Raw genomic sequence first — 72,089 nt, 5'->3', positions numbered from 1 at the left:
GCATTGGTTTCCAAAAAAACACAGCACGGAGATCCAGACCTGTTCATTCCTTGCTTTTTAGGTCTGGGGCTCTGCTTTGATCCAGTCCCACAAACGTTAGGTCTGAACTTGTGCCAGTATCTGATCTGACAATGTTTTGATTTGAAGAAACATGTCAATGTTTCATCGATTTTTTTTTTTTTTTTAAATCCCCTCCCTCCCCCCCCTGAGATAAATTAAACTTAAGTGGGTTGAGGGGGAATATTTTAACTATTTGAAAAAGTTTATGTGATATGAAATGGTGTGATCGATAGCTGTTGAAATACAAGTGATGGACAAACCCCGGACCTCGTGTCCCTGCACTCAGCAAAGGACCTGAGCCCAAGACAGCTGGGGAAACCTCCCACGGTTTACAAACCCTTTTGGTTAGGTTCATTAGCAAATAAAACAAATGTAAATCAGTTTAAATAGAAAGCTAGGTTAAGGTTTAATGGGTGGATGCTTTGAGAGTTGCCCTGAAGAAAGGAGTTGCAGCCCTTTGCTGTTGACCTTGGTTCCCCATTTCCAGAGCATGCCTGCTGAACCTTGGGCTTTCTGCTGTGCATCAGTGGAAACTGCTTGGACAGACTACCCGGAGCAAGGAGATGAGCCTTTTGTCCCGAGAGACTTATATGTTCCCCTTTGTTCTGGGGCTGCTTTGGCAACGTTTTGGGCAGATTTTTCTAATCTCTTGAAGTTTTACTTGGGCCCAGCTCTGTTTTGAAGGAAGAATTCCTTGTGCTGGGGCCTTTCCTTACATAGCTCCATGTGTTTTGGTAAATGTAAACTGTAGCCCGCTATTACTTACAGCTTTTCATTGCTGCCTACTCTTGACAGCTATTCCTGCAAAGAGGTGCATTTTAAGAACCAAATGCATTTATGTATATCTGAAAAATGAGGCTTCTCTACTCAGAGCAACTTTTATCAGTAAAATTATATCAATTTTCTTTTCGGGCAGTAGGTGTGCTAAGGCCATGGGAAGGCTTTGCAAAGAGAGTTGTATTTGGAGCCTTGAGTACACTTGGCAGTAATATGAATCGCCAAAGATGTCTGAGAAACTGGTTTGCCTCAGTGTCTTGCTGATCAGTTTGGTATGTAACGTGAACCGTTGCACAGCACAGCAAGTGCTTCCAGCTGGCTCCTGCCCCCAGGTTCCACAGCCGCAGTCCCTCCTGTGAAGGAGCAGCACGTGAGACGATGGGGTTGTCAGAGAATGCTCAACTATATCTAACTTTTTAGGGGCCAAACATAGTCTTCCACTGCTTGATGTTTGGAAGGAGGACTCCTGTGAATAGCAGTAAATTTCTGGCCGTTGCAGTTGTCTTTGTAAATGTCTGGTGTTGCCACAGTCTGCCAAGTACGTTCCCAGTGGGGGACTCTGATCTGCTCATCTCCCCACAACCTTATGGAGCCTTTTCTGAAGTTTTGCAGAGAAGTTCAGGATGGCAGTTGCTGAGGGTGGGACCATACAATTCTGTGTCTTAGAAAACCCCTTAGGCTCATGGTAGCCACAGCATTCTCTTTAAGTCAAGATTCGGGATATGTTCCAGATCAGGTTATGCATCAGTCTCATCCTTTCCTTACCTCCCACCCACCGCAATACATGATTGCCCCTTCTTTTGCAGCAGCATCAATGCTCATGCAACTCTGCTGCACAGTGTCAGGGAGCTGATCCAGCCAAAAAGTAACCTGAAAAAGAAGTGATGAGCTGTGTGAGCCTGCTGCCCAGGAGGTCACATAAGTGTGAGTGCTGGTCCATGGGAGAGAGTGGAAACACATATCCCAGACTATGGGAAGAGCTCTCTGTGTGTTGGAAGAGTTTATACTGCATACAGCCCCAGAGGTTTGGACGGAGAATTTATAACTGAGAGCCTTATCTGTGTCACTAATTGTTAATGTTACCACGTATGTCCTGCAGTAATAATATCAGGAGACTGCAATCATGATAGTAGCACCTCTGTGCCTAGTGTTGTGTACACACCAGAGGAAAACTGCACAGTGTTTGCAGTCTCCATAGGTGTGACAGACAAACAAAACCAATGTCAATACAAATGTGCTTCGTTCAGAGGAGCCATGCTGTTCCTGATAAAAAGCCCCTTTCAGCCCCTCTTGCCCTGTATCCTGTCCAACAGGGGCAGTAGCTTTCAAGAGGATGCAGGATATATGGCACGTATAGTGCTGCTCTACACGGTACACCCTTGTAGCTGCACAGAAACTGGACTTCTTCACTGGAGGTTGTGTTCAGATCATAATAGTTACCAAGGGAGTTATCCTACAGGAGTTTGTCTGAACTAACAAAGTCTTATCTTGAATGACTCTGCAACAAGCCACTGCAGTGAGTTTCTGTCTTATCCAATGTTGTTTTAATTGTGTTCTCCTAAAAATTCACTGGATGTTCTTTATTTCTTGTATCTGAGATGAGGTGAACAGCTGCTTCTCATTTATCTTCTTTGTGGTATTCATAACTTTGTCAACCAGTGTAAGTTGAGCTATATTACATTTTTCAAGGTAGAGGTGACCCAACCTTTTATGACTTGGGCAGTTAGTCAGGGAGAAGCTGCAGCTATAGGGGTGGGAACTGTATGGTCTCTTCTATAAAAGGGCTGAGCCCTCACCACTTCCATGTTATGATCAGCTCTTAGTATTTCTGAGAGTCGAGGTATGTTTGCAGTTATATGCTGCAAACTGATCAGTTGGCTCCCAGGAATCATTCAGGGAACAATTCCCTTAGTACAATTCAGAACAGAACTAGCAAGTGAATGCAGGATGTCCAAGTCTTGTTTCCTGTGTAAGTACAAGCAATATAAAATAATTTATATCAGATCTTTTCTTAAAAACTAATGATTGTTTCCTTCCCCCATTCTTTGGTAACTCTAAGGATGTAATTAAATGTTGAATAAATTGGATTTGACACAAGACAAACTCTAAGAAATTCTCATTTCCCACCCCTGCTGCTCGTGGCTGTTCCTGCACTGAAGTTTGTTGCTGCTCTGGTTGTGCTGATGCAGCTGTTTGTGGGGCTGCACTGAAATGATCCAGGTTAAACATCTCCACACACAAAAATATCCAGCAGCAAAACCTTTTTTTTTTTTTTTTTCTTATCAACTCAGATCTGCAGGTCTAATCTGTTTTATTTATACACATCCCTCCACATCGTCGCACTGATGTAAGTGATGCGGCACTGGACTGTGCTATAGAGCAGAGGCAGGTGGCTTTGTACCCAGGGAAAATGGGTGACAAAACGAGAAACTGTTCTAACAGAAGTGTGTAAACCAGTGATATTGGTAATTCCTGATGCACCATGTGGCCTGAGCCAGTTTCTGCTTTCAGCTCATATGCACGCACAGAGGATCCAGATGGAAGTGGCTTCAGCTAGTGGGCTACCTGTCAGTATTGTAATACCAACCATGACATTTAGGGGGTCTACCTCATTCTGAGATGTTTTTATACCTGTTTTATATTTAGCAAGAAGTCACCTGTGGTCTCTCACAGACTGTTTGAATAGGGGCAACTATTATATATAAAAAACAAACTCAGCACAACTCTTTACAATGACTGGAAAGAAAATACGAAGGTGAAAAAACAGCATACTGACTTCAGCTCTGTCCCTGTGTGTTTAGTTGACCAAGACCTCCATTCATGCCACAGTAGAAAAAGATAGATATAGAGGCAGCTTCTCCTGAAGTTCACTTAGCATTTTCCACACCATTTACTTACTAGTATAGGAAAGATGGAATTATTTTCAAGGATAAGGCTTTTTCTCCTAACCAATGCTGTTCCTGCCCCTAGTAGAGTAAGGTTTGGCTGAAGATGCTTCACAGTGGTCCCAGACTCTGTGTTCCTTCGAGTTCAGTACTGACATTTGATGACCAGAATATCAAGAGGGGTTTGGTCTTTTAAATGCAAGGCCACAAGATGTTAAGTGTCTGTGCATTGCTGGATTGCATCCTGGTACCCTGGAGCCTGCTTAGGAGAGACTTTTACTTTTCATCTAACCTCCACAGAATTGGGTAAATTGGAATGACTCCAGATTTTGCCTCCTCTGAGCATACCGGATAGAATTGATATGTAAAGCCTTAAACATTCTGGAGTTCAACCAATTAAGAAAGATAATTACAAACTGGGTTGCAGCAAGCTCCCATTCATTTGCAGCATTCTCCAGTTTAAAGTTTCTCCAGAGGAGACGAAGGGATAACACTCTGGGGTGGGAACACTTCCTTTTTAAATTACTAAGCAACTTTATTGTCTAAAATGTAAATTAGATAATTAGCTAGGTCAAGAGACCACACAAAAGATTTTATTGGTTTGAATAAAACGTAGCCTGACATCAACCAGTATAGTAACAACCAGATTTTCCGAGTAAGTATGAATCATCATATTAGATGCAATTTCACCTTGTGTCTTGCTCACACATCTACTGTGTTCCCAATTTATTATAGGGCTGTCATTATTTAAATACAGCTTTGCTTGCTATAGATACTGTATTACTTACTCCATTTCTATGTAAGGGCTTGGCTTTAATTTCTGTTAAGTTTTCGTTCTATGTTTGATTTTTCTTTAACTTTTCTCACCTCAGTGCTTTGTTTCTTCTTTTCTCATGGCAGTTTGATTAGAAGCTATGCAGACTATTTTTTTAAAAATGTAAAGGCATGGGTTTAACAGATTGTAAATTATAAAGCTTGAGTTGTCTTTCTGGCTATCACCCATGTGTTTTGGCTTTTACTACCTATTTGGCAGGCACTACTTTTTCATCCAGGTGTAAATAGTGCTACTAAAGTGAAAAAGCTGTGACTGTGTTATAATAATGTTTTTCACTAAATTGTTCCTGTACTAAGGGATGTAGATCCTCCCAGCAAAAGAAATTTGTTATTCTCCAGATTACATTTTGAATAGATAAGATAGACAGATGATGAGGGAAAAGGTGCCATATCATTTGTATCATGTGCAAAAGGAACATGGATATTGGGAAGATGTGGTGAGGACATACGTGAAATTTATAATAAGTTGGAAACTGAATCCATCTCATGTTGTTCCTGTTTTAGTGCATTACAAGTAAGAATTATTTCCCTTTCTTCCAGATTCTCCCACCCTAAATTTTGGATTGGCACGGTTGTTACAGAGTACTTTAAATACTAGTATGTAATTTTTACCTGAAGAGAACATGGAGAATTTTTAATAGATCCTTATTTTCTGGACAATGTGGTTTAAAAAAAAAGCATTGTCTTGCCTTTGTTCACACTTGAGAGACAGGGTTCCTGCCAGCCAGCCATGGGAGCAGGACTTCTCCCAGGTGAAATGCACTGCGAGGTGTTTAAAGCAGCAGAGCTGGAAGGGAGGGGAGGACTGGCTTTGCCAGTCAGGGAAACACGGCTAAATAAATTGAGGGCTTTATGCAGTGGCAGGAGCTGAATCACGTGCCAGACAAGGCAGACAGCAGGTGTAAAGCCCAGTTAGTATCCACCAGTTATTAAGAAATATCTGACCGCAAACACAAGGGTGACAGAATTGGATTTTATTTAACTCTTCATAGGTCTGTGAGGTTGCAACCCCATGCTTCTACCTAGACCATGCCTCTTTCAGGCTAGAAGTGCAGTGTGAGGCTGATGTGATATGCCGTTTTTGTTTTCGTGCCTCTTTGAAGCGGTACAGCACCTTGCTTTAGCAGGTATGCTAGGTGGAATACAGTGGATATTTGGTGGAACGCTAGGAATACAGTGGGTATTCGGTGTACTTGGTGAGATAGGGAAAGTTTATTATCTTTCATTTTATGGACAGTTATTGCAGCACAAAGTAAACAAGGCCCAGACCCTCAAAGGTACTTTGCCTGACTCTAAATGATTTCAAGGGCATTCTGGCCCTGCATATTTCTGGGGCTTGAGGCCAACATGATTTTTTGTGTTGACACGAGCAGCACAGGCTGTGTTGCAGGCAGTGCTGGCACAGCCGGGATTTCTAGGTCCCAGGCTAGTGGCTTAACCACTGGACCAGACTGCCTTTCCTAATCTTTTGTTCAGATCTGTGCCTTAAACCTGTCTGTTCTGCATGATGAAAATCACTGTGGTTTTTATGCTGAAGCTGTGCCTCTGAGCTTGAAAAGACTATGTGCTTCTTGGGTATGAGAGGTCCATTTTGCTGAACTTCTGCACTGTGGGAACAAAAAGCCCAAGTTACAGTGCTGGGTGAGCAATACTCAGCACACGCGTGACCCAGACCTTTTCACTGATTAAATCCTGCACTGTGAGATCATAGTGAAATAATAGCACAAATCACTAGAAAATTTGGAGTGTTTAGATTGTGTTTAGCAGGAAAATCTTCAGGAAAGAGTCCATACAGTAAACAAACAGTGAAGTAAAGAGAAGAGCGTTTCTATAAACTCTTCGATCACAAATGCACACATTATATATTTGTGTGTGTAAAACCAGAGTTTAATAAAAGCACAGATGAATTCCAGGTAATTAGCAGACTGGATTTTGCCTTGGTTAGAGGATTCTGATGAAGAAGTGTGCTTTTTTTTTTAAATTAAATTTTCTGCTTGATGCCACGTGACTGGCTTTAAAATGTCAGTAAAGCTACCCTTCATTGCTTTGAATCTGCCTGTGAGTTAGAGAAGGCAACCAGTAGATAATTTTGATGGGGATTTAGGGAAGGGAAAAAAAAAAAAAAAAAAAAAAGAAAAGAAAAAGCCAACTGGGCACAGAGTATCTCTGTTCCCTCCCACTGCAAGGTTTATTGATGCTGTCGGCAGATTTGTGTTTGCTTTACTGCTGGTAGTTAGAATTGGTGATCAAAGGCTAGTACAGCCGTACCCATGAAGGGACATAATCGGTTGGACTCTTTGAGTCCTCTGTAACAATACTCGGTTTTGTTGTGTTAGGCAGCGCTCCACAAAGTATAAAACATTGTATGATTGCTGGGGCAGTTGGTCAAATGTTTTCTTCTCATCTTGATTCTTTTTATACAGGAAACCAATATAGCTCAGAGCCCAGGGATGAAAGCTTTAAACCTGGAGGGTGCCTGGTACTTCCTGAGAATCTCACGGTGGAAACGTTCAGCCCTGAAACAGCTTTGCTGACAGATATATTTTTATAGCTTATTATTTTGTCTCCTCATTCTTTGTTTCATTTGAATATAATAGGCTCTATTTTTAAATGCTCATCTGTTCCTGCTGTTTATATCCTCACCCTAAAATCATAATTGTCTGGGTTATTTTAATTTTTTTGTTGGGTTTTTGTTTTTTTTTTTTTTTTGACATCACATTTGGTTGCTGTTGAACATATGTGCTACATTGCCTGTATAGAAGGGACATTGTTTATTTTTTGAGTAATAAATTTTCCATTTTCCTTTCTGTCTTTTCAAAAGAATCTCATATTCCAATTTGAACCAAAAGGTTATAGAACTATTTATAGCTTCTGAATTTTGGCAGTGATGTAAGCATGTTGTGTGGTTTTGTGACTTCATGAGAGAAAAAGCTGGAGTTGCAGATGAATATGTAAAAATGTTGTTTTCCTGTTTTTTTCTTTAATACATGAAGTGAAGAAAATGCTTCTGACACCACTCTTTCTGCGTGTAGCTTGTATATTCTGAGGACTGCTCCAAGGTCCAGGCAGAGAAGCTGTCCGTGTCATTAAGGTACTGAAGCAATTTTCGTAGTGGGTTCAAACGATCAAATTTGCTGAAATAAAATGTACAGAATGGCTTCATTGCTTGTCAATGTTTAAATGTGGAAAATGAGGCCCATGCTACTAGTGAAGTTATTTTTCTTTTCTGTACCTTCCAAAACTACCTGTTTTGTTTAGTCATTTAAAAAGAATAGATGCACAACTTCGTGGTGTGATAGTTTTTAATTTAGACCAATAAGCCTCATAGGGTAGAAACACAAACTTTTAGAAAACATATCATTGCATGCATCCCATCAGTGACAATTTTCCTAGAAGTGTAACAGAAGACTGGGCCTCTGGAAAGCAGCACTACAGCCTAGGAGCTTAAAGGCTGCAGCATGTAGAAGATGATCACAAAAGTGACACGGCTACCTAGGTCACATTTGTAAGGTTGTCCCACTGTGCAAAAGTGTTCAAAAGAGATTTAAAATCTGTGTAAAAGGTGTGCAGCGTGTCTGATACTTACAATCTTCATATAAAATCCATTTTAGGGTGCTGTCTGTGAGAGCCAGCCTCCCTCTGCTACTGCCTCCCTGCAACCTCCCATCCTCCAGCCCCAGCGACGAAGTGGTGACATTGCCAAGCTGCCCTTTGCATGCAGGGGACTCTGCACAACACCAGGTCAGTGTGACATAAACACAATACCTCTGACACATCGCAGTGGATTTCCTTACATGTTTCTGCACCTTGAAAGCAAAGCAAGCTGGAGAACCGGAGGCAGGCTTTGCTCTCCATGCTGCCACTGGCTCTGGATGACTTTTGGACAAGATATTAAATCTGGTTCTTAGTTACCCATTTATAACTAGCAGCTGCAGTGTCTGCCTCGGAGAGTATTTGAAAATAGAACTGGTGGGAAAAAAGACTTCTGTCCCAGAAAAACTGTACAGATGAAAATGTTATATATATATGTACATATGTGTGTATTCATGTATATAGTTATTTAATATAGAACATAACTTTATATATATATGTAATTATATAAGTTTAATCTCAAATTTAATCATAATGAAAATCTTCATTACATAATACTTCCTCTTCTCCAGATTTATTCAGGTTCAGTCATAATGCATCTTATTGAGACAGTTAAATGCTTTGTTGGAGTTTTGATATTCTGTGGAAAGAAATGGCTTTGCTGAAGTGGGATTTACTGCTCAAAAGCTGTTTCAGGAATGCCTTTTGTTGCATAACTTAATGTAGTAACTGGAAATTATTTTAAGCTCCTTGCAAAAGAGCAGCCAGAGATATATTACGTTATAATTAATAATTATAATGCAATTAATAATTGCTATTATGATTACTTAGCCCTTTTAAGTATGTGTGTACTTTTAATGTGCTTTCCTGCTTGCAGATTGATCATCTTAATTATGGTATTTCTGTTTTCATGTACTTAGCGCTTATTAAAGTGAAACTTAAAATGCATTCTCACACTGATTTGAAACTGCTTTGTATGTTTGGAGGCCATCTCAATGGGAATGGACTATCTTTTATCATCTCTCCATGCTGATGGGGCTTGGACTTTGAGTTATGTCTTTTTCCCAGACCTTTGACTGAAAATGCTCTCTCTCTTTTCTCAGTATTTTGAGCATTACTGGTGTAATGGTCTAATGATTAACTCTTGGAGCCATGGGGAGCCAGGTGTATGTTGTCATCCAAATATAGTGAATTCTGCCAGCTCCTGGAAGAAGGAAACATTTAGAAGTTTGAAGAATTGACACATTTTGTAACTGGATAATAAATTGGCTTTTCATGTTTCAGTCAATATTAAAGGTTATATACCCTTTTTCACTATTTACAAGCCTCTTGGCAATTAGACAACTTAAAAATCCTCAGTGTATAGAGGTCAGTATGCAAGTCTTCACAGGAAATGTCTTCAAGACAGAACAAGTTACAGATACAATTTTAAAGAGACCTAGAAACCATTTTTTCCCCCTTCAAAATGAGTAATAACATAAAAGGATAAAACCACCCGTGTTACATGGTCTCCAAAATCTGGTGAGATTAGGCCTAAATCTGAACATCACTATGCTGAGGTGCTACGCAGTTTGCAAAGTCCTGTCTACACAAGAAAGATGAGTTGAGCTTTGTGTTTTTTGTTTCTTTTTCTTTCCTGGCTGCGATGGGGTAATCTGACGCAGTTACTACCCACACTCATGGAGATGAGTGGTGCAGCAGCGGTGCGTATCTCACTACGTCAGCATTTTGAGCTGAGTTTGTGTATCTGCAGAAGTGGCTCACGTCTGCTGAGCTGCCTAACCGGCGCGGATGGGCCGGGAGACGCAAGGGCCTAAAGCGTTATGAAGCTCTTCCTCTCCCTCAGATAAGCTCTTGCTAGCTGTGTTTATATTGGTATCTCCTGGGCAGCTCTCCCATTCTGCTCCAGCTGCTTCTCTCTGCACAGCCAGTTATGGGTAGGTTTCAAAACTTTTCCTTTCGTTCTCAGATTCAAATCTCTGCATTACTGGGGAATGATAGCAGAGGCTCTGGGATTCAGGATCTGAGTAGGGTTTTTTCTAGTCTTATTTCTGAGATGTTCTTTCTTTCTCACTGAAGTGTAAACTATAAAGAAGAGTGATAATATTTACTTGCCTCAGTGGCTCATGCAATGGTGTCTGTAATACTTTGAGACACTTGCTGGAGAGTGCCCTTAGAAAATAAAGTGCTATTGGTGGTGGTAGTGTCCTAGTATAATCATGTCATCATTTAAACGCAAGTCCTTAAGTTTTCTGTACCTCAGCTTGGAATCAGTTATAGTATCATCACTGAATCCAGGGCGCTCTGTACATCAGTAACATACCAGTTGCGTGCGCCTTTCATCGGCTAGAGGACAAGGAAAGAAAAGCAACGGATGAAGGCTTCTGTCATGGATCAGAGCTGATATTGAGCAGGTATTGCTTTCCTCCCTTCAGTTCAACAAGCTTTTCCAGTTTCTTCAACCTGGTTGCTTTCATGCTGCTGTATTTATTGTTATATGGTGGCTGTTTTTTTATTGCTGATACTAGCTTATCAAGACTTGAGGAACTTTATTTGCTTAACCTTGGATCTCTGGAAGAGAAGCTGGTTACTTTGAACCTTTCAGCCTTCTGCTCTTAAAAGTGTTGAAAGAAGCAACTCTAATTTAGTGCTTTTATTGCAATTTTAAACACATAAATAGATGCCTTCATTCTTACAATCAACATCAAAAGGCCAGAGAGTCTGGAGTGTATCAACCATATATTGGTCATTCACCATTAATCAACTTACACAAACCTATCTCTCTAACAGGATCTCTTTTCCTTCCACTTCCTTCATTCAGCCCCACTGCTGGAGAAATACAAAGTCAGGAGGAATCCAAATAGGCCCCAGTTGTTATGTGCGGTAAATAAGGACAACTTGGCTTCCTGACATCCTTTGGTATGAACTTAGTGTTTTGTCACACAGATGAGTCTCTGTGCTTATTTATATGCAGTGCCATTACACTTCAGCCATGGAGTTTGGATTTTCTGTTTGTCTTTCTCATGAAGATTGCCTAAACTACCAGATCCTAACTGTTGCAGACTGATTAGTTAATTTCATAGCTGATAAAACCAGTAAACTAATAAACATTAAAGCACTTAGGACCGAAGTTCAAAAATGTAAAGAAAAAACAAATATGTAGATGTTTGACAGTTAATTTCCAGTCCCTGCATACGTTTATTTGTGTGTTATGACCTGTTGTCCCTTTTTGAGTTGTACAGTTTGTGCGTCATCACTGCTTAACTCCACTCCGTGTGTTGTGAAATTTGTTTTGGCTTGCATCTTACAGGTAAATATATTGGTTTTCATTAGTGCTCTGGTTCCATAAAGTGAATTATGTCTCTGGATGGGAAATATGGCAAAAGAACAGATATGTTGTTTTAGAAGGAAAATGTTATTTTTTGTATGCCTAGATATTACTTAATGGAGGTTGTGTATACTAGACTGCAAGTCTTTTTTTGTGTTAGCTAAAATAAGATTTGATTGCATGTGTAATAGAGTGAATAAAATTTTAGAAGTCCGTTTCTACCTAAAACAATGGAATTAAAACATAATTCCTTATTCTTCCCATTCTGATGTTTCCTCTCAACCCTGATATTATTACTTCTATGCACTAAATATAAGCTCACTTGCCATATAAATATAGTGATAAGAAAACTCTGCCCTGAAAAGCTTATATTAACATACAAGAGCTCATTTTCTTGCTAGACAAGTTCATTATGCAGAAAAAGTAAAAGTTATAAGATCACACATGATCTGCAGTCATGAAAGAAGTATGTAAGAAATACAGAAATTTGCCCAGAAGTCCCAAATTCCAATCAGTATGTTAATCAAAATGCATCTTGCCTCTGTTGATTCCTTCTCTCTTGGACTTCCTCACCTCAAGTACACACTTTATGGTGATAGTCCCAATAACAATGCACGACATAAACATAACATATGGAATATCTAGTGAAGAAATGTAAACTGTTTCTTGGTGCTTTTGTTTGTTATTCTGACAGCAGTCTGTATTGTGGCAAACAGCTCAGAAGCTGCTGGGTGCTGTGGCTCTGGAGTGCAGTCGAGGGGATCTACCAGCTCACCTTTTCTCGAAGGGGCCTGTCCCTCCCTTCCCCTGTGGTTAGCTCTGGGGGACATAGGACAGCGTGCCTCACTCGTTCAGTTTGCTGGGGTGGCAGACAATGGATCCTGGGTAGTTTTTGGTGGGTTGCTGAACTAAACTGTTAAGATAAGAGGGTCTACAAGTGCCGAGACAGTTCAAGAAAAGCCTAGGGAATTTCCCTTATTCTAATCTTTCCACTTTTCTGATTCACTACCTAAATTTGTCTCTGGAAACAGCTAGGAACTCTCTGAAGGAAGTTATTCCATGGTGATAAATGTGGCATGACTGTTCTGTAATTTTGCTTTTATTCACTAGATACAGATCAGTGTTTTTCTTTTCTCCTAAAGTCTCCTTTATGTTGTGGGATTGTCTAATGACAAGCTCTTCAAAGGAGAGAAACAATATTCTTACGCACATGGAAGCCTTCCATTGTCTCCCCTGCTGCTCCTTTGGCTCGATGCTGTAGTCAAGGAGTAATTGTGGGAAGTCAGTGCTCCTCTTCCTAAACATAAACTAGGTTGAACTGCACTCTTCCTGTCTGCTATTGTTAGCAAGAGCATTAGAAAATTGCTTCATACCAAGTCAGTCATGGAGAATAAAGAGCAGGACATTAGCATTCTTTTACAGCTGAATGCAATGTCTACCTTTTCACCTGCTGTACATAGGATTGTTTGCACTAGGAACTATGTCAAATAATCTTAATGAGAGGGATGATTTCATTCCCTTTAATGAAATTATATGGGGAAATAAAGCCAATGGCTTTAGATTCTGTTTTTTTTTCTCAACAATGAGTTTCTCTTTCAGACCAGTGTTAGCCCATGAAGGGAGCAGCTGTATGTTTGTTCAGCAAGCATGGTAAGAACTTTTTCAAAATTTATAGTCTCTTTAGCTAAGATCATTATTAAATAATTTGTCCTTGTTGCCACAAGAGGACTCAGTGAAATATAGTCAAATTTAGAACCAGTTAAGTAACTAGGTTTTATATCCCTTAATGTCTTCTTACTTCCGATCAAGACTGTTAGGTTAAAGTCAGAGCAAAAGAAAAAAAAAAAAAAACAAAACAAACCCACCCAAACTTAGTATTTCTGGATATATTTAATTGCAGCAAAGAATTAGTATAAAATATGTGTCAGAGGAATGCATTGCACAGTTGCATACTATTAAGGAGGATCTTGTTATAAATTTGTTCTTTTCAAGACTGGGTAGTTGGAATGAAAATTGTCCTGATGCTAAATTCTCCTCCTTTGATATGTCCTGGGGATTTTATTATTCAGTCTTCTTTCCAATGCAAGGAATTTTCACTGAGGTCAGAAAAAATGTTGGTTTAGGGCAAGTGTGAAATATTATATGGAAATTACTAGTATGGAGGAAAGAATTTAATTCTGTGTTTGGAATTAGGTTCAAGCTTTTGTGTCTGTTCTTTAAAAGGTACTTCAAGAGCAATACTAATTTTCTGAGCAACATATCTAGTGCCAGCTGTTTTGAAGACTGTCAACTTTTAAAACATTTGTCTTGTGACATAATAGTATATTTCTAAGTCTCAAATATGACTGATTTGGGTCCAAGAGATCAGTCAACTTAATCTAATGTAATTTTCATTAATTTTTTCCTGTTTTCTATAAGGAAGGAGATTTATAAGGCATCTTTATCACGTGGAGGCATGTATTGTTTAATGACATGATTCAGATAAGCTTTTCATCCCTTCAATTAGGGTAAGAAAACTTTCTGGTTTTAAGTCACAGAGGCAGGGAATGATAAGTGTGCTAGAAGGATTTTTAAGTTAATGAGTCATGAGTAAGTGTAAGCTTTCCATGCAAAGATGAATAAAGTGATTGTATTTACTGTGGCTGAGCAATGCATATAAGAATATCTAGTACTACGGTTCAACAATGCTCTTTTAAAAACCTTTTGTGCAGATAACTGTAAACCCATGTGAATGTCGCAGTCAAAAGTAAGGAGTCCTTTTCTGCATATAAAGGCCCAGTTTTAGGGCTGAATTTGAAAGTGTAAGTCTTCTGCAAAAAAAATGGAAAGACAAGGGTTCATTGGCAGAAAGAGTGAAAAAATGTAGATCTTGACATGTGAACTGAGAGCTAACAACTTGTGCTACAACAAACTTCACTGACCTACGTGGTCAGTTGAAAAGACTAGATAGATTTTGGGATAGTTGCCCATCTTAAAAATGTATGTTTTCATGTCCTTGTGTTCCAGAAAAGTCATTATTCTGGGCTAAAAAATGGTTTAAATAGTCAAATCCTGTTATAATTTTTTTGTCAAAGCAAAGATTTGACAGGTTTCAGTCTAGAGAAATCAAGGCCTTGCTCAAACGGAAGCATTTAAATTCATTTAAAAGTTGTTGGAACAGAGTCTGTCTAAAAACTCTGGCCATCATATATGAGGTCAGCAATGTGGTATAATTTTGCTTGAAAGTCTAGTTTTCAAAGCATGATCTGAAGTATTGCCATAGCAAAACAATACTATCTTCCTCGTCGTTCATGCTCTGGGGTGCCATTTCATCTTTGTATCTTAGGGCATAAAGGAATAGTCAGTAGTTCTGTAGTGACAAGGAGTGAAACCCTGGCCCATCTGAAGTCAGCGGTTTTGTGTTGATTTCATACATATAGTCTGGAGTATTGCTTTTATTTAGTTAGTTAGTTTTTGTTGGGTTTTTTTTTTTTTTTTTTTGGTGTCATAAAGAGTTGTTACAGTCCTTCCCAGGTGGTTAAATTGTGTGTACGCTGAGTTGGAAGAACACTTATTGGCACAGGATGAATGGTTCCCAAGATGTTTGTCCCATCTAAACTTCCTGGAAGGGCAGCAAGAGGGTTGAATGGTGACAGGATGAGTTGTTTGAGGCAAATGCAAGGCTTCCTGTGGTGCTAAAGTAACACCAGTTTTACAGCTATGGGACACATGGGATTACTTGTGAAATCTTTCCGACATTGGAAGATTTCAAAGTTATGTAGGTCAGATTTGCATGAGAGCATGGTTTCTGTATAGGGCCTGTTGTTTTAAATCGGGGGTGTAATGACTTAGCCATTGCCTGGATGAGGGGTCTTTTTTAATGTTAAATACCCGTGGAACTACGGTGGAAGCAGCTTCAGTTGTCCACATTTCTGAGAAAAGTGCATCACAATAGGACATTAGTCATCCTTGCTTGATAAAAACAAGAAGGATGAATGAAAAAGCGTAGCACAATGTAGAGCTCTCTAGAGCAGCTTATATTGAAAAGCCGTTTGCTTTTTTTTTTTTTTTTTTTTATTTAAGTGTGTGTGTATGAAGACACTGCTACTACTTGAAAGCCTCTCAGTTTTAGGTTTGAAAAACTACAGACTCCTTGGGATTGTAGGACCTGTAGCCATGGCTGTTTCAGCCTTTCACCCTTTGCAAGAAGAGAAACAAAATTCTGACTTCTGCCCTGGCATGAGGCCATCTGATGTATCCTTGGAAACAACAGAGTAGAAAAGGTCTGTCTGCTCTGTGTAAACATTCAAGAGCACATAGCATTTTCTGGGTGAGATGGGTTTTTGTCCTGAGTCACTACATTCTTCTTTCTCCACAACTGTGCAGTTGGCTGCTGCCTTCCAGCATGTTACACAGTGCAGTTGCACTGCACGTGAGCAGTGTTTGGAGCACGTGAAAGACTCTTTAAGTAATACTGACCAATTGCACTATATTGAATAAACGCTGTTAGCCTTTCTCCATTTCAGTGCACAGAAAACAGCATTTTTCCAGAACTGATTAAATGGTGCAATGCCAGATGTTAGGATCTGTTGGGTGGTATGTAGCTCTCCGAGGGAAAAAAAGCAGATTTGATTACTTATGGAAATACTTTTGCTTATAAAAGAAAAGCATAGAAATGGTTTTATAGTCTCTTAATTGTTGGCAAAAAAAATAGAAGGAACTCCAAATGCAAAAGAATGGTTTCAGCACTGGCTATGTTAGCTGGGCCACCAGGATGACAATGATTCCTGTTTGTTGTTGTAAAATAATGTATCAGTCAGATGTTAGCTATCATTGCAGGAAAGTGGCAAAAAAGCAGCAATAAAGAGACCCCAATATACCTACCAGGTGATGCTCATAATGCCAGAGGCACCAAGTTCACACCTGTAAGTTCAAAGGCTTAACACTTGGTCCTTCATTCTCACATTTGTTCATCCACCCTCTTTGGTTCTGTGGGCAAAATTTCATGGTGAGAGTCACTTAAAACTGGCTCAAGAATTCACTGGGATATGAGTTCTTTAAGAATATGAAGCATTTTTACATGTAATATGATTTACAAGTTTTCTTTTTTCTGTATGACTAATTTCATTATAGTTTCAAGCTGTGATGTTACACAACAGAGAGAATCACCCTCTACTGTTATAGTCCCTCTATTCTCTGCCTCTTATTTGGTTTGCCATTGAAACTTGGGGACAAATGCCTCAAGAAATGGTGCAACAGCCTCTCTAAGCCTTTGGAGGCCTGGACAAAGCAATGGAGAGAACATGCAACGTGCAACTTATGCACTAGGGAATCATGAAGACATTCAGTTATTGTTTTTTTGTTTTCTGAGTAAAATTACAGTTGTAATTAAATTAAAATGCAGAACTAGGGCTTATGAGGTGTTCATCGCCCTCTGCTCCTTCTGACGACAGTAGGTCTGAGGAGTGACAGTTCAGATTTTTTTTCTTTTTTTTTTTTTTTTTTTTTCTTCCTTCCCCTCCCACAGCTGTGTACCACAGTGACATTTGTTCCAATCCTGAGATGGCACTTAAACTAAGCATTTGGAATCTAAGTCTTTAACTGCTTAAAAGACTAACTCCAGGGCAGATAGGCTATGAGGATAAACTGCTACTTTAGATGACTGGAATTCAGGACTAGATTTGGGACTTTTTTTTTAACTTCCTTTTAATAATGCCAGGTTATGATTTGACATGGTCTGTGTTTGTGTTGCACTAAGATATAGTTGGCTGTAAATGACTGCTTTTTAGGAGGTCACTACTTTCTAAAGAAAACCTGTATTTAATAAGTTACAAGTGATGTGTCCTAAAATATAAATTTCCAAATATGGTTTAGACCTTCCAATATAAAATATTTTGGTTTATGCCAAAGCAAATAATAAACTCACTTGTCTGATACTGGTCGTTAAAGTGTGATTGACTAAAGGTGTCTTAAAAAAAAAAAGAAAGGAGGAGTCCTTGAATATAACTTCAGACGGGCAAGGTTTTCAGCTTTGTGTATGCTCCCTAGACATTTGACTTTGGATGGAATGGTAGTGTAAGAGCAGATTTTGAGAATGTCAGGGGTAAAATGTCAAAATTCCATTTGCTTAATTTTGAGAAGATGTGTCTTATCTGCATGTCTTCAGTATGTCAAAGTTAAAATGCAGTTGCCTCTGGAATGAAGCTGACAACAGTGATTAGGCAGTATCAGTGACCAATTATTTATGCATCTCACCTTAAAAGTCCACAAGGACCAAGACAGCCTCACCAAGAGTCTGGGCTGAGGTACCCACTTACAAGAAATGTTGTTGATGTAATATCTGTTTCAGAGGAATTGAAGGCAATATTAAGCCTGCTGGTAACTGAACAAATTCCGTAGGTTTGTGTGTGTCACGTGTTGCCTCCAGTGTCCCTGAACAAATCTTATTGCTGCTTTTTATTCCTCTATCACCAAAAGTGAAAAAGAAAGCAGGGTAAAAAAAAAAAAAAAAAAAAAAAAGGTTTGTCCTCACTGTTCTCATTTGTCTTTGTGTGATCTCACCTTTCAATTCTGATGCTCAGGGAGTTGCAGAATGACACTATTGCTCAAAACTGCTTTTGTTCTTGGATTCTCGCCTTACATAAAAACATAGCTTTTAGATGAAAGAGAAAACAACTGTTTCTTCTACTAAAAGTCAGTGGGCTGGAGTTAATTGAGGATGCAGACAAAACTACAGAAATCTACTTAATGGCATGCATCTGAGTTTCCATGTCCTGTGCTGAAATAAGAAACCAAGAAAAAAAATGTAGTTGCCAAGCTAAAGTTATCTGAATGTAAGAGATTCATTTCAGAGGATGACTGGCATTTTTTGGGGAAGGAAGATTTTTTAAAAAAATCTGAATTAAAATATGAGCATATTCACAGAGAGCCTAAACCTAATGAAACAAAATGTGGGACCAAAATCTGGTAGTCAGAAATAAAAATAAAAATAATTTGTGACACAAATGCTTTCCATTAAATAGCCTCAGCATGGTAGATGGATCTTGTCCTGTTGGAAAATATAAGATCTTGTATGTCTCTGCAAAATGCACAAAAATGGCCTTCTAGAATTTCAGTACTTTGACAAAGCCTTAAAAAGAGCTGAAAATGAGGGAGTCCTCGCTCTAAACGTCAGCGACTTGGCAAGGCTTTGGACAGTTGGCATTAACATCAATGCTAGTATTCAGCTGACATCCTTGGTCAATGTATCTTTCTTACTGCAACTGGCAAGGGACAAGAGCTATTGTGACTGCAACTTTGAAAGCAATATTTAATTAAGTAAATTGATGTGCTCATTGGGAAACTGCAAATCATTTTTATGTGTCCTTTTTTGCCTTTATTAAAGGGTCTTGAAGGGATGCCCTTTGCATTCAACAAAGTTGTATCTTTACAATAAGTACTTAGTGGTTTGCATGCTTCAGCGCTCTGTTTGCTCCGTGGGTATCAGCAGTGGATTTTTTCCTCCAAATCTATGCATTGTCCACCTACACCTTTAGGAAAAAATACATTAGATGGTGATTGACTTGTGCTGAAGGTACAAGTCATCCTTTTTATTAAAGTACGAAATGTTGTTCAGTTCTGATTAAGGACCTAAAAAAGAAAAAAAAAAAAACAACCCACATTTCAGTAAGTTGCTTCCCCTGCTTCCAAAAATGATTTTATATACACAGTGCTCATGGAAGTGAAAAAGACAGAAATGCAAATGTTTTGGAGAGGAAAACAATTAGCAGCTTGTTCAGGGAGATGTAATCACTATCCTCTGCTTGGGCCTCCTGAGGCAGAGGGAGAAAACAAAATGTGAGCACTAAAGAGTTAACTACAACATTGAGAGCAATTTGTCTATTGTTTTCTATTAATATCATTCACCAACTTACCACTCATCACCTTTTCCAAGTAGTCTCCCTATAGCAACAAATGGCGCCATAGACAAACCAGATGCAATCTCGTCTCTGTTTTCTTTTCATAAGCATTTGCAAATTTGTTAAAATAAAAGTAAGGGAAAGTGGGAGAAAAATGTTTATTTTGTAGAAGCTGCACCAAGGAGCACTGAGAACAGGGGACTATATTTTTGCTGCAACCCCCTCTGCTATCTGATGGGCCTCCACGTTTCTGTGGTATGATTTCCTTAAAGGAGTTGTTCTGTGTCACTGAAATGAACCTAGATTCCCTTAACAGCAATCTAGATGATCCTGAGTTTGTATTCTGAATATTTAAAGCATGCTGTCAGGGCCCTAGGTCCAAAATTGAACTCTGTTCCTCCTCACCTTTAGTTTGCAGCTAATATTCATCTCTGTTTAATTTTGTAACATGGTATTTGTTTTCCTCAGTGGCATATCTGCACATAATTGCTACATGCATGTTTTTCTGCAGCATGATAGCATGAATGCATGGACTGATTTTTTTCCAGCAATGTTGCTCAGAGTCCTTAAATTTAAATCTTTCCTTTACTAGGTAAATCCATTATTTTTTTCTTAAAAAGAAAACCATTACTTTTCTCCATTTTTGGTCTCTAAGCTCCCTTCAGTTGTAGCTGACTTCAAAAGATGGAAAGCATTTATCTTTCATTACATGAAGAACGGCCATATGCTTGATTTGAATGTAGGTTATTTCGGTAAAAACAAAAACAAAAACAACAACAAACAAAAAAAACCCCAAAGCAAACAAAAAACAGCAAAAAAACAAACAGAAAACCCATCCCAAAAGCTAAACTTGTGAAAACAGTAAGTCTCCACAAGAGTAGCTAGTTTGTATCTCTCTTCTGTAGTTGAATCTGAGATGAACATAAAATGCCAACTGTCTTCACTATAATAGCAGATTTCTACATTTTTATAGGCATAATCAGCTGTTACATTTGTAAGAGTTACTTATTTTCATTTGATGCATTTTTTTTTTAATAACTTGATGAAATTTTCGATGAGCTACACAGACTAGGCTCTCATGTTGTGTGTGAGTTCTCATCAGCAGTCCAGGTAGAACTTCTGGAGACTGGTCACATGAAGAAGTCATTCTCCTCCATTCAACCACCAAACTTCAGCAAAGGCCAAGCAAAATAGATTTAAAGCAGTTATTCTTTTGCAGCAGCAGTCACTGTAGTTGTTACAAGGAATTTAGATGATCATAAATGGAAGGAAGATCAGTTCAGCAATTATGAATCCTTGCTGCCACTAATTTCTCAGTGTGGAGCCTGGAATGAATGGAATTAACTTGTATTTCTTTAGAAAATACAATTGAAGCAATAATATACATTTGCCACCAATATGCAGAAAAACTCATTAGTAAAAAGAAAATCAACCTTAGTTCCTTCCTATTGATTGCACAACAGTTATACTCAAGTTTTTCCTATCTTATTTGATGATTTGCATAGGTATATGTGCATATAGGCTGGTTGGCCTATTTAAATGTAATGGCAAGACCTGAAAAATGTATTGCCTTATATGTAAGAGTTTTTGAGAACTTCTGTCACCTCTTTGACCAGTGGGGAGCTTTGTCATATGATATTAGTGGACCAAGACTGCCCAGTGTTTTTAGCCCCCAACACTAGAAATCTGCCAAAAAGCCAGTCCAATTTCCTGGCTGATGTCGCGTTTGAGGTGTCTGTGGCTCTTGGTGTTGAACAAGAGAAAAAAACCTTACGCTCAGATAGATTTTCCTGATTTTTGAAGAGCATCTTGTTTCCTTATCTGTTGCAGACTATGCTGTAAACACTTCTTTAACTACTTCCAGAGCTCGTTTCCACAGGCACAACATTTGTCTATGCCATTTGATTAGCAGTGAAACAGAAGAAAACAGTCTTACGTGGTCACTTTGTTGCCTGTGTTATACTCTATTATTGTCCAACCAGTGTTTACAGTATGCCACAGTTAACGTTGCCCAGATGCTCTATCTGTGGGAAACCTAGAAACCAGGCAGCACTGACCGTCAGTGTTTTCTAAATTCAACCGTCTTATCCGAGGTCTAGCCTGTTTGTGCAAGCCGGGGTCGCCCCCCAGCCAGGGTGTGCTGTCAGTTAGCCTGAACAGGAGATAGCACTGCTGAAGATGTTGAAGTTTGTGTTGTTTAGGCCACTTATGGCTTTTCAGCAAACATTTTAGAACAAAGTGATGTGGTTTCCCTGGCAGCTTGTGGACCTAAAAGCATTTTTTTTAACATAAGACTACAGTAGGGATACTGCCTCTTCTGTAACTGCAGGAACATTTTATGCAGTAGCTAGCAAAACACATGGATAGTGCAAGAGTTGCATGACTTCCAGAAGCTAGACTATAAATGATATTTGCTTTGGTCATCGCTTTTTGTGTTTGGATGTACATTTTTTCCATTTTACTATTTCCCACGTGCTGATGATTAGTAAAGTCAGTCATATCAGCTTTTTGAAGATCAGCTTTCTTAGGGTACTTGCTCTTAACGAAAGAAAGAAACAAAATAAGTTTGTGTTTTGTTGTTTTTTTGTTTTGTTTTGTTTTGTTTTGTTTTTTTTTTTTTTTTTTGTGGCAGATCTTAGGGTGTGTATATCACACTTGCATATCAAGTAATCCTGAGAGAAGAAGTAGTAAAACTATTTTCAGCCATGCTGAGGGGATATTTGAAGTAAATATACAGTCAAACTCTGTGGTGTCATTATAGACTTATGCCAATGATATTTTACTAAAAAGGGATAATATTTTTCATAAAATAAACACTTCAGAAATGGTCACATCTCACCAAGTGCATACCTGGAATGTAAAAGAACATCAATAATTTGTAGCTACTCTGTTCCCTTCCTACAAACTGAGTAAAAGGCACAGAAACCTCTGGCCTACCCAACCTTTTAAAATCATACATGGTTTTTATGGGTTTTCAAAAAATATTTAAATTTCATCATCCCTTTTTTGAAACATTTTTTTAAAAAAAGGGTTCTTTGGTGTTGTGTATTTCTACTTAAGAAAGTTTTTCGCTTGTTTGTTTCCTGAGGAATTAAAATTTTGTTTCCTGTATATTTTGACCTTCTTATACAAGAAACTTCTGTACAGCACACAAAGGACCCCATTACCTGAGATTCTACTATGCTTTTAAGCCTGTGAATAGAGGTTTCTTCCTTTAAGGGCTGGAGGTAGGGTTCTTTTAACTGCTTCGTATCCACATTCCAAAACCTATTTAAAAACCTGTGTCTAAAGTCCAGCTGACAATGAACTCTATTTTCAGCTAAAATTCCCTCCTCCCCCACTTCGCCACACACTGCTTCTGCTCCTGGTCCACTTGTGATAAAGACCAAAACTGTTGTTTGGCTGACATGCAGAAGGAGTTGTTTATCAAAAGGAGGCTATTCTAGGAGGATATGCTCTTTAAACAGAACAATGGGGATTTTGAAGATAACCAAATCAGTACTACATAGGTGTTAGATCTGTTTTAAATTGTTTCTGTGCTGGAAAGTAGGAGGGGGCCGAGGTATTTGGCTTTGAATCCCTGGCTTGCAAGTGTGAAATGGCTAAATCCAAATTAGCTGCCAGCTGTGCTTTGTACTGCAGCTCATGCTTATCTATAGGGCATGAGCACAGCACCTGGGGAGCGGGCACTGGGGGCATGGACAAAGGGGCCTCAGAAAATCCAATTTCATTTTCTGATACAGCCGTACCTCACGCTTCATCCAGGGTTTTTTTGATCCATCCTTGGTACTGCCTAGCTCAAATGGCAGGTCCTAAAAGCAGATCTACAGGTAGAGAAGAGATCTACTCTTCTACTAGTTAGACCAGGTTATAGACACCTACCTATTTTAATGATATAAATCAACTAGTTTCTAGACATGCAGAGAAGTGTCAGCAGTTGATAAATGGGAGGAAAAACCAACGAACCTCATGGGAAGCTTAGTTCTGTACAGAAGATCAGCAGATATATGTGATGCATTTTTGTTTGCTCACCGCTTCTGCAGAGGGAGAATCTCATCAAAAATAAAGGTGTGACCTTCAAAGGCAAAGGAGAGGAACATTACATTTTCTGTCAAGCTCTTAAATGGCTCTTTCTCTTCTTTCAGAGCTATGACAATCCCTAATTTTCACTAATGAAAGCTTTTCTTCAAATATTTTCTCAGGTATTTGCGTTATTTTGGAATAATACCCTAACACCTGTCACCAGGTCCAACTGAAACTTCCCCTTTCTCACTTACTTGCAGTGGTCTTTTGTGGTACAGTGATCTCATTAAAAAAATCTCTTTCCAAAACTAAGAAAGTGAAGGTTCACTATAAATAAAGAAATATCAACTTTTTTTTTTTTTCCTCACTAACAGCCAATACTTCTGCTTTTTTTCATATAATGCCTCTATACATGAAAAGAAAAGGAGCAGAAAACTTTCTTCTTCTCTAGTGCTGATCATATGCAAGTGATTTATTTAAGGCCACACATTGAATTGCTTGCAAGAGCAGGATGATTCTCTCTGCTGGTCATCTGATTAAAGCTCAGCCTAAGAATGCTTGGATATTTGTAGATGGTTCAGGAGTACATCTGGAGGTGCCTACTTTTCCTGAAATGTCTGTTTTGATGGATTATGGAAGGGCAGAGGTATTTCATATTTACCTGGTAGACATCTCCTGGCCCCAAAATTCAGGAATAATCTCTATTTTTGGCTGTAAATTTCCTACTTTATCCTTTCTCCAATACAAATGCAACCTTAAAATCTTTTCAGTGTGGAAAGGGTACTTCAGTGACCCCTGCCTAACATCACTGACACAGTTTGTCATCTTCACCTGAAGCCTGGATTTATTTTCTTAAAGATCCCTACTAGGTAAACCCCATGGAAAAACTAACCCTTGACAGCTCTTGCTGTTTTGACCATCACCTTTTACAACCAAGTGTGATGGTGTAGAGGTGAGGAGGGGCAGTCCTCTTGTTTATGCTAGAGCCAGCCTTGCTGTTTGTTTTTTATTCTGTCCTGAAGTGATGCATTTTCAGAAGCTGTATCACACAACCAGGAAGAAAAAGTTACTCCATGGTTATTCAGAGAGAGGTAAGGATGTGCTTTGTGCAGCAAGGTAAGCAGTGTAGGCTCATTAGTGCAGTAAGTTTTGCCAGAGGCTGCGCTGGCAAGAGTGGCAAATAATGAACCCTCTTCTGTGCTCGCTCAGGGTAATTGTGTCGCAAGGGGACACAAGGATATCTTGGCAGGCAGTGACAGCCCCGTAGTTTCCTGTGGTGGGCTGTCCCGGTGGAACTACATGCTGTGCTCTGCTCTTAAAAGTTTGTAGACTGCTTCATAGGTATGTTACCTGGGATTTAATCAAAATAGAGCTTGTTAAACCAAAATGATCCTGTTTAACTGAAATAAATACTTAAAGAGGGATGGGGCTTTAATTTGTGTGACCCACTACAGATTTAGGAGCCTATTGTTTGCCCTTATGTTTGAAAATGCTGTCTTTGACTTTTTTTCTTTTTTTTTTTTTTTAATTCTATCTAAGTCAAGAAACTATACGTCCATTTGGCTGTGTGTTTTCTGGCTTTGTTCTAATAATGCTTGACCTACCCACGTAGACCTAACTGACTGGGAATAAGGGTTGTGCCTAGTTATCACAATAGCTTGTATACGTTCACAGAGACGAAGGAAATCAGGTTTTATAACAGCATAAAGGGTAAAAACCCTACTTAAGAGGAAATACGTTCCCATACTTCAGATACCAAACAATTTAGTGGAGGAAGCAATTATAATTCACGGTGCTGCTGGAGTCCAGTGAGCACTTCTCTGTTTTGTGGGTACCCACACGCCAAAGTTTGCCCGTGTATGAGCTCAGCACATTGATTGCTGCTGCTTGAACTCTGGACTTGCTTTGCTGATTGGTTGTTTGTTCTAACCACAGGGCTGGATGGAGCCTTTGGAGACTATCACAATGTAAATAAATACATGTGTGTTTGTTTCTAGCCTGTTAAAAAAAAAAAAAAAGAGAGAAAAAAAGAAAAAAGTGGATGTGTCAAAGAAGGGAGAAAAGCTGTTAAGGATTCATTTACATGCCTTTGAGATGCAGGAGGTACAGGAAGCAAGAGGGTTAGAGGAGGGCTAGCAAAATCATTCCATAGGGATATAACAATAAGGAAACATGGAGAGTGGTTAGATACTGTTAGATTAGATTAGTCAAGATTTATTTGGCAAGTGGTGCTCATTTTGCTATTATTCATATGGAGATACTGAAAGCTTGCAAAAAAGGTTTTATTCCACAAATCAGCATGAAGAATGATTCGTTTGGTGGGTTGGTTGTGTTTTTTTTTTATTATTTTTTTTATATATATATATAATCCATAGGAAGAGATTGCTATTTTTTAAATCTTTTTTTTTTTGAGGGTAAAAAGGCTATACTAGAACTAGAAAATGAAAGATGGCAGTAAAGTAGTTCAGGTATACTAAATTGCTCTGCTGCCATGATTGCCCCTGCGCTGGATTTTTTTCCATCTTTTGCATTAGTGATATCTTTCTTTGTGCCTTTGTCCTTGTTATAATTTTAAATGTGGTGAAATATGCTGACTCGTACCAAGTTTTATGTTTCAGCAAAGGAGAGACTGCAAATAGAAAGAACAAATGAATTCACAGTTGGCTGGAGCTAATTTTGTGTAGTTACCAGCTTACATCATGGATTTCTCTGCCAGTTAGCTGTTAAGAGGCATGGCATGGCCTGAAACTGAGGGAAAGGTTGGAGTTTCAGAGGGACAGCCTCTTCACACCATTGCCAAATCACCTCTCGTTGACTTTGCATTTGTAAGCATAAAATAGGGCACAAGTCTGGTGGCTGCAGACAGTCTTCTTCAATACTTGTGGTTTCCCTTCAAAGGTTTTACATGCCGTAAATGTTTTCTCCTTGAAATTTGCTGTGAGGGAGAAAGCTGGAGTAAGACACGGCCATGGAACATCACCAAGTTTGACAAAATGGCCTGTTAGGAGGCCTCCCCACCTCTCTGGTAGAGCAACTGTTGCTCACAGTGCTCCCCAGAAGAGCCTGACTCAAAAGAGCCACCCTGCAGAGTTTGTGGTGATGCTTGTAGCCAGCAGGAACCTTTCCCAGCAGTTCCTGGACTAGGCAAGCCCTGCTCCCCACCCTCAACCCTCTTCCCCTACTCCCTTCTGATACCACTCTCTTATTCTTCTTTTCTCCTAGCTTAGTTACCTTTTTCTCTCTGAGGACTATGCAGATGCACAATTCCATTTTACAATCTCTATTAATCCTGCTTCGAGGGAGGGCTGCTTCTATTGCTTTGCTCCCTTGTAATGCAATTAAAGCCACCATCAACCTCATCTAAAGGAGGGAGATAGTTTGTCATTGAAACGTCTCCTGACCTCCATCCCCCTCCTGCCCTTACTCTCTGTCAGGTATTTCTCTTTAACCCACATCTTTAGCAGATAAACAGATAACGGGTTCCTGCATTTCTCAAAATAGGTGGAAAGGGACTTGAATGATCTTTGGCAATTACATGTGTTTGCCGCTATATTATTTTATTAGCATAGCCTTTTGCTGAGTCTCAACTGCTGGCCTATTTGTCCATATTGGGTGACTGTTCTACTTTGTCTCTACTGATTTCTAAACCAAATTTGAGCTGTCTATTAAGTGCTACAAGAACTGTTTGTAGACTAGTACTTTCTGGTTTAAGTTAAACTGTAGGATGATTTTGTATTTTTCAGCATTTTCTTTGACCCACATTGCTGAGTTAGTTTCCAGTTTCCCTGAAAAAGAATATCTTGTCTCCTTTCTGATTTTTCTATTTCCTTTTTGTTGGCTAAAATGTTTAATAAAAAAGTTGAAGCAGGAAAAATCCATAGAAAAAAGTGCAAGTGGAGGAAATTTCATTGGCTGAACAATACAGGTCGGATTTGGTGACCTTCATTTTAAAATGTATTTTCAGATCTTCGTCAATTCTTGACTAAATACAGTTGTCAAGATTTTTTTTTCTTTGCTTGATTGAACTATCTACATTAGGCAAATGGAAGATAAATCCTTTTCTTGTTCAGTTTCTACTTTCTTGATGCTTGTGATGATATCATCATATTTGCTCTTTGCTCATCCACAGAGTGTTCCACAGTAGACATGTTGCCTGGTAATAAACTAGTGGACTCCCTCTCTCTCTATTAATTTTTTGAGAGAAGAAATGTCATCTTTTGCATCTTCATTGTGTGCTCAAAGTTATTTTAAAGAAGAAAGGAATGAAAACAAGATGCATATTCTCCCTGCCCCTTTGTAGTCATCTCTTAAGCATGTGGTACTGTGTTGGAAATAGTGAGTAATCCTTACCTTTGCAGCTCCACCAGCCTGAGCATTTCAGGTGAGAAATGAAGTATTTTGCTGACACAGGACCCTGCTTACTCCAGTGGGTTTCTCTTTGCGCCTTTAGAGATGCCAGAAAATCTAGTGCAAAGGTCACACAAAGGGAAATTAATTTGGTGCCATCTCGTTTCAGTTCCCGCTTATCCTTATCATGTGCCTCTGCGGGCTGGCAGAGGCTCTGCGGAGCAGCCTGTGACAAGAATAGCAGGGAGGGCTGCTTCGGGCGTGAGCGGGGCTGGCTCCCCTGCCTTTAGGGAGCGGGCTGGCTGGCTCCGTGCCTGCCCTTGCCACGTGTGCCTCAAGCCAGCAGTGTCACACTCCCTCTCCTCTCGTACTCGCAATGTTTCTGGGTCATTTAAATAAGATAGTCCTGAAAATGTAGCATGGCAGTTTTAGAGGCTGACTTTGGGCAGGGCTTAGATGTGGGACACCAGATCCTGCTTGTCTCCATACAGATATATCTGCTCTGAATTTATCTTAGCTGTAGGGGAGTGCTCACAGTTACAAACATGACCGAGAGGAAAAGGGCTTGCCCGTGTTGTTTGGAAGGGTGGCATGAGAAGGGCACATGAGATGGTTGCGTCAGGGTTTGATGTCTTGGGGCTAGCTGGAGCTGTATCAGTGCAAACCCTACGGAGGAGGCTAGGGTAAGTGCAGTGAAAGCCACAACAGAAGATCCTCTCATCTCAGCGCAACACACCTATACCAGGACTTTGTGGTATTGCAGCTACATAAGTGTGGTTCAAGAATAGTAAAACAAAACCCTTCCAGATATCACAAATCCTTCTCCTTTTGGAAGTTCTTCATTATTTCAGTCTTCCCTCACCTCCCAGACTCAAATGCCTTAGCACCACACTCTAGACTAAGCATAATAAATATTTCCCTCATTTTAATTTTGTCTTGTTTCACACAGTCCCCCTGCTATGGAGACCAATACTTTTTGTATTATTTTTCTGCTTTCAAGGTATACCTGTTGTTTAGCAGTCTCCTTATTCACTCAGTTATTCAAAACCACTATCTTTCTCTGTTCCATGTGAATTTGACAGTGTGAAATGTGTGCACCAGAAACTTAACTGTACCCACCTGCTGTTTTCTCTATAGTTACCAGTAAGCAAATCCACTATAAGTATTTGTATCTTCACTTTGGATGCCAAAGAGACATTGATAGCTTTTGAGCCAATCATCTGTTGGTCTGACATGAAAAATAACCTCACTGGAGTAGGAACCTTGTCCTTCTCTCGTCTTTCTACTGTTTGAGAATTCGTATTATAGCTATGATAGTTTGGATAATTCCAACATTGTGGGAGCCATATGGAGATACCTAAATTTGTCCTAGTCCTAGGTTTGGACATAGGTTAATTTCATAGAGTTAACAGCTATAGCTATTTTTGAAAATGTTTAAAGTCTACATGTACCTGGATAAACTTTAGAGGGCCTTTCCTAGCTCTTATTTTAGCAGTGTGTTTCAATGGTTATTCTAGTGACCTTTTCATTACGAGAATTCATGTTAATTCATGGCAAGCCAGAACATTATTATAAACCTCTTGACTGTTCTGTTTTTTAGGGCTTTGAAATGTAATCAAAGGTGGATTTATCTGATACTAAGAGATGAAACAGTTACCAGCCTTAAGGTTTCCTCCCTTTTATTTTTCTAGGAGGTTACTGCCAGAGTAAACTGAAATTGGAGGTGGTTTATGTTAATGCTGCAGCCTGTAGACTGCACTTGCTCAGGAGTTTATCCAGGAGGATCAGCTGATCCCACTGCAGGATGGTGACCTCTGGCAGAGGCACAGGACAGGGACAGCTGCTTCAGCTCTCCCAGCTAAACCTGCTTAAGGCGGTGAGTGGGAGTTGTTAATACCATTATTTGTTTAATTGTAAGGGCTAATAGATATTTTTTGTGTGCTTTATTACAGTAGAACACATGAAGTAGAAGCAGAAGAAAAATTGAGTGTGCTACTTGGGAGCTGGTTCCCAATTATTATTCCTTTTTATTAATGAGAGCCTAAAATGAGAAGTAACCAGAAACACACTCGGCTTTAAACTTTCCAGTTGTATAAAAAGGCAGCCCACCTCTGGTGCCATGGGGTGAACCGTGCTTTTAGGAATACAAGTCAAGGGTGAATTTTTAATTAGATTAGTTGTCTTATTTTCCTCCAAATATAGATAGGCACTTCTTAGTTTTCTCAACTTTAGTACTTGAGACTAGGCAGCCAGGTGTGCTCTGGGAACTGTTTGCTAGGGAAGTCTGTTAGAAAAATGGGAAGCCAAATGTTATTTTTATTTTAATAAAGAGAGGATAAATTTTTAATGATGATAGCTTTATGGAAGTGCAACCCTTTCCCTTCCCCCACCCTCCCTCCATAATACCCTTTATAAACAAAACAGAGATAAAACAAATACTTGCTTCACAAGCTACTGCAGAGATCACATTGGCATTTTGCGCTGGCCTGTGAAGGGCTGTGTCCTTGTTTCAATATTCCCAAGCCCTGAAACTGCTAGGGGAAGACACGTGTGCTGTGGGAGCTACCTCCTATGCTTAGGCCCACTGTGAACCTGCAAGTAATGGTCCTCTCAGGAAAGAAGCTGAGGGCACTTGGCAGTGGGAAGTATCTTGCCCATTCTGGAGATGGTGACAGGATTGGCAATGAGGAGGTGACTAGTCATTCTGCGAGGCCTGGTCTGGGGCCAGTTTTCATTTTCATCTTGTTCTCTTTCTGTTTTTCTTTCTGTCTTGCTTTTGTTATTTATACCAATGAGCAAATGTTACTTATTTTTAGCAGCCTTTCCATTTTGCTCAGGCGCTGATCCTAAGTAATGGAATGCCTGTGGCCCTCCCTAGGGCACCATCCCACCTCTAGTAAGAACAGACAAATGCAAGCTTTGGTGTAGGGAGTTACTGATTTTCTTCCAGGCAAGTAGGTGTGTGTGATATATGTAAAAGGTGCTCATGCATATCATATATTAGCACTCTAGCATCTTAGCAAATGACCTTGCATGATCTGCCTTGGGCTGTTGGTGAGAAATTGTGTTGTGTATCTCTGTAAAGAAAGCAGCCTTGCAACTTGCTTATTTTAGAGCATATTAAACCAGCACTAAGAAATCAAACACATCCAAATACACACTCTCATTTCCACAAACAGAGCAAAAGCAAAGTCCGCCCTTGAGTGCAGACAGTTTCAGTTCTGGCAGGACTAAAGTAGATGGATCAATTACTAGAAGCAGATGTAAGAGATGTAGGCCTCATTTTTTTCCTTTTCTCTTTTAGATCTTCTTGTCACTGGGTTGTTGTGGAGATGCTAACACAAGGGAAAATATTCTGAGGAAAGCAGTCATGACATGGCTTCCACTGAGGTGTGGATGTCCAGGGAGTCCCTGTCTTACATATTAGCAGCTGGCCAGCAGCATTTTCCACTGAGTGTCCTAGTAGCTTTACATCTACTTTCCTGCATTAGGAGACAAATGTATGACCTTAGACACTGCCCCTCCTCTAAATCACCTCTAGACTGGTGGAAAAAAAAGTAAGGAAAGGTGTATCCAACCTGAGACAACAAATTTTATCCTTTCCTATTCTTACTCAAAGTTTATCCAGAAGAACTTCAGAACCAAGAAGTAATAACTACATACTTAAACTTCAAGGAAGGAGATTCAGACTTTTAGATCTTGCCCATCCATGCTAGTCCCGTAGCTCTCTGAGGTACAAGGGATTTGCTAGGAGAACAAGTGCCCTTGGTCACTTCTGCCTACTTTGCATCAACAGAGATTTGCTCCTAGACATATTTGTATTGCTGTTGGTGAGGTGCTTTCTAGCTCATGCCTATTTCAGTTCCAGCTGGAAGGAAAGTAAGTGAGGAGGTTGTCCCACACCCTCAGTGTCACTGGGATCCCACGCAGACTGCAGTTATAGCTGCTTAACTGCTTGGTTCTCTCAGTAGGGTCTGGCTTAGTTTAAACACTTTCTGTAGGTTTTTGTCTTCCTCAGTTTTTAGGCCTGACTTGTTTTGGTAGGGTTAGGAACCTACTACATACATGCTTATGCTAGCAGAGGAAACTAAATTTCTTCTAATGGAAGAAGACAAGAGGCTAAGGGGACATTACTCAGGTACAGTCAGAGCAGCTGATGGCCCTCTGCCTAATGTGCTAATGCTATATCTACCCAAGTGTTCTTACTTTTTTCACTTCTAGGGAATTACCTGCATATTGATAATATTGATTGCAACTGAAACATATTGGACACAGGGGAAGAAGAAACCTTTTTTAGGGAAACAAATTTATGCTGCCTTTGAGAGGGCCCCAAATATCTTTTCTACCATATCCCAATCATACCACAAATATCTTTCTACCATAGGTCTTTCTAATCCCTCCTATTTTTTCCCCTGTTCTAGTTGCTGCTGGTTTTACCTCTACTCTGGTGAATCTCTGTGATGAAGCAAGTCTTCTCTGTGCCAAGTCCCTGTTTTGTTACTGTCATTCAAGATGCGGCTCTTATTAACTATCCTGAACCCGGTGGAAAGGGAGAAGGTATCTATTCTGAAGGTACTCTTTTAAATTCAGCTGTATTTGTATACTATGATCTGCATGCTTCTCTGCCTCCAAATTACTAAAATTGCAGCACAGTTGTCCAAGGCTTATTTTTTAGTAAATGACTCCTATAACTGGCATTCAGATTAACTACCATCTTAGTCTGAAATGCAGCAAGACATTTAACATGTGTGGGATATGATACCCACCTCAAATAAATACAACACTGCGTCAGTAGATGTTTTCATATTTTCAGGTAAGCAGTCTGGTCTTGGGGAAAAAGGTTAGTCTATTAACACCTCTGCTCAAAGCAAGCCAACTTCCTTTCTTCATGGAATAATTATTTTTTCACATAAGCCCTGTAGTGCCTCTGCTATGTTTGCACTTGTAAGTCTCAAACATTGCAGTACAGATTGCCCTTTATGAGTGGAATCTGAGGTCATGTGTCTGCATTTAAAATTCACTGTGCATGGGCTATCATGCGCTGGCTTGTGAATTCTGTAGGTGGAGGGGCCATGGGCCCATATTTCAGGTTTGAAGAAAGCAAGGCCTTTTTCAGCGCTTAAAGCACCCATGTGTGCAACTCATAGCTATGAAGTGCCTTTGGCAGAGCTTTATAAATTCTGTTCATTCATAGCTGGCATCTCACCATCTGTATGAGCAGGATTACATATAAATATATGTCTTGTACATAACAGGACCATTTAGAGTTTCCCTACAGCATAAAGGTGTAGTGAACTTGGTCACAGAAATCATTATACCTTTGTGGAAGACTTGCTGGGGAGAATACTGAAAGGCCTTTTGTCTGCCATAGTCCAGGGCTCACAAATGATTTTAGGAGGCTGGTGATCCATGCTTCTCTTTCTACAGTTCCAGCAAGGATTAAGGGTCTTTAACCAAAGACAGTTCAGAAATAGGTGATGGTGGGAGAAGTGATTGTAACCAGCATGCCAAGAAAGTATCAGAGATAGGAAGGCTTCTATCTTGGATTATGAATCCTGGGGCTTTCATGGATAAAAAGATGCAGCTGGAGTTGAAGAGGGTGTAATGACACACAAATCTTCAGTTTAATCATCTAAAGTCATGCCCACGGTTGGCTTACAGAAGATGAAAAAAACTAATGAACCCTGTGGAGGTCTGATCTGCAGCTGTCCTCAACTGCTTTCTTGAAGGAGGTCTTTTTTCACTGCATATGTAACCGCTGCATGTTGCTGTTTCAAGCAGCTGTGTCTTGGTTACTCCAATGTGCTCATTGCTGGAGCTATCTGTTAAAACTCTGGCCAGCACCTGAAAAAATATTATTATTTAAGATGGCATTAACATCTAGGTTCCAGGCACAATTTTGTGCTGGGCACATTACAGTTGAAATATGAGAGGCTGTCTGTGCCCTAGAAAGCTTATTTTCTATCTGGAGATACTTAATTTCGAAAGAGGAAATGGATAAAGGTGATCTAGATTTTTTCATCCAGTGTGAGCTGGCTGGACCAGTCAATGAGATTCTTAACAGGTGTGAGATTGCAGTAAGATTGGAGCAGCCTGGCAGAACTGCAGAAAATCTGATTTAAAAAAAAAAAAACAAAACAAAACAGTTGTGTCAATCCACACTCAGTAGCAGGGCTAGGAGAAGGAACTCAGGAATGAAGGGTAAGACTGAATTTCAGCTTCTCTTACTATCTTTGCAACAAATTCTTGTGTACTTATATACACACATTTCACTGCTGTGCTAGATCCAGAATTTATATGTTATGCTGCTGTATGCCAGATACTGTTATCTTGTACCAATAGCACAATTTACAAGGGACGTGCCCAAGTGACCTAGAGTGACTGTAACTATGCTGGTGCAAGAAGTCTCCATATAAGGTGAATTCTTAGTCATGCAGAGTATGAATCTGTAGAAGGAAATTGGCATGACAACCTGAAGGGGCAAAGAAGAATATATTTGTGTAATCTATCTAGTTCTGGTGTTCTGAAGATAGCAAGGCAATCCCTTAACTTCTGAAATGTAAGAAGAAAAAAAAAGAGTCTGCAAGGTGTCTGTCTTTGCTCAGTGGATTTTTTTTGTTTTTCTTTTCTTTCCTGCCCTGTGTATTTCCAGCTTTTTAAAATCAGAAAAGTTTACTGTGGGGGAAACTATAAATGAAGCCCAGTGGAATGGTGACAGGAGGGGTATGTCCATATAAGTTCAGAAATTGAAAAGGCATGTTCACAAGTAAAAAAAGTACATTACCAACATTTGTTAATGAAAATATGATAACTAGCTGGAGGTAAGAGTTTAAGGCTGTCCTCTGTGCTAACAAGCCCATGTAGGGAAACGGGTGAAAATTGCAAGCTGTCCAAAAGCAATGTTTGATACTATGGCAATGTTTTAAATTACTGCAGGTAAGGTGCCTTTTTGTTCTAGCAAGGATGAAGCATTAAATGAGGTGCTTTGCAAATGTTTCAATATATGCTTTTGTTAATATGTAATGGCCGGTTAATTTGAATAAAATTAATAATTGTGAAAGTTTTAAAAATTAACTCTTTTCAACTGATCATTTAATCATAATTAAAGGCAGTGAAGGAAATCTGAAACATTTGGTGGTTTCAGCAGTAAAAGTGAGGAGGGTATCTTCTGAAATTCTCTAATATTTCTGATGCAAAAAGAGAGGCAGGGAATTTATTTTAAGGAGTTGCTTTTGGAAAAATACCCCTGCTAGTAATTAGTTTTTTATTTATGGAATACCCAAAAGAGGAGAGAACTTTGGGAATAATAATAATAAAAAAGTATTGCAACTCACTGCTAAAGGCATTAATACGATGCTAACGAACTATAGCCTTTCCAGTGCGGGGCTGACAACATTACCACCCATCTGTGCCGAGTGGGATGTGCAAGCAGAAGTCAGGGCTGAAAACCCTCCACCTGTTTTCGGCAAGTAAGTGCACACACACTGAAGTTACTCAGCGTATTTGTTCCATCTTCGGCAGTCGTGATGTTGTTACTACTACTTTTCTGCTGTCTCATATCTCCTGCCGCCATGTGCCAGCTGATAGGGGAGCTGTGACATACCACACCCCCGCAGCCGGGAAGGGGGGTCACATGGACTGGTCTCATCCAGAGCACTTTAAAGAAACCGATAAGCTCTATCTTGTTTAACTTGGCCTTTGGAAGACGCTTGTGGAAATTTCTGCAAAGGAGGTGACATCAGTTGTTGTCACAGCTGCTGTGTAAGTCTGCAAGACTGTCTGTTCAGTATCTGGATGGGGTGTGTATGCGTGTGCAAGTAGATATTGTTAATATATTGTATTTAAATCAGAAACAGTTCATATGAAGTTGGCAAGGAGGTTTGATCGCTCAGAGTAGGTGCATTATCATCGAGACTTGAGGCAATGATGGAGTACGTAAACTTAATAAAGCAGAAAGACAGCCAGCTTTGAAACAAACCTTCTCCATGGGGAATTCCAAGTGTTAGCATGTGGGACATACTCCAGCTGCTAGCTGCTCAGACTTAAAATAAACCAGGCAAAATCCCATATTCAGGCTCTACCAACCAAGACAAGCTGCTATTGCAAACCTTTCATCTCCCCTCGTCTTCCAGTTGGGTCAGAATGACAACAAATATTTTTGAAAGAGCATTTAAACCTTAGTATTTCACACAGCTTTCCTTGTGCTTCTCTGAGGTTACATGTTTCTCAACATAGTTATCTACTGCTTTCCTGTTCTAGGTATTTTTGAAATCGCAGCATGACTTCATTAACGGAGGACTATTCTTCTTATTAAGTTGAAGAGGGGAGACCCTTTTTCTTAGAAACACATGTGACTTTAGGGTGGTTTGCCTTCCCCCTCCCATTCCCCACCCTTAACATAATGAAGAGGAAACAATTTAATGTGCCCATGGAAGACACTGTAGCACAATTTCAGGAAAAAAGACTGGGAGATGCATGGTTGTTTGACATCTAGAATATGAATAACTTTGAGGAGGTCTGAAAATAGACTGCAGTACTGTTTGCTTTGTCTTGTGGTTTGAGATTGACTTCAGTTTTTTTGTTTTTTTTTTTTTTTTAAACTTTATTTTAATAACCCTCTGACTATAATACATTTCTAAGGTACTGAGAAGCATGGGAGGGGTGGGAAACAAGCAATTTAATGCAATCTATGCAAATAAATTCTGAATTTTTTTCTTTTTAACATTATCCTATATGAAACTTCATTCATCAAGATGACTTAGTTTTTCTGTGATAAAACCTGTTGAGCAACATAGTACACAACATTTAGGAATTTAATGCTCTTAAAGCACAGATATCGAGCTATACCAGTCAGCTTGAAAAGTGTACAACTAACTGACACAACCTATCTTCCTGATTCTTCTCTTATTTCTTTAGACACAGACACACAAATTCTAGTTCAAACCAACAAGCTTATCCAGAATATGTTTATGAAGGTGAACTCTGCCAGGCTATGGTTAATCACATACAGTGCTAGGGATATCTTTTGAAGGTATCCTGAACACTGTGACAGAAGTATTTGTCACTCAAACTATTTATAATTCTAGGAGTTTGGAGGGCAGACAGATTTTTTTTTTTTTTTTTTTTTTTTTTTTTTTTTTTTTTTTAATATGAAATGGCAGTGTTTCCTTTGTACAAAAGAAATTGGCTATGTCTGTATGGACATGTCGGGCAGATCTGGAATATGCTGGTTTGGGGGAACATCGTGTTTGCACCCCAGACACACTGCTGCTCACTTGATTAGCCTTTCTGTCTCATGGATGACTTTGTAGCTCCATGGCAGGCAGCCCGTTGTCTGCTGGACCTCTTGTTTCTGTGGATGGTTGGAAGAGGTCAGAACAGGGTAACTCAAGAAATATGAAGCTGTTGTCCACATAGCACCTCCACTAACAAGTTTTTAAGGGCTTCCAAATTAAATAAAACTATGAGCTTTAGTGTTAACCACAATTTTATATATATATATATATATATATATATATATATATATATATTATATATATATTTTTTTTCCAGATGGCATACAAAACTATACTAAGGCTATTCAGTCTTTGAGAAATAAGATTGATAAGCACCACAGTTTTTTTTTCTAATTTTTCTAACCAACTCAAGAAATTAATTTTGAGGACTTTTTGACAAAGTTTGTATGCAGGTCATCCTTCCTTCCTATTCCTTGTTATGTATCTTGAATTATTCTTAACTTTGTGTTTCTTTTTCTGGGAATTGCAGGCAATGTATAGACACAACACCGTCAGCAGGCACACGAGGAATGTTATGAGGGTAGCAAGCTTCCCATTTCCCTGGTCACCCAGAAGGTTTATATGCCGGTATAATAAGAATGAATGATGAGCTGTTGTTCACTGGCAGAGACCTTATGCGTCTGTCTATGCACAAGAGGTTTTGAAAGTTGATAACCTTTGTGCTTCAGGTTTTGTTTTGAATAGATAGAAGAGGAGAAAAGAGTTATTGGTAGATGTAAATCTGGACAGAGAAACTGAAGGGTATTAACCAAGCTCTGGCAGTAAAGCTGAAAATCTGAGCTATTTATACAGTTGGAAACAGAGTTGGGGTATTTTCATTATTTTGGCACATGGTATTGACTTTTATAGAGCCAGGAGATGCTCCTGCCTAGAGTTTCAGTCTCTTCTATTTTTTAGGTCTCTGTGAGATGATGTGATGTATCACAGCTTTGGTTGGAGAACTGGCCAAGTATAAATAGAGGGACAGACTTCAAACTCTCAAACTGAGAAGTCTCTAGGTCACTCTAAACTTGCCTGGAGACAAGGCATGTTAAAGTATTTTTTTACTGTTCAAGAGCAAGATAAACTGTCCATAGACAGAACCACTATAACTACTATATAAGCTATTCACTTCAACACCTTTCTCATATCATATCAAGTTAATGACCATTTTGTGCGTCTGGTATACATTCAGAGCTCCTGTTGTAAAGTCAAGGTTGTGTGAGCTATCCCAGTTTGTATTAGTAAATGCTATAGCACACTGTATTATTTTGACAAGTATCATAAAGCTACGTAAACAGAAACCATACTTTTAAGATTTTATTTTTTTCCTAAAGGATACAAAGTAAAGATTAAGTACTGAACTTTGATTTTCAGATATATTACACACCCCCACTCCATATCCTAAATTATAAATTCTTGGAAACCTAAAAGATAAGATCCTGTAATTTATTTTTTTTTTTTATACACATAAAATGTAACTATCTTTGGCAGAAGCCTAGGTGTTGTGTCTACTTGAACATTAATTTCAGAAGAAACCTCTGTCTTCTCCAGTGTTTATCATTTCATAATATCCACTTTCTTGAAAATGTTGCTTGTCTCAAATGTTCCGGCAGTTCCACACTATAAGCTCTTGAGGCTGATTTAAAATTTCACTGTGCATTTTTGAAGTGTGACAGAGAACTCAAGCCAGGACTTAAGGGCTTAGGTCCTATTCAGAAGTGTTACACATGTGAAAAAATATTTTTCTGAAACATATGGGAAGGAACTGGGTACTCTTACACACACACCTGGAAGATAATTGGAAATGATTGTGCTCCATTTTTCAAAAGTAAGAACTATAAAAAACCATCCTGCAATGACACAAAGCACTCACATTTTCTCTTTGAAAGGCATTAACTTAGCGTTTTTATGCGTACCTACGATACGGTGGTTGGAATGACATTTGGAAGCGCTCCTTAACAATAGTCTCATCACCATCCTTGTTTCTGTGCTGACTGGAGTGGAGACAGACTGTTATTTACCCCTACGTCACTGTATAGCAACCCGTGGGAGTTAGAGGCATGACTCCATACGTTGCTTAGCGTTGGCAGCCAGGCCAGGTAGCGGCAGAGGTGGGGAGAGCCTTTTGTACGCCGTGCAAACCTATGGGCAGTGCTGCTGGGTGAGCAGGGGAGTGTGATGGAGAGGGGAGGCAGAAAGACCGGCCAGAACAGCCTCATTCTCCTATGTGGTGCAACCAGGAGAGAAGGAAGGGGATAAAACTGCTCTCTTGGGAGCTCCATCCTTCCCAGGTGTGGGCCCGTGCTGGAATGGTTTTGTTCAACCCTGAACTTGTAATGGAAAATCTTGCATGATTACAACTTAATATACCATAGCCTGTATTTATGGCTGAGTTGGCTTGAGTTAACAGTACCTTTAGAGATACACTGCTTGCAAAACATGCACCACTAGCCAAAGCATGCCTTTTATCAAGATGGGTTAGGAATATCCAGTGCTTCCCTACAGGCATGTCGCTACCTGTAGCTGAATTTAATAAAGCTAGATTATTGTGGTGTGGTTTATACTGGATTTTTTCTTCATTCTTTCAAATCTATTTATTTACTTAATTTTCCTACCATCAAGAAAAAGAACTATGAATACTTGCAAAAGCGGGGTCAGATGGTGAGACTGGATTGAAAGAAGATATTTAGATTCTTAGGATGACCCTCAAAAGAGCCTGTGGGCTCAGCTATGCTACACAGCCAGGTACACTACAGAGATCCCTGAGCTAATGCCACGATCGGAAGCTCTGTTAGTGTTGTGTTCTCCCCGGGCTAATTAACAGGGGTGCCTCTCAGCATACCTAATTAGCTCCATTCCTGCAGCATCCTCAGGGGCAGGGCTAATTAGCGTGGGTGCTTTGCTATACAGACACAGCTATATTGCCTCTGGGATCTAGGCTAGCATCTGTGCATGGCATTGCAATGTACCATGTAGACAAGCCAGTTTCCTCAAAGCTACCTCAGGATCTCTAACAGCCTTTTGCTGTGTAGACTTGCCCGATGAGTTAATGAGACCCCAAAAGATTATGCAGGGAGAAGGATAGCAACTTGGGATATGGGTCAGAGGGTAACATTTTGGGAGACAGATGTTTTAGGGTGAGTCCCAGATTAATTTGCATTTACTTCGCCTCTACACCTATTTGTTACCTTTATATTAAAGACAGTATTACAAGTAAGCACCAGCTACGATGAGGCAAAAAAGTAGGCCTGTATTGAGGTTTATGAAGTCTGAACCTACTACCTTGCAGCTTGCTGGTTTTTGCTTTTAGGTTCTCAGCTAAACCTGTAGCTACTAAAAGACAGTTATGAACTAATGAAATGAAGCATTTTTAAAGCCTATTTCCCCATTGCTGTGGTCAAATAATAATAAGGGTAACAAAGTATCCTTCATGGTTTTACGGACCCTGTTCTCTCTGATCTTGAAGCGCTTTGCAAGCATGAGTAAGCACAGCTTCACATGAGACCTGTGATGAGGCAACTCAACGATTCCCGTGGTACAAGTAGTAAATCTGAGATGGAAAGACTGGCCAAAAGTAACTTGCGTTTATTAGAAAGAACATGTCCTCTCTGGTTTAACTTATTCTTGCATGGTAACTCCTCCGAATTTTCTTGTACTGACATTTTTCTTATCAGCACTGTTTTAACTCACTGATATCAGGTGATTGCAAATTCAGTTTAGTTGAGCTGACCTGAAAATGTTGCATTGCACTATACAAGAGCTGCAGAAAGGTGGTTTATTATTCACAAAAGGGCTGTACAGTGCAGAGGGCTGATAAACAAAAGATTCACTGTTTCTGTCTTCTGCTTACAGTATCAATAGCAACAGGGTGCACTGATACCTTCCCTGATAGCTCAGCCTTGCACAGAAAAACAGTGCCATTTGTAGCTGCAAATTCCAGACCCTGCATGGAGTCCTCGGGGGCTCAGCACCTCCCAGGAGCTCAGTGGGAAACTCTTCCTGACGACTGGAAAAGATCTGTCAGAGACGGCCTAACATGCCTCTTAATCTTGCTTCATTTTATTCTCATCGTTCTAACAACCCCAAAGATACACAACATACAGCTATCCAATTTTCTCTGCTTCCCACAAGGAAAGCCTGTGGCTACACCTGCATCATATCTGAACTGATCTTGGGAGTGGTCTGAAGCCTGCAATGCTCATAGTGTCTTTTCTGCACTGAGTTCAGGATGTCTGTGAGTTTTTCTTCCTCTGGTAAATGATCGTGATGCCCATTTGTGAAAGACCCTTTCTCTACTGGGAGGACAGACTGGTACATGGAAGTGATGTGGTCAGGCAAGGGGAGATGGCTGCTGGTGTCCCTCTGCAGGCACGTATGCCTTTCAGTGCCTTGATATGCACAGATCAGCCCCAAATGCATACCAGCAGGTAAAAAAATCTAGGCAATCCCTAAATATGTCCTTAAATTCAGCCTCAAGGATGAACATTACCTGAAAGAAAGAGCACAGTTAGCCTCTGCCTCTCTCACTTCCAACAGGGAGAAGTACTGTGAGTGACTCTGAGCCCTTGCAGCATTTCTCTAGCAATGCGGGTGGGAGAGGGGTCCCTTGCAGCCACATCACCCCTGGCTGGTTCCACATCCACCTGCCAAAAGCAGCAACCTACCAAACCTTGCTGTGGTGCAAAAGGGGGCCATCTTCCCCACCTTACTGCTTTGTTCAATTGTAGCTAGGCACAGCAGGTGAGCTTTCAAACAAGAGGTGAACAAGACCTTCTGGTTAGATGTCTTTACAATACCCTCTTCATAGAAATTACTTCTGGTTTTAACAGATGATCATGTGCAGTTGGAAAATAACACTGTTTATGTGTATGGATCCTTTTCATTGAAATCCCAGAAACATTCCTGCTTGAACTATGTGCAAAAGAAATCTGAGATTAAAAAAATGACCTTATGAGCAAAGAGGAGCAAGAGACAATGAGATGTGTGTCTCAGCAAGAGTTCCAGAGAAGCTTCAACATGTGTGCAAGGTGAAAAAGAATAACAGGATGACTTCAGTGTTGGCTTGCAATGGGCAAGGGAGGGCCCTTTTCATCACAGTCTGGCAGGGAAATGTATAGCTTCAGAAGTGGGAGGAAGTACAGATCCTTACTTCAGAAATATAAATCCTTTTTTATAAGTGACTGAAACTGTAGGAGTTCCTAAAGAAAGCAAACTTTCCTGATTCTCATATCTTTAACTCTTTCCCTGCCTGATGGAATGTTGCTGTTGCTTTCACTTTTCTGCTTTGCTCAATCTCCTGTGCATTTTGGGGAGAGTGAGCGAGCAGTGTTACCTTACACAAAGAGGTCTCCAAAAGGTCAAAAATCAGCACCAAGACCTGCACCAAAAATAGCTGGAAGCCAGGGCAGTTGCAGAGCTCCCAGTGGCTGCATGATCCCACTGCTTTTAAAGGAAAAGGCACCCATGTTTTTACTGAGTGTGTTTTTTGGTTTTTCTTTGTTTTTTTTTTTTTTTAATTATTTTTTTTCCCCCTGAGGCTTAAGTTCCAGTAATAGATTTATTTGCCTATCTTGAGCAATGTATCTAGTCGACTAAGCCCTGTTTATAGTCAGTGAGGCTAAATAAGCATGTCCAGAGGACACTTCATCCCATGTGTGTTAATTTGGGGAGGTGGGGGTGGTGATGGTGGAAGTAAGTGCCCCTGGGAAGGGCCTGCCTACTCCAGTTGACCACACAGGGAAGTCAGGCAACTTTCTGGGACTGTTTTTTGTCCATGGCAAATGTTTGAGTAATACGCTGCTGTCTATGGTTTTGATTTAGCTGAAACAAAAAAGCACTGGAAAATATAAGAAAAAAGCTGTTACCTTGTTGTTCTCATGCTAAAGCCCTTAACATTAACCAGGTATCACACAAGTGTAAGTAAGGATCCGCACCTCTGAATAAAGGATGCAGATAAGAAAAACACTTGTAATTTAAATATGCTTGTACTTGAACAATTGCTAGCAGGATCTGAACACAAGACATGAAGTCAGTATTTGCATTCTAGTTTTGGTCTGTTACTGTTGAAGTTGGAGTTGGGTCTAGAAGCTATGATAATTTACAGGGAATATGATACCCTTGAAAACGATTTTGCAGCACAGATAAAACATAATGAATCACCTAGTGCCATAATGCATAATTTTCCACTCCCTTCCTTATGTTCTGTTTGGATATCTGCATTCCACCAGTTTAAACAAAACAAATTTTTTTTTTTATTTACTTTGTGCAATGAAAGTCAAGGGTAATTTTTGTAGAAATATTTAATTTTAGTATTGAGATAAGAGTGACCAACCCAGATTCTGACAAACAATTTTATCAGTGCAGTGTAACGTATAACTCTTTTTGCAACGACACTCACCCTGAATAAAAAGCAGGTATGCTAGCAGAGACGAGAGATTTCCCAGCCTAATGCATCCCAGATGATTCCAGTCTGGACGTATTGCATATCTCTGCAATTTGAGTGAGGCTGGCAACTGTGCCTTGCTCTCTGCTCCTGGGTCTCTGCTGTTTTTGTTAGAGCCAGTGTCCTGAGGAGGTGCTGAGCACCCGACAAGGCTGAGTCTGCTGGGTTCCTGGATGGTGCAGAATTTTGCTGAGAAGAAAAAGACTCATGAGAACAACTCGATTCTGTGCTTTTCCACCAGTGGATTGCTCTGCTGATGTTAGCAAAACTGTCCTTAGCATGTGTGTGTGGAAGGGCAGACAGTTCCTATTTAAACATTACTCTTTATAAAGACAGATCCAGAGTAGTGATTTTTCTCTCCCTTCCTTCTTTTCAAATTTCTGGAACCTCACTGAGGAAAAAGTAAATACTTAAAGAAATCTGGGGTTTATGTAAAGGGACAAATTTAAATAGGAAGCAAGTTAGCAGAAAGTTTCTTGCTGAAACTTGAAACTATACTGAAACATTAGGTCTAATGTCCCAGAGCTGTTTTCCTGCTGTTCTCTTCGCAATCTGATTTATGAATTTATATGTGCCTAACAGATATAACTCTGACCTAGGATGTATATTGTGGTTCAGGCTGCAAATCGTTCCCATGCTCTCTCCTCACTTCTCCTGCTCCCCATGGCTGCAGAAAAATTAGGACATGTTTGTAAAAGTGCTGTTTTCTTCCTTGGCCCATCGTGCTGGATGAATGACTCATAAACCAAACATTGATAATATCAGCTGGCAGTTATTTAAACCTGAGGTTTCAGGTTAAGAAGTAACAATGAATGCAAATCTAGTTGGTGAGAGGCTGTAATGCCCGCGCGTGTGTTAGATCTAGAAAATTTTTAAGGGTTGTTACCACAAAGCCCTATAACACAGAATTATATGATATTATATAGGGAGTCCCTTCTAGGGTGTCTGTCAACACATAATGATATGGAGCTGTACCTGCTTCTCGGGTATCCCCCAAAAGTCTGCATCTCTTCCCTGGGCTCAACAGAGAGGACAATTCTATTTTTCCTTGCAAACACCACTTGATAGTAATGGAGGATTGCTGGTCATTTGACACTGCCTGGTAAAAGAGGAAGGTGGTTGAAAAAGACATTATTAGTGTTGTGGGAGTACCTGTAATTCATTAAGCTGTGCCTGGGAATGTTCCCGTGTGGGACATGGCAATCTTTGCCCCTGACCCATTCGAGCATTCCCTGGAGACAGGGCACCTCAGAGACCATCCCAACAGGCAGGTTGCACACAGCCACCCACTGCCACAGGCTGAGGGAGGTTGCTAACATAGGCAAGGGCCATTTACAGGACAGTTCTCAGAAAAGGCCATATGCAGATTTCATGGTCTCATTCTTTCAACACGTTAATCTCGACAATGATTCTGTCAGAAATGATTCAATTTAGGAAATGTCCCACTTATTCTGTTAGGGAAAAAAAATGCCCACTTGCCCCTCACACAGATTTTCTCGCTGTGGATGGGCAGATAGCTTGAGACTTTTTTGGCACCCCATTCTATTCCACAGCTGCTCTTCTGTACTGCTGAAAGAACTGCCTTGCTACTGCTGATTTACCTCTTTGTGGTCTTACTAGTAATAACTGATACAGATGCCTGGGTGAGAAATCTCTCACTAGGACCTAGACTGAAGCAGTGAAACACCAGAAAATATACAAAGTAAGACAGCAGCAGACAGGATCTGTCTCAATTCTGGTCCTTTCCTATAGTGGTGACAGGAAATGGAAGAGCCTCTGGGATAGATTCATCCTCACTCTTCTTCTTCTTACCTTTAAGTCAAAATCTGTGTTTCTGCTCCCATCAGTTGTCCAACTCCCACCTCTTCCTTGCCCCCCGGAGTTTAAATATGCATATTTTTTCTAGGGAAACCTGAGAGATGATAGCCTAGATTGTATGAATGTAGGTAGCAAGATTGCTTAGTTTAAATATTGAAATACTTTTCTTTGACATTTTATTTCTGGTGTGTGGTTTTTTTTCCCTTAGGAAGTCAATCCATAATAATGTTAATGATGCTACTCCAGACAAGAGAAAAGGAGAGATTTCATATGAAGTGAGATTCTGCATAGACAATGTGGTAGGTGTGTTAATGATAGATGGATAACTGCATTCATGTCATCCTCTTATAATGATTTTTTTACTATTTTTTGTTTGGGCAAAAGGAGGATTGAGGATTTTTTTTTTTTTTTTTTAATTCTGGTTAGAACTGTGGGATGACACTGGGTGGAACGTCTAGGTCTTCTACCTGTAGACCTTCTCCTGTGTTTGTGATTTGCTGGCCTATATCACTTGACAGAATTTATTTCATTGTGTTAGTTACATTACACTGAGTTGTATATTCATTCAGGAAGAGAAAGACTTTGATCACGTCAACATGTATTACCTTTAGGCTTAGTCTTTACCAGGGATATTAAATTAAACTATTTAAAATCTTGGTAGCATTTGTGAACAAGGCATATAAACACATTAAAACATCCTAGAACAATTTACAAATAGTTTAATTAGTGTCTAGAGTAGTTTAGCTTTAGCACATTTAATAGCCAATTCAGTGTTTGAAACCAAGCTAATTAAGTGGACACAGGTATTAATTTCAATCACCTAATCTCCCATTATGTGCTCACAGTTCATCAGAGGACTCATGAAAGATAATTCCCAGGAATAGGAATTCTTAGAAAAAGCTGCAGATGAATATTGGAAATCGTAGGACAAAACTTAAACTTCAGCAGGTCTTGTTTATACAGGTCCAATTCAGCTGATTCAATTACAAACTGTTTATTCCTGTTGTGCAAGCATGACCCAACTGAGATATGAAAGTGGAGTTATTTTTCTGAAACCCCATCCCACTGTACTTCACAGCTGTGTCTTTTTATCTTCTAGTGTGGTTTTGAACAACCATAAATAGAAACCATACAGACCTCTGTCTCTCGTTGCTAGTTGTAACTTAGCAAAGCCTGTAAAGTGGTGCTCAATCCTGTGTGCAGCTGAATCTCCTGAGTTCCTCCATGCTGCCTACGTTCTATCATGTATTCACATAATTTTCAGGTATTTTTCCAGAAACTGATCCTCCTAGTGTCCCCTTGCAGAAAAAAAAAGCCACAACAGTTGAAAGCAGACAAAATCTCTCATGAAAGTTCACTGCACCGTCTTTGAAAACAAAATACTTTGGCTGTTTTTAAAACTTGTGAGGAAAACCCCTTTCCAGTTACTTCATAAAATTTTGCAGTCCTCAGTCTGCAGAATGATAGAAGGGGGAAACACTTTAATGACCCAGACTTCATCAAAGTTACTTATCTAAATAAAGATCAATTGGCTGAGTTCTGTTACATGGAACAAGTGATAAGAATAAGGTGTTCAACTCATGTGCTTTGAACAAGTTAAGTTATGCCTTCTTCCTCCTGCAGCATCCAAATAGTAATGCTGCAACCATCACTTCCTCTTCCAAAGTGTTTTGTTCTGTTTCTGTGCAGTGTGCAATTCTTAGGGCATTCTCTCTCAGTGGTGGGAAGGGAATTTTTTGTGTAATCCATGTTTACTTCATAGGAGTTAAGGTTGTGTACAAAGTTAGTTTCAGTTTGTTCTGTGAGACAGTGGCAGCAGCATAAAGTAGTGTATTCATACTGGATTTTAGTGATGCCGTGTAAATGTGCCCAGATAAAAATGATTTCCCCAAACTGAGAGGCAGTTTTTCCCAAGATGTGTAAAAACACAGTAATAGTTTTCTATTCATGTACAGCCTAGCATTCAAATATAGGAAAAGAGGAGGAGACGTCAAGATGCAGTGAGACAGTTCAGTGGTTATGTCTGGCTTGACAGATATTACATGTTCTTGTAAGCCTAATTTCTAAACCAGAGGAAATGGTAGACATTCAGGTAAACAACTGATGATATCTAAAGTTTAATTAATCTTGTTCATTAATCTCTGTTTCTGTGCCTTTGTTGCAACTACCTTTGCATGCTCTTCTAAAACATGTCTACTGTCTCCTTTTCAAGGGCTCCTTCTAACAGAAGTGTCCTTAAGAAATGAGTCAGTAAAGTATTTGCCAAAACACCCCTAAATAACCACCATCTCATGGTGTGTAAATACTGTTTCTCAATGTACATGCAATGTTACTGATGATAATTTGCTTTATTTCATTATTTCAAACCTTTTTCTTGGCTTTTTATTGCAATTCTTTGGGACTTGAATTATAAAACTTTCCTGGCAAGTTCCTCATGTGAATTTCCTGTGCAGTCAGTAATTAATGGTGATGATATCTGAAGCAAATCTTTCAAATTCTTTAGTGTTTTCTAATCATATTTAGTACTGAATTTTTCAGTTGTTTTTTCCTGCTAGTAAGACACTGCCATTTCTTGCATTTACTCCTACATATCAGGAGTCACACAGAGTTTGGATCTGTTCCCTAGCAAATAATATTGCCGCAAGGACTGTTCTTTTTCATTATTCCAGTTCTTGGATGGAAAGAGTCTTTCTGTGTGTCTTTGAGCCTCTTAAGTCAGTTTTGTTTTCTTCATTGAAGGCCACTCTTGGAAAACTTTCTGTTTGTTCTCCTGTCCTGGCTAGTGGGGTTGATAAAACAGGGGTACAGCTATTCATATGTTTAAATGGGCAAAAAAAGTTTCAGTTTGAATAAAGTTAAATCCCCTCAAAGACCGAGGGGCTGAGCCAATGTGTTATGTGAGCAGAAGACTCCCCAGAAGTGGTTAGGACTTCCAAGTTAATGATAGAGCTATTGTGGTAGTGTGGGACAAAATTCATAGCAGCCTCTGGACAGGCTCTCACTGTCCCCAGTGGGATCAGCTCCTTTTTCTGCTAGGGGGTGTGGAGGGGTGGTGGTGTGAGGAGGAGAAGGAAAAGGGCACAGGATCAAGGAGAAAACAGGAGGAGTCGAGTAGCACATGACAGAACTGAACTTGGCCCAGTAACAGAAATGTGAACCAGGATACTCTCCTAAACATTCTGCCAATGTTATTTATGCGGGTGGGAGCTCAGGTGCAGGCTCAGTGTCCATTCTCTACAAGGGCTTAGCATACATTGCCCATAATAGTTAAAATAGAAAGGGAAGTGTAGCTTGCCCAAATAAGTGCTAAAAGAACTCTGCAAGTGGGGAGTCAGGTGAGTAAGGATGATCTGGGTGAAAAATGGGCTGGTTATTGATTAGGACATATGTATCGGGACACCCATAAAGCAGAATGTTACACAGAACAGTGAACGCCGCCAAAAACACAAGAAAGAGTGCAGTTTTAATAACAGAATACAACTGCATCACGTTTAGCAGATGTCTGCTAGAGTATATATCCTACCACCTGCAAGATTTGCCACCAACATAAAATGTGAGAAGAGATGAAAGGATGGTGCCAGTAAGTGCTCTTTTCAGGAAAGTAAGACTAATGATGATTTATTTAACTCTATTTAATGTAGCGTCCAAAATGTATTGGGTGTCTTGCAAGAAGATCCGAGACAAAAGAATAAATCCAGCCTTTGAGCCTGAGAGATTAAAATCCTGTTGCTTCTGGCCTTTTCTTGCTCCTCAGCTTGCATTTTACACCACTGGAACACCAGGTTTTGACCAAATCCTATTCATGTCAGTAGAATGACTTATGTTGCCTTGAGTAAGGTTTCCATAGGAATGTACCTCGTCATAATCTTTCATAACATTTAATGCTAGATTGTAAGGTCTGCTTCAGTAGCATTGCTTGAAAAATTACAGAAATCAAGGCCTTATCCACCAGTTTTTAAATATTCGGGTACCAACACTGAATTTTGACTATTGTTTCTATCCTCTCATATCACCTAAGTCATGCCCAGTGGCTACTGTATACCTGTCTGGAAGTGCTCTAGTTTGCTCCTAATAGTTCTTATAGACTGTGAAATTATATATTAAGATATGATCCGTATCAAAGAGATTACAGATCAGTAATTTGATTAAAGTATTTGGCAGGCCACATTTGTTTGAAGATACGTTAAGAGACTAGAAGAATGAACTAGGAAAAAAGAAGTTACTGTAATGAGCAAAATAGTTTTCTTCTTACATGTTTCTAAGAACTTTTTCTAAATTATCCATTTCATCTCTTCAAAGATTTAAGGAATTACATAAACTCCTGGATATTTTCCCTTACAGCAAATCCTACAGTACTGCCAAATGAATTCCAAATAAATCCTTCCTGTTTTTCTGTATCTCATTGTTTATCAAGGTGATAGCTTGCATGCTATGATCCAGATCATTGCTTCAGCCAGATGGTTTGCGCTCTGGCTGGCTTACCTCTAAGAGACATGCTGGCATGAAATTAAAACTGTAGTAAAAACTTATCACCTAGATGCAAAATACTGTTCTTGGAAAATTCACTAAGGTTGCTAATAACAGTCTGTATACTTTTTCAGGTCTCACAAACCTACCTAAATTCAGGTGGCTTGAAGGCCACCTACACTTATAAAGGGCTCTGAGCTTATCTCAATGTATTTACGCAAGTGCAGCTAAACTTGTGTTGCTTAGATTCAGTGCAACAAACCTTGGAACATGTGGTCACAATTTAAGACTTCTGCAGTTCATCAAGAAGCCAGGGCTTTGGCCATGTGTCCTCAGGTGACTGATTAGGTAATATTTGTACACCTCTACAGAAAAATAACAGGTTTGTATAGAGAAGTATGTAAATATTTGGTATTATGATTGTTAACTGTGTTTTCCCAACTGACATAATCTGCTAGATTGTTAAATTCACTGTTGAATGAATTTTGCAGGCATTTCTGATCTATATTTGTGGAGTCCCCTCTTACACAGTGTCTGAGGACCTCACATTTCTTTAAAAGATCCTGTGAAGCAGGAGCACGGTACTGTCCTCATTTAATGGGAAAGTCTGATACTCGGTGTTGTGCTGAGACAACGCTTCACCCCGCACGAGCGAGCGGTCTGGCCCTGGTGCGGCAGGACGCGGCTCTGAGCTCGCTGCACGGTGCCGGGCTGTGCTGCGGGCTGCAGGATGGGTACCTGGAGCCCTCCCAGCGTCCCCGCGCTGCACACCCCTGCCATGGATCATGGCTGGGTGGTAGATGAACTGTCCATGGCCGTGTGGGGGGGCCCTGGGTTTTTTAATGTTTGTGGGGGAGTTTTGGCCCATCCATCTTCTCTCCTGAGGCACTGCATGGAGTGAACCCCGAGTTAACCTGGGCATCCACCACGCCTGGGAGAGTGTGCCATGTCATACAAGGCTTGCAAAACTGGGTTTGGTTTGGGCTTGCAGCAAGGCTGGGACAGTGCACAGCTGTGCGGGCTACCAGCCCCCATGGGCTGAGAGGGGCAGCGGAGGTGTCTGCGGGTTGGTGTGCCTCCTCTCCAGCTGCTGGTGGAATTCCAGGGAGTGACAGTCCTGCCAGGGCCACTCTCGTGCCCTCACCTTGCCCTGGGCTGGCTTCCTTGGGAAGATGGCTGTCTTCCCAAGGACGGGAAGATGGCTGTCCACAGCCATTGTGCCTAATTCCTCCTCTATCTCAACAGACCTTGGTTTAATTTGGGTGGCGAATGTTTACAGATTATACCCTCTATTTAATAATGCTTCTGTGATGATTGTTTTGTCCATCTATCATCATGATGTAAATGTTTTCACCCAAAGATCCTTAGATATGTACTAATATGGTACACTTTCTCATGTGTTTGTTAATTTGGTATTCATTTGCCCATGAAACATGCCGAATTCATAATGTATATTTTTTTTCCTCTCTACTTCTGTTTCAGGGTAATGTTTAATCCACTACTTGAAACAGCTTTTTCATTCTCTTCACTATAATAAATTACTAAACTGAAAGAAATGGAACTAAGCTCCTTTAGCTTAAATTTGCCAAGCTTTTGTTTTGAGGTCGAACAGTGAATCTTAGAAAGCTTGTTTTTCATTTGTCCTGAAACCTTGCCCCTCCTGCCTCCCCCTTTTCATGCCAATAAAAGGTAACCAGAGACAGCTGGGGGCTCTCGTTCTACCTCCCTTGAATGGGAGAGTCTTCTGAATGCCTCTTTCATGTACCTGCAAAGACCCTGTTCTGCTAACTGCTATGGCTGAGGTTCTCAAAGTTTGAATAGGTTTTCATTGCCTGCATTTCTGGTCTGAAGCAGACTGAGAGAAATGAGTGTTAAGTAAACGCAGTGGCAGCCCTGCCAGCGTCAGCATTCCAGCCCGCAGCGTCGCTCCGGACCGGGACACCGCCGGCACAGGCTTCTGCACATCCAGCTGTCGGGGGGTTGTTTTACTTGTTAGCAGTTGAAAAGAAGAGGGATGCGAGGCAAGGCAGAGAGTGGCGAGTCTAGTTTTTATGAGGATGTTTATTCTTTCTATAACAAGTGTGTGGTGTCTTATTGATGTTGAATGGGAATTTAATACAGTGATAAAGTAAAACTGTAAACTTACCAAGTCTGTTTTCAGCTGCCTTTGTTCTGTACCTCTAAGCATCTGCAGAAAACATGTTCAGCAGCACTCAGACACTTCTGTGAACTTATATGTGATCTTATTCAGCACCTTCTGCAGGGAACTGATCACCTTGCTGCAGCTGATCGAAGTCAACAGAAAATGAAGGTGTCTGTCTGTCTTCCCATACCAGGCCTTTTGTGTGTGAAGTCAGCACTTGCAGGCTTTTAAGTGAAAACAGAGGTTTATTTCCAGTTTCCTAACATGACCATTTTACAGATCTGCTGTTGCGGGTTAAAGATCACGATTTAGGAAATACTGATATTTGATGATAGGGGAATTTGGATCTGGTGTTTTTATTAGTCAGGGCAAACTCCAAACACCCAAATGCCCAGCTTACAGTGGAAGTTACACATGGAAGGATTGTGCATTCATAATGTGCTAATAACAATGTCAGAGTATTGTCTGTTGCAGCAAGCGAAAGAACCTGAACTGCATGAATTAGGGCTTTGTTTCCACAAACACCTAGGCTTTGTGTAGACAGGAAAGTTTCCCCCTTCTACCAAAATAACACTATTCCCTACCACACGTAGGCACTCTTATGCCAGTTCATGACCTTCTCAAGTAAAGACAGTTTTATTCAGGAATGAGAATGTGCACTCAGGGAGTTATCTTGCAGTAAATATAGGGTGGGTTCCTTCCACCTTGCTTGCTTTTAGTTGCTGCTCTGTGAGCTACAGAGGTTGTTCCTGTCCCAGCTGTTTGTTCCAGATCTTTTGCTGGGTGATGCCATTCCCTTAGCTCTGTCATGTATCTGACTTGGACCATACTCCCACTGAGCTGGTGGCTGTAGCTGCACTGAGGGCATCTTGAGGCATGTCAGCATTATCTAGTTAAGATACCTAACATGGATGTGCTAATGATGGTAGTGCAGTGGTGAAGTTGGTGTTGACTTCTCAGCCAAATATGTGTGATGTTAGGAAGAAAATGACAACAAGTAAAAAGGCTTGTGGTTGGATCATCAGTGCAGGTGTAATCCTAGAAGTGGGAGCTGGGAAGTGCATATATTGCTCTTCAGCAGTCCTGTGCCACCTGTGGCAGAGACTGCAGAAAGGTCCTGCAGAAAGGAGATGGGCCGGAGGGCTGGCTGGGCCCAGAGCCAGGAGATGTGCTGCAAACAGCCTCACCAAATGGGGCCAGGCATCTCCCTTGTGCCCTGCAGCACCACGGCTTCTGGGACCCAGAGCCCAGATGCACACCGGTGGGCCCTTGGATGCTCAGAAACATAAGCTAGAGTAGCTCGCCCTAATAATTTTCAGCATGAGTTCCCACAGCATCTAAAGTCACATTTACAAAAATGTGTGCATAGAGATGCAAGACAGCAACTACTGGTCCCAGGGAAAAATTCATGTACTGACTTCAGAGTGACTACTGATGAAGAATGCATCAATGTCTTGGAAATGGGATGTAAAACATCTTTAGAAAGGCAACTTCTTTGTATGCTCAGAACCAGGCTCAATGCACCTTAGATTTAAGGTAACAGCAGTCATAAGTTCTTGAAAATTAAGTCCCTTTCCCTCTCTCTTTCCTCCTTTTATTGTTGCAAGTATGTGTTACCATGTCATTAAGATTTTTTTTACTCCTAATTGATGGTGCTGTGGTATTTGAATAGTAATTATTTTCAGTTTTGTATGTAGCTGTTTGTCAGTTTATTGAAATGAACTGCCATTCGTGCACCCTGATCAAAGCAAAAAGCATGAAATCCCACGTGTTGCACTTTTGAGAGCATCAACAATGAAGCTAACCTTTCACCCTTGACTTTCTTTTAACCCTAATTTTGAAAGACAGTAGCAAACAATTCAGCTAACTTCTTAAGTGAAAGAATATTCAAGCTAGCTCGATTGTAATGCAGTGTCCTTTTCAAGTGAATGGAAGATCTCAGAGTAATGCATACAAATACAGAGACTGGGTAAGTTCATTACTTTGGAGTTTCTGGTGTGGCAATAAGCAGTGAAATGGTTAAAAGGCTGGCTTTAAAGTGGTCACAATTAGGCTTCAAAGTTAACACCCCACCCCACTGAGATGAATGGGAACAGTTGACATTTCTTAGTGCTATTGTTTCAGTCTGGCTTGCTATAGCTTCTAAAATAAGACAACAGTACATCTGTTTACATTCTGCTTCCGCAAACCCAGATGGGCTAGAAACTTCATTGTTTTTTAAGTGGGAGCTTAGATTCTGGAGAACACAGCAATATCCACGGGGTATCTGTAGGAAGAAGAGCTGAAATCTGCCTTAATCACAGACATCTCCCCCTTCCCTGTAAACTTCTATTGTCTCAGGGCAAATCTGTAAACCACTGGAGGGAAAAATAAGGTAATGTATATTTGAAGTACTTTTTACTTACTACATGACATGCATACAGTAACTTCTCAACAAGTCCCTAGTGTGTAAATTTTCATAAATGGATGTGGGGTTTTGAACTTTTTCTCTTTTAGTATGTGCTGTAAAAGAAGGTAAAAGTCCTGCTTTTACTGAATGTGGTAGTTTCTCTTTAACCTCTCCTAATAGAAAAGCCTCCCGTCTCTAGCGAAGCCAGATTTTCACTCAGGAGTGCTCAAGACCAGGTATTACTTTTTGTGTTCATATCAGTAGAATCCTTTAATTTATCTCTGAGTGATATAAGAAAAAATAAGATTCTTGAGAGGTATGTCTTGCATTTTTCTGGTGCTTTAATAGGGCAGCTACATGAACTGCAGTAAGTTCTTAGGAGCTGGAATGGATTAATAAAGGTGCAAGGAGAGCCAGAATTTGTAGCAGATGGTCCCTATTACCCTATGCCTCAGTTTGTGTAGGCAGTACACAGTGTCCTCTCTGACTTTTGTTGAGGGGTCTGCACAGTGGCAAACTGCCCTCGGTAGCAGCCAGAACCCTATGAGAGCTTCTCTGATAAAGGCGGCCCATTAGATATGCTTAGGCTGTAGATTGAAACCAGCTGTGAATCTGTCGGAAAGATTTTCCTCATTGTGCTTTCATCAGGGTGGAAAGTTTGTAGCTCGTTCTGCATATATATGTATTTTGGGCTTCATTGCTCTGACTTTGCAAGTCCTAGAGTCTGCCAGTTATAAGGGCTCTCATGCATACAGGCTCCTTTTGTACTCTGGCACCCAGAGACCCTGCTTGCCTTTTGCCTGTGGACCAACACAGCTTGTGCTTCAGAAGTGACATTGTGGGCTCTCCCAAATGGTCTCTCCCAGATTTCAACCCCCAGTGAATCTTATGGTGAAGACAAGCGTGCCATCTGTGGTTTGGGCTCATGAAGCTTGTTTCCTGCCCAGCTTCAAGCAGCATTTTCAACTGAGTATAAAATAAAGTGGCCCTGAGCCTAGACAGTCCTCCAGGTCATCCAAGACAACTGTGGACACTTAAAGAGTGTAAGCTGTCTCCTCTCTTGTCCTTCTCTTCAGTTCCTGTGTTAGGTGGGGTAGTGCGGCAATCTGGTCTGTATAAAGAAAAAACACCCGAGAAAACCCAGAAGGAATATTTATTTTGAAAGCTTCTCTCATGAGTTTGTTTTACCCTTCTATTTAAAAAAATTGCTTTAAAAATAAAATAATGTTAAGTCATGCTGAAGATAAGCAATTCCAATATGATAGAACTCCTACAGCGTGCAGCAAGAACCACTCAATACAGCTACAGGGAAGGGCATGTTATTTAAACAAACAGAGGGTTAGAGAACAGCATCAAATATATATTTGTTATATTTGTTTCCACTTTCATTTCCCTAGTCCCTTTCTGACTGTGGATTTCTATAGTATTATGTAGACATGAGTTATGTCTTATGCATCTTGTGGAAGAAAATAGATATCCTATTATACCTTCCAAATATAGTCAAAATTACTTCCACAAGGCTACAGTAGGTCAGTGGCAGATCTTGGAAAAGAAGTTAAGAGTCGTGTTGGCCAGTGCTGTGTAGTTTAACTAGCAAACTGCCCTGCTTCCCTGTATTACAATAACATTGTGATATGCTCCCCTAGCATGGAGAGTTTCCTGAATAGACCCAATGGAAACATTACTGTAGCTTCTCTACCACTTGTGCCCTAGCCTGCTTTTTGCCTTATATTCAAAGGTGATTTTGATAGCAGAATTATCTTGTAGGGAGTATGAAATACCAGGGATTCAAAGGGACAAATCTGGACAGGGCAGGAATTTTCTGTCATGATGACATTATAATGCAACTTCCAAAAAATGAACATTTAAAAAAAAATGTTTAGAAAAATTTTAATTGTTTAACATTGTGCTGTTTTATTATTCTTTCAGAAAATAAAAATGGACCATTCCATTTTAAGACTATTTAATTTTGAGTAAATTCTGCATTTCCCTTTTGTGGTCTATTTCTTTAGTCAATTTATAGTTTACATGCTTACTGCTCCCAGTATCTTTGCTGGTCTGAGCTTGCTTGTCAACTGGGATTTGCCACTAAGAAGCAGAATCCTAGTTCTCTTTGAGCAGCTTGGTACATTATGGTAGTCATTATCCCATAGAAAAGGATGAGGGATGCAAGGCAGTTACTCCTGTAACTCGTGAGAAGTGCAATAGAAAAAGAACCCAGGAAGTTGAAACAAAATTTTTCAGTTCATGAATACTAAAAATTGGAATTTCTTCCCAAAATAACCCCAAACTTTGGGGTTTTATTTGATTTTTTTTTGTTTTAATTGAAAAACAATTGATATTTACTTATTCATCCCAACTTTTGAAAAAAATGTGGAATGCCAAAGTATTTTATACGATTAAATTCCCATATTTTTTTCAGCTCTAATTATGATGATGTACAAGGATTTTTTTTTCTTTCTTTCTTTCTTTCTTTCTCCCCTTCCTTTTTTCCACCCTAGACAATGAAAATAATTTAATCTAACAGCTTTTACATTGTGGTCTGTGGACCAGAGCTGGCTTGTAAAACTTTTTCTTTCAGTGGTTTTATTGTTCAAGAACTGATGCTTCCTGTTACTTCTGGCCATGCATTTTGGTTTTGTGAATGAGTATGTTTAGACAAAAGAAGAATATTAATCAAGCACCTTTTTGTACAGCTTTATATTCTCATTAAATCAAAAATGATACAAGAACTGCAGAGGTAACAACTTCTCTGAAAGATGGAGTCAACTGGAAAAAGACAGAAATGGCAGCAGTTAATAAGAAATCTGGGACTTCAGTCATTCAGTAAGGAAGAGGAAACAGCTCAGGTAAAACATAGCACAGAGTATTGCTCTGACTGCACAAATTTTAAACGATGTCCTAGGAATTGTGTTTTGGGTTGCTTTTCAAGGAACAGATAGTTAATGGGGTTCTGGCTCGTGGCAGGGACTAACAAACCAAGTAGTGATTAATTAAGATTTAAATAGATAAGTGAGAGCTACATGATCTTAGCTGCTGCATCGTACTGAGTATCTTGTTTTCCTTTTGCCTGTTGTGGTTTTATTGTTCTAATGTTTAATTTTTGTGTAGTTTGAAAGTTTTTGTGTACGTGACTATATTCACTCTCTACTGGGATATGGGCCAAGATTTTCAAAGTGATTGTTTATTTTGAGTACCTCCATTTTTTAAGGGTCCAAACCTGCAAAATTTTAGAGTAGGTTGAAAGGAGTGCAGAGCATGTGTCTTCTAAAACTCAGTTGTCTGTGTGGTGTGTCAATATGGCATGAAATAATGAAAGAAGAAACAAAGAATGCAATCAAAATCCTTGTTCACTCTTCATCATTTCAGTGTCTGATCTTTGGCTTGCTGCATTGAGGAGAGTAGATTTGGTACTGCTATGATGGAACCCAGAATGTGCATCCTGCTGTGGTCCAGGCTACAGGAAGCAAAGCTGAGCAGCGTGACAGCACGTTGGCTCTGCGCTTCTCTTCTGTAACCTCCTAATTGCTCTAAGACTTCATCTAAGATTTAGATGTGGTCTTCTGCTAAGATGGTAGTGAGATCAGTCCTGACTGTTGCATATGTGGAATAGATGTAACAGCTACAGAATTATTATAATTATAGTGCATATATACAACCTGTGTTTTCCATCTTTCTGTCCACTGTGTGGATGAATCTAGTCAAGGTGGTGTTGCAAGAGGACAGACTTTTTAAAAGGACAGTGTGAGCATGGGTGCTGTCAGGATAGTTAACTTAGAGTTAACTTTGCCCTCAAACTCTTTCTTGCTAATACAGAGCAGTCTTGTTTGTGTTGCAGAAGAAATTTCATTTAAAAGAAATACTGGCATTGAATTAAAAAAAAAAAAAAGTCCTGGAAGCATTTCTATAGGTTTTAGCTTTTTGAATGCCTATTTTTAGGACTAGATGTCAGCTGACATAGCTCTTTTAAAAATGCACTTTGGATTCAAGGAAAGAAAATAATGAAGTGTAAGCTGTGAAGTCCTAATTGTTAGAAGTGCAACAATAGCTTAAAAACAGGCTGCAAAGCCTGCTCTCACAGCTGGAGGAAGGGATACTTTATTAATAGTTGCAAGGAACTGGTGGATAGGGCCTGAAAGAGGCAGTGGGGGTTATAAAAAGAAGCCTTGTAACATGAAACCATTGCCAAAACCCCTTACTGAACAATTTATGAAAGAACCTGCAGCACATAAGTATCAAGATAATACATGACAAACGCAATATAACAGCCTCCGACTGATAAGCCTCACTGAAAGTTAAGGTGCACCAGTGCTGCACTCCAGCTTTGCTGTGGTGGGTGGTTTGGCAGGCTGGAGATGAGCACATGTGGCTCACTACTTAACAGCTTCTGTTTTTATGACTCGAAGTTTCTGGCTGGTAAGCCACAGATGATGGTTGTGGTGACTAGAGAGGGCACTTGCTGAATAATCATCACACTTCAGTGTTTTATAATCCGATAAGTCCACCAAACGTCCTTGCAATTGATAGCCAAGCTGCTCTGCTGGTATGACCTGGGACAAATAACTCTAAACACTTGTTTCCTGGGGGAGGTGGCATGGAAGATGCCTCTCTACAAAGATTTCATGTAACTTCAACTCCCCCCAAATTAAATCCCTAATTTAAGCACAACTGCATGCTTTCTGTAGCCAGGAGCTGACTGCACAGGAGGTAAGGGGACTGTAAAATATGCTCCTTGTTGCTCCAGCCCCAGCTGCAGGGCCTCTGTGCTCCCAGACTGCCTGGGTGCCCAGCAGTGCAGTGTCCCATGTTGGATTGTGACTGGTTGTTTATGACAGATCCAGACTACTGCAATTTTCCAGTTATTCCTTAAAATAAGTCCTTAGGTAACTGCCAATAACCCCCAGAAGTTGGGAAAGCCTTGGGAGCAGAAGGGCTGCAGTGCTTGGGAAGTTTTGATTTCATTTGAAAGCATATATCCATAAAATTGTTTTAGCGCAGAATCCCCGTCTCATGCCATGCTGACTCTGTGTGAGATCTGACATTGTTCTCCACTCTTTAATCACAAGAGCTCTGGGATCGGGGGAGGGAGAGGAAATATAAGCAAAAATCTGAGCCTGATTTTTACCATCGTACAGATTTAATCCAAGTGGCCTGTGCCAATCATAATCCCTCCTTTCAGGTTTGTCCTTTCCATGTGGGTCAATGGCAACTCAGTGCCTGATGCATCAAATCCAGAAACTTGCTGAGACTGTCAGTATCCCTGGCAGTCATCACACAGTGCAGATGACACTTATTTTGACTGTGGTACATGGCAAATGTATTCAACCTGAAGTCTGGTTGGATGGGCTCCCTCTGCTCAGATATGCTTTTGGTGAGAAAGGGCTCCCTTTCTTTCATACATCCTATCCATGAATGCTAAATATTGATTCTGTGTTTCAGCTGCTCCATACTGAAATATGGCCATCAGAATTTCCAGTTTGGTCCCAGGGATGCCTTCCTTACAGTTTTCTAAATGATGAAGAGTTGATGCTAGGAATGCTGCTAACCATGTATCTGATCCACAAAAAATATCACGTTAAAGGAAATAATTCAACCATCTTTGTTCTTTTTACTCAGTTTGGGTTTAAAGTGTGTTGAGCATCCTAGCTATACCAGAACATGTTAATTGCTGCTGTACATTATTACTGTTATATTGCAGGAGAAACAGATTCTTTCGGGACCTACTCCTTATTTATTAGATTAGAAAAAAAATAATATAAAAGACATCACACGAGGCTGAAACTGTAGCCCATCTGTTGGGAGACTTCCTGATGCTATAGGAGATGCATGGTGATGCCGTGCTTCTTGAAACAGCAGGACTACTACTTCCAGTGACCGAGGCATGTTCCCAGTGTGCAGGGGCCCACACCCTGCTTTTTTTTTTGAGGTAGGCAAATCTGAAGGTAAGGTTATCTCCCTGCCTTTCCTTTACTGGGTTTTTTACTACTTTTAGGCATCAGTTGCCTTCATGGGTCTTTTTTATGGTTATATACTAAAAAATGCAACTGGTTTTGGTTCCCCATCTAAATAGCTTGACTGAGAACCTAGGATACTTGCTGTTCTCCCTCTTCTTCAGAGTTAGACTACAATTAATGAAAACTTGAAAGCAGTTTGCTTAATACACTTTTATTTTATTTAGATTTTTTTCTCTTCTCCATCAGCATTGCAACCTGTACAGCTTCCTTGTACCGTGTTTATTTAAACATTATTCAGAGTAAAAATGAATTTTGCTTCTTATTTGGACTTTGAACCCTTTGAAATGAAATCAAGTGAGTTTGCCTGTACTCAACTGATTAGGATCTTAAGTGTTTCTACTGTTTTTCTGTGTAGGAAGTACCATAGCTGATTAAAATAGACTTGATCTTTTGTCTAATCCTCTAGATCAGCAGGTTAATTTGCGATTTTTAGATCTACAGCAGTTATCACAAAGTTGTAAGGTACCACTGCAGTCTAACACTTCCATAGGAAAAAATGTAACTATACTGGGTTTACCCAGGGTTTATAAATCATAGTGATTCATACACAAAATATCTGAAGTTAGAGCCTATGAGTGCAGCTAGGCTATTGACTCTCCTCAATTCTACAGAAATGGCGAACACAGAAAAACATAAAGTATTAATGATTCCATCACTATCTCCAAAACTAGGACTAAACATGATGACATATACACAAATATATATATATGACTATATACATACATGTATAAAATATATGTACATATGCAATTCTGTACATGTTCTTCATTAGCTCTGGCTTCAATTCATTAAGTTACTAATATGCATGCCTTATACTAGGTATCTATACATGTGATAAACATATGATAAAAATTAGACACAGGCAAAAATGCCTTGCAGAATTCGTGGCCCGAATGACAAGATTTATCCCATATGAATGCCTACAGTGTGGTAATGTAAGTTCATTCCTCTGCTGTCCTAGTAAGTGGTAGCTGATCTAGGAAGCCCTCTAAGCTTTCCATAACCAGACGTGCCACTAGTAATCTTTCCAAAATGTGATGTCAATGGAGCTGCAGCTGGTTAAAGGGCTGCGCAGGGCAAAATGTGGTATTAGTGGCTAATAAAGGCTAATTCTTTTGCAAGCAAAATTAGCTCGCTTCACTAACTTGTTATGACTTGAAGTGTCTGGCCATTGAACTATGCATCTGGCTCATTTGTTGCTCTCAAAGAGATTGTACCCTGACTGACAGCTGTACTGGACTGGAAAAAAGTAGCCCAAATGATTGAGAACAAGAGGACTTCAGTTTGTGCAACTTTAGGACAGTAGCAATCCATGCAAACAACCATAATAACCAAAAGAGATGAACCCAAAAAAGGATGTCTGTGATATAGGTCCTGGCTCAGGGCACTAATTTTCCTCAAATAACTGGGTCCTAATGCAGAATTTTGTCACACAGTCATGTTTTACATGACTACCTAGAAGACACATATGTCCAGTAACTGATTTCAGCAACCCTAAATAATTGCTAGAAGCCTAATTTTCAGCACATCCCAGATCTCCTTGTGATGCTCTAAAGTGATTTAAGCTGCACTAGAATAGCCCAAGATCTGTGGACGTGTATTTATTTTTACTCACTGATGTTTTGGGGTAAATGCCACATCAGAGTGTTTTTATTATCAAGTTCCTGTTCCTGCACAATGCAGCTGTACCTATTCTAAACTCCTTCATCAAAGGGGACCATTTCCTTTTTTGCTTAATCTCAGATCAGTTTACTGAGAGCAGTTGTCCCTGACTTCCTTAAGCTTGTCCTGCATAAATGATTTCTTCAAGTCTTCCCTACCTCCTTTCTTTCCTTAGTACATACTTAGAAATGTGTGTGTATACATATAAATGTGCACACACACATATCCCCATGCATATTTTATTCAGTTTCTGCTTCAATCCTACAGCCTTGTGCATGGTCAGACTGGTGAAGGACTTATGGAAAAGATTACTGCCAGAGAGCAGCAAAGCACATGCTTCCTTGTGTACTTCGGATGCTTCCAAAAGATTTTAATGCCTTCTTTATTTATGAGATGGTTCAAGTTTCCGAACTCTGTGATAATACCATGCAGACAAATGTGCACTAAGGTCAAGACTGATTACTGTTTCACTGTGGTATTGCTTTCTCAGGTGATTTGAGACTCAGTGTTAATACAGATTATCAAGAGTGAGAGGTAGGTGATGTTGCCTTTTGTGCAATTAAACCCTTGAATATTGTTCCTGGATTGAGATTTTATAGAAACCACATGATAATACTGGTTTATGTTTTTAAGTAAATTCTGGGTCCCAAACTTCTTTTCATTACCAAGCAATATTTGAGTTAAAGGAAAACCTTGGACCAATGAATGAGTGAGTTTGGCTTCTGTAGCATGTCTGCGACATGTCTTTCTTTGCACCAGAGACTCCTGTGAAGTGTTGCCACCAGAATTTTGGTAGAGGGTGGAACAGGAAAGGAAAATTTCCCAAGAGAAGACCCATAGGTCTAAATCATCACCCCAAAAATTACAAAGGAGACAACTACTAACTTCTATAGAAATAGGATGCTTGAAATTGGGCTGTTGTATCCGTATTGTTTTATTCCTTGTGAAATTTTTTCCAATTAGTCATGGTTGGGTACAGCCTGGATGCCTAACCCTGTGAGAGACAGTAGTATAAATGCCCTTTCCTTACTGAGCATCTCAGGAAATCATGCAAGATGAAAGTCCCAGCATTTTCTTTTCACACCCAAAGGGATTTTTCTCACACAGGAAAAAAAAAAAAAGGCTCTTTGATCCAGTGGTAGACATAAAGATATACTTGAGAATTGTGTAGAGGGGAGTCTAACTTATGGTGTTTAGTAAGTGATAACTTTGCACATTGAAAACATAATGCGTAATTACAGAAGAGAAATCTTCTAACAATCAGGATGGTAGAGAGGAGAACTGGAGCTAACATTGGACCCAGAACAAAACTAGCCAACCAGGAAAGCATTTGCAGAGATAAGTTGATTGACAGGGTACACAAGAAATTGGTGCTGAAGACCCATGATCTGTTTAGATGCTGCCACAGTTAGAATGGCAGAAAGACATCAATGCTCAGGCTGCAGGTGACAGTCACTTCTCTGAATCTCAAGTATAGAAGTATTAGTATCATGTATTAGTAACAAAGACTGGTAGAAAACTTTTAAAGATATCTTGACCTGACTGATAATTCAGAATAGTGTTTTTCTTGCTAGATCAGACATTTTCTCTGTAAGAAAGCAAAGTAGTACTGAAATAACATAGGATGTGACATCTTCCTGGTTCCATTAGCTTTTACTATTGTCCTGCCTCTCAATTTGTGTCCACCAGTAGAATAAATCTCAGTTTCGAGTCTGATACAGGGAGTAGTAGGCTGGGACCCTTTTCATCTTTTTCTCATTCTGGGCTACACTGTGGCCTGTGCTGTTCCCTTTCCCTCTCCTTTGCCTGCTGAAGAAATTCAGCTCTTTATGAATATTCTTGATTGTGTTCTGCTGTTACCACTGTACCTCTATGTTTTCAGTTCTTCTTGGTACCCTCTTATCAAAGGCAAAAGTGGTGTGCAAACCCTTTTTTGCTTCTAAAATCTCCCTGGTTTCTCCTGCTGTAAATCTACATCTGAAGTTTTTTTCCACTGCTTTTCTGTCTTCAGTTCATAAAGCTGGTTTTGTGCAAAAAAATAACACCATGATAGAGCAACAGCCAGCAGTGCTGTGTGCCCCATGACTAAGCTGATAATGCAGACAGTGCTGAAGCATTTCTACTTTTGTGCTTTGAACTTCTCGGAGCTGGTTTCCTGATTTGTCTCATTAGCACTGATTTGCTTTGTACTCTAAGTGCAGTTACTCTGTTGGTAAGAGTTACAGCAACTAGATTGCCACTTTTTCCTAGCATAGGCAAAGCAGCAGTGACAACCGCTTCTCCCTGGATTTTCCTTGGCAAACTTCCCAGAAAAATGTGTACTTAATTGTAATTTGCTCTCTGTGGTCAGCAGCAATATCTTAGCTTTTAGTATCTCAACTACATCTCTATATTTAACTCTGTATGTGTCAAAGGCCTTACCTGCTCTCATACAGAGTAACTCTGTGTAACACTTAAGTTTAATATATGCAGCAGAAATGATCACATTTATTGTATATATACAGTTAATTCCCCTTTCATTTGCTGCTTCATCTGGTTGTTGTGACTTCAAAACAAACAAAAGACACCCCCCCCCCCCCGCCCCCCCCCCCCCCCCCCCCCAATTTATTTTGGAAAAATAATATCACTTTCTGGGGAAGGCTTCCTCTGCACATCTAATACACCATACTAAAGCTATTATTGAGTTTTAGGCAAAGAAGCAATTGTCTGTCAAAATACTTCAAAAGAAACCACGAAATGAGTAAGCCATAAATCCAGGAGCAGCATGAGAGTGTGAAGATGAGACCCGCAATATGTAATATGAGTCTTCTAGTCTAACCTCCCCTATTTCCACCCTTGTGCTAAATATACTGCTGACAACCTTGCAAGAAAACAAACGCACTGAGCTTGGATGTCAGTGTTTTTGGAAGGGCAATGGGCACCATTAGTTTAGGGTTAGTCTCACTTCGGTAAATTTCCTAGACAATACATAAAAGAGGCCAAATTCTTGTATTTGTGACTGTGGTGGTGATGTCTGGCAAATATCAGATCATCTTAATCAAATGCTTAATTTTAAATCTAGCATTTAAATTAAAAAATATATTTTTAATATAAATAGGACTGACAACTTTCAATTGAGGTATATACCATGCTCTCCAGGAACTCCTATTCTGGATTAAGAAAAGTAAAATTTACATTTGAAGTGCATTAATAACTGTTGTAAAGTAAGAATCTTATTTCAAAATATTTAACTTCCCTGCAGCATTTGAATCAGGTAAGTCAGCAGTACTTCACTAGCCACTGTTGTGTTTTATGGAGGAGACAGATAACCATCCCTGTGTGTTCTGGAACAAGTCTTTCTCCCTACTGTTGCTCAGGTGGTAGTTTGTTTTTTCTTACCTCTAACCTCAAGGAAAGTAAGAAAAAGTGACATTGTTAGAAAAAAACCAAAGAGATTCTAGTTAACTTGAAATTAAATTAAAAACTCAACTCAAATATTTTTGGTGTGTGTGTTTAAAAACAGTATGTCGATCTTGAAACATAATTATCCAGCTTCTCCAGATTTCATGTCTCTTGCCCATCACCATTTTTCCTATCCAGTTTTATAATCATGCTTGGTCATCCACAAACTGAATTTTTGGGGAAATGTGATTTGCCACTTAGCACTGTTGATAGAGAACAGAAAGCCCATCTAGTGTTACAAATGGCAGCTCTTCAGGACTTTGCACTTTCTTCTGAAATATTCTGCATTAATGACAGCAACTCTTATTTTGAACTTTTAAATGTAACTCTGCTTTTTTTAATAATAGCTATCTAGGAATGGTTTCTCTTAAAAGATGTTTATATAGCTTTGCAGTAAGCTTTTCAAGATCTTTCAGAATCTCTGTCACCATTCAATAGATAGTTCAAGTCTTTTTTAATAGCTTTTATTTCAGAATTTTCTAGTTACTCCATTGTTAAATTGTTTAATGGGTTTAAAAATATTAAATATTGGATATAAGTTTCTTATGAAATCAGGTATGTTTTGTTAACGTGATTTATTTCAATGTGTTTTGTATAAACAGTAAGTTTTATTAAATAATTGTGTCTCACAGATGGGTAATATTTGTATAGTTTTTTTATTAAGACTTAATATGCTGCTCCAATGCATGTGGATTCCTAACATCTGAATCTGTTACAAATCACCAGGGTAAGAACTGGCATGTGCCACATGTTGGACGTGGTGGCTCATGGCTTATGTGCAGGAGCACTCACGTCAGGTCGTACCTCGCTGTGCCCCTTTCTCTCAGGGGCACAGTCCCAGGTGGCAGCGGGAGGACCATGGTGTCAGCTTTCCAGCAGACCACCCCTCTCCCTGGCCTCTGCAGGGGATGATTGCCCCTGTTCAGGGATCCCCCCCAGAGGCTGTCGTCTCTAAGGGGATTAGGGAGCTGAGTCCTACCTGTGCCTGGCTGGTTGGGGTCCCAGCTTCAGAGTGAGGAAGTGACGCTGCCCCGGAGATGCATGAGGGCAGCATTGCTGTGGTGCACATCAGGGGGAGATGATTAGAAGTGTAAATCTTCTGTGTGTGCAACCAGATAGGCTCTAAAAAATTTGGGAAGTGCTCCTTTTTGCCGATTTTTCCATTCTAAGCCTTTCAGTGAGCTTACTGCTGCCTGACTCCAGAGAGTCCTCTCATGATTCTGAGTTGGAGTTTCTCCATTTATAAAATCAGGGGTAAGGATCAAAGTATCTTGAGATAGTGGGATGAAAAGAACCGTGGTTGTTATTATTATGCTGCTTGCTGTTAATATCAGAAAAGGAGATACGATGTTCTTGCGTTTGGAAAGAATCAAATGCTGTGAAACTAGTGGAATTGTAACAATAGCATGAGGAATGCTGGTAAAATACCAGCATGACATGGCTTGAGTTAGAAATATTATATTTTTTGCCACATGTTAGGAACCACTAACCCCGGTGGCTACTGTAACTGATTAAGAATTGTATGGGAATCTGTTTTCAATATCTATGATTTAAAAATATCTTGGAATGTAACACTGGAAAAGAAAATATATTTCCTGAAATCTGCCTCAATGCCATTTTGTCACCGTCTAAATTTGTTTTTTCTTCTGTTTTTTTTTTTTTTTTTGGTGATTTTTTTCCTTTTTTTTTTTTTTTTAATTATTATTTTCTACACCGTTTCTTCATTTTCCCAAAGAACTGACATTTATCAGAGGTCACATGCTGAAAATCAGCTGTGAAGTTATACATGCTTTGTTTTTTTTTTCAGAGAGAATATTAAGTATTTCAAGGAGAATAATCTATTTCTCTTCCCGATTTCTGTAATATGAAATAGAAAGGAAACTTGAAATGCTTTCTGTATGCTTCTGTCATGTCCATTTTTTTTTTTTCCTTTAAGTATTTGACAATTACAGCTGAAAGGATCTGATGAAACATGTTGGGTTTTTTGCAGTTCCTATGTTCTCTACTTAAAATGCATTAAGCACTTAAACGCAGCCTGACTAAACTGGAATATATGCTTTAAAATAAGAATTATTTCCATTTTGTAATACGGAAATGAAAACTGTAGAGCTACAAGTATCATCATGGCCACTTTTCTTTATAAACAACTCGAACAGCTTTAACTCACTGATAGTATAATTTCTGCCCTGTGGGCTTGAAAGCTTAATGAAAGACTTTCCCATGCCACAGAGAACAGGATGTCAACAGTTCTGAGTCCAATTTCTAGCTGTGACACAGATTTCTTCCGTGGCTTAGAACAAATTATTTCTTCCTCATATGTTTTAGCTTACTCACGAGCTATATAAAACCTCTGAGGTGTATGTGCTTGCAGAATGCTTTAAAGCAGTGAGGTGAAGGTTTAAAAATTCTTTAAAAAAAGTTTCTGCGAGGCCTCAGCCTGCTTCTGCATTTGTCAGTGGAAGTTTTACCATAGACTTTAAATAGAGTTAGATTTAAACTAAGCTCTGCTAAAATCCCAGCTATAAAGAGCTTTGTAAATTTTAAGTATTGTTGTCAGCAATTGCTTTAATTTAAATTAGTGACTTCATGTAGGTATTAATATTAATAAGGTTTCTAGTATCCCTGACACTTCATTCAGATTAGAACTTGATTCTCTTGAGTTAGGGAAATAGGAGAATAGCAGGAAGTATTCAGGCAATTAATTTAGTTGGCCCGATTTTTCTCCTTTCATCTACCTTAAAACATACCTTCCAGCATAGAATGGTTTGGATTGGAAGGCACCTTAAAGACCATTTACCTCCAACCCCCCTGCCACGGGCAGGGACACCTTCCACTAGACCAGGCTGCTCAAAGCCCCGTCCAACCTGGCCTTGAACCCTTCCAGGGAGGGGGCAGCCACAGCTTCTCTGGGCAGCCTGTGCCAGTGCCTCACCACCCTCACAGTGAAGAATTTCTTCCTAAATCTACCCTCTCTCAGTTTAAAACCCTTATAACTCATCCTATTGCTACAGCCCCTGGTAAAGACTCCCTCCCCACCTTTCCTGTAGGCCCCTCTAAGTACCAGAAGCTGCCATAAGGTCTCCCTGGAGCCTTTTCTTCTCCAGGCTGAACAACCCCAACTCTCTCAGTCTGTCCTCATAAGGGAGGTGGTCCAGCCCCCTGATCGTATTTGTAGCCTTCTCTGGACATGCTCGAGCAAGTTCATATCCTTCTTATACTGAGGGCCCCAGGGACACAGCACTGCAGGTGGGGTCTCAAGAGAGCAGATGAGGATAGTTTATCCCAGCTCAAGAGCACTGTAAGCCTCCCAGCAAGGTGTTCTGGTCGGTAAGCAAGGAACAGCATGGTGTAATAGCACCCATGTCTGCTGTGCAACTGATACTGCCAGGTTGTCCCAGGACCTGATAGGTTCAGCTTCTACATATTTGTCCATGGGCCAGTGGTGATTGACTCTGGATCTCCCACACATCTGTTGGCTTCTTAAAGGAGTGCAGTAGGTATCTTCTTGCTTTGGAAGACTCAGGTGGGTAGCTCATGGCCAGAGGGTTGGCTACAGCTATGCAGGTAGTCCCCGGCTGCTTACGCAAAGTCACTATGTGTCCTGGTTCAGGCTGGAATAGAGTTCCTGTTTGTTTTAGTAGCTGGAGGAGCTGCAGCACAGAGACCCCAGGGGCTCCCCAGGTCCCAGTGCCCTCACCTGTGTGTGGGGGCGGGGGGAGCACAGCTGGAGGGCTGGGCCCCGATTGGCCAATAGTCCATGTCATGTGACATTGTGCTCACTATATAAAGGCAGGAGAGGGCTGAGAGAGGCTGCCACTTCTGGGAGTGTGGCTGTGGGGCCTTGGTGTTCGGGATCGCTGGCTGGGAGCAGGCGGGTGTCAGTCGGTCGGTCGGTCGGTGGGTGGTGAGCAGCTGTATTGTACATTACCTACTGATATTGCTGTCAGTGTATTATTCTGTTACTATTATTAAACTGGTTTTATCTCAACCCGCGAGTCTCCCTTTGCCCCTCTGATTCCTTCCCCATTCCCAAGTGGGGGGGGTGGGTGAGCGGCTGTGTGGCATTTAGCTGCTGAGTAGGCTCAAACCACAACACTGTGCTCAACTGTTTTTGTTTGTTTGTTTGTTTGGTTTGGTTTGGTTTGGTTTGTTTTTTTTGTTGTTGAACTCCAGTGATCTTGCTTTGGTCCATGCTTCAGTGTTCTGGTAATGACTGAAGCAGATAGGACCTGAATGATAACAGGCATCATCATCAACCCACAAACATGAGGTCTTCTGCTGCCTTGCTGGCTATCCTAATGGCCATGCAAGTATTTTATGCAGGAATGATTTCAAAGTGGTTTTTCCCTAGGCTGCACATCAATGGGAACAGTTCCACCAGAGAGCAAGCTTATCTGTCTACTTTTATCTAAGAACTCCAGGCTTAGACAGAAGGCTGCCAGGCTCCAGACAGCAAACTGGGCATGTGGCATCCTACAGTAAGTCAGTGGAAGATGCAAATCAAAATGAAAAAATAAGTATTCCAGTAAGGCAGAACATTTTTAGCATCAGATTGAACCTAGTGGCTCTTCAACCTGGAAGAAATGCTGCCAAATGATTTGTATACAGTAGTAATGCTTAGCAGCAAATTATTGAGCAGACAGATGGAGGCACAACAAATTCTTACAGTCTCAAGAAAACTTTCAAGTGCAGTATTCTGATTTGGGGAATTTTGTCCTCAGTGTCAGGAAAATAATTCCCCTAGATGGACTTGATTGTTTAAAAGCTCTGTGATTTTAATAAGGTTATTTTGGACAGCAGAACTTCAAAAGCTGAAATGATGTAAGGTGTTGGAATAAATGTGTATGCAGAGTTTGGTCTCTGTGGCTTTACAGAATTAGTCAGGCTTCCTTTATTTAAAAAAGGAACCACATTTTCCACGTTGTAAAAGCGACAGTCTTATAGTGAAAAGAAGAACTTGGTAATCCTCAGCTTGATGATAGGGGTTGGTGAGATGCAGAAATAAGTGCTCCTTGAACACACAGATCCAGATGCACATGCTGGTGTTAAAGGGTTCACAGCTCAGTGGAAATGGTACAGCGGCTAAAAGCTACCTGGCAGACAAGGTCAGCTCTGAGGCTATTGTGAGTTTTCTACTCAGTGGCCATAATACTCCTATTCTAAAACAACTTATTTAATTGTCACTACAAGTGATGAATGCACAGACGAAGCAGTTCTTTTATAGTTGGAATTGGCTGAGTTACTTTCATGTTTGGAACTGAACTATAGAAATGGTCAAATATATTTGAATGGTCTTGGCACATTTGATACTGTGTAACTACTGACAAAATGTAAATGATTACATGGTAACTAGAAAGATGCATGCCAGGTTAGTAGCGTAAGAATGCCTTGGCAAATTAGATTAATGACTGCATGGGACACACTCTGGTACAGATCCCATTAGTCAAATGATCATGTTTGATGAGTATGAGATGTGTCTAGAAGCTTGAGCAAACAGTCTGAACCAAGTGCTCATCCTGTTAAGAGAAGACTCCCAGAGTCATACCATCATGATCCATCTTTCTGTGTGTGTTCACATATCCTGTTTTCAGATCTCTGAAGATGCAATGATCAGTTAGGGAACTTGTAGTCAGTTGTGCAAAGTTACTTAGGGCAAATAGGTGTTTAGTGGAATTGCCAGAAGCTATCAGATACTTAATACTTCTGATTTAATGGTGATTTTGTGAAAATCCAACCTGGGGCTAGGTTCACCAAAGAACTTCTGTGTTCTAATGCATCTAATGAAATTTATCCAGAAAAGATATACTCTACTGCACTGAGGACCATGCCTGGGCACCTTGGGAGGGAATGCACAAAACTGCATGTACCAGTGAAGAAAATGCTAGCAGGAAGAAATTATTTGGATGAAAGATAGGATTTAGCTTACTTCACTTTTCTCTGCATTCAAGATGCAGTTCAGCCTTCCTTGTCCCAGGGTCCTCAGCCATGAACTTTGTTGAGTGATGCAGCTTGGCTTTGCATGACTAACAATCTTCTGTAGTTTCTCAATGTAAAAATATCTCCCCCAAACCCTTTAGCCAGTTTTAGGTCTTTCTTGAGCTCCTAAAATTGTCTCTTTTTCAGCAGCTTTTCAAAGTTCTAATTCTCAGCCCACTGCTCCTTTTCTCACATTGTCTTTACTCTCTCTAAAATAAATCTCTTCTTCCCTGACCCTACTGAACTGTCTTGTAGTGGTTACAGAGACACCAACCTCCCAATTCAGTGGGATTAACACTGATACTGATCTACAGTTTAATTTCTTTGCTGATTAGAAGTAGTCTTTCCAACTGTTGTCTCAATGATCAGCATAATTCTTTTTGCAGCTCTGATATTTTTCAGCTCTACACACTCTTACATTTTCTAACCTGATGAAAGGTCCACATAATTATCTAGTATAACCATTTATACAACATGATCCATGGAATTATACATAAAGAGAAGGGAAAACTTCAGTCTTGCTTATGGTCATTTATGGTCATGTGTTAAAGTACTATAACTGGTTTTAGATACTCTGTTTAAAAAAAGTTGGCTAAATCTTGAGCTATGTAAGAAAAGTGATGGTAGGCTTCAAAATAAGACCCATGATATGATGTTAAACTGAGAGAATTAATCACATGAATTGCAGGAAGTTTAAGGTGACCTCTTATTGTCCACAACAGAAAGTAAATGAAAAA

The 72,089-nt window shown here is 40.0% G+C and overlaps 1 long non-coding RNA gene across 1 annotated transcript; it reads left to right on the top strand.

Moving 5' to 3' along the window:
• The first annotated feature begins 35,353 nt into the window (after positions 1–35,353).
• Positions 35,354–56,447, top strand: LOC122153196. Its single transcript, XR_006165059.1, has 3 exons — positions 35,354–35,483; positions 45,469–45,559; positions 56,437–56,447. It is a non-coding gene; the product is annotated as an uncharacterized LOC122153196 (long non-coding RNA).
• Positions 56,448–72,089: the final 15,642 nt, after the last annotated feature.

Source organism: Tyto alba, unplaced genomic scaffold (genome assembly GCF_018691265.1).
Source record: "Tyto alba isolate M040663 unplaced genomic scaffold, T.alba_DEE_v4.0 Super-Scaffold_16, whole genome shotgun sequence".
NCBI lineage: Eukaryota > Metazoa > Chordata > Aves > Strigiformes > Tytonidae > Tyto > Tyto alba.
The sequence above is the reverse complement of the archived record's forward strand: the minus strand, read 5'-3'. Positions and strand labels throughout refer to the sequence as shown.